Source organism: Nicotiana tomentosiformis, chromosome 2 (assembly GCF_000390325.3).
Source record: "Nicotiana tomentosiformis chromosome 2, ASM39032v3, whole genome shotgun sequence".
In the NCBI taxonomy this organism is placed as follows: domain Eukaryota; kingdom Viridiplantae; phylum Streptophyta; class Magnoliopsida; order Solanales; family Solanaceae; genus Nicotiana; species Nicotiana tomentosiformis.
In genome coordinates, this window is record NC_090813.1 from 108,883,019 (window position 1) to 108,955,107 (window position 72,089).

A 72,089-nucleotide genomic window follows, 5' to 3' on the forward strand; every position below is an offset into this window, starting at 1 on the left:
GCTCAGTATGAGCAGCCGAAACCGCAAAGGAGCTGTTATGAATGTGGTGATATTAGACACATCATGAGAAATTGTTTCAGACTTGGGAGAGACATATTTCATCAAAGCACTCAGGCTACGTGCCTCATTACAGTTACTACTCCACCTACACGACCAATTAGGAGTGGAGGGCATGCGAGTAGAGGGCGTCCTAGAGGTGGAGGTCCGGGCCGTTGATATATTTTCTATGGTATGGCTGAGGTCGCTACATCATATGGTGTCGTTACTAGTACGATCTCGATTTACTATAAAGGAATAATTTTCTTTACTTGATTCAGTTCTGAGTATCGATGCGAGTCCTCCTATTATGCTCCACTTATGAGTGAACTTCGTAATCCTGTAATCTCCTTATGTGTTTACTCTTATTGGGAGATTCTATGGAGATAGATGTGACTCTCATTTTGTTTTAGTCACTAAAAAGAGCGGTGAGGCTAAAAGTGACTTTCAACTCATTATGGTGAGTTTGATGTAATTTTTGGATAATTGATTACAATTTGTGACTTTTATGCCCTACTGGTATAGGGGTTCATTATGTGTTGTGATTTTGTTTAATGGAAATTATTAAAAAGAAGAAAATGAAAGATTTCGATTGGTACGACGTGCATAATATTTGTGATTCAAAGCTGAGGACAGAATCCTCGCATTTTAATATGATTTGATATGTTTAAACCGGGCTATGTGCCACGGTAGAAATTATACAAGGACGAGATCCTTGAGATAAAAATTTATGTATTTAAATTGTCCCTTGTGAATTTAAATTTGTACTATAGTACTAATAGAGAGTCATGCCTGTTAGGATTATTTGATAACTCTTTTATGTGTTTATGTGCATATTTAGCTATATTCGTACTGTAATTATTGAGTTTTAGCCTATGAAGTGAGTGCCCAGGTGGCGTTAAATGTGACTCATTAATTCGGGTAAGTAATTATGAGGCCTTCATGCCTCATGTCTCGTTGTCAATATTGTGAAGGTTTGAAATGAGATTTTTGTTAACATGAAGTTAATTGATGATGTTGTAATAGGTTATGAACAACTATTACGACCAGAGATGTAGTTATGGGCATATGCATATTGCGGATAAGTTATGTGGTTGTACAGTGCGAGTGTAGGCACTAGTTGCTACAGCCGGTTGAGACTAATACTGTGTGTTGATATGAAAATCGGACCCTTTTGAAAATGATTGGAGTGTAAGAAAATTGGTTCTAAGGTTTGTAAGTGTGGATAGGAAAAATAATTTCAATTGCGATGGTGTTGTCGGGCCTATGTAGGTTGTGATGACGTGGTATCACCCGCAAGTTTATGTGTAAGAGTAAAAACCAGCAATTTGATAACCTCATAATAATTCTTAGCACGTTCGAGGACGAATGTTTGTTTAAGAGGTGGACGATGTAACGACCCGACTTGTCATTTAGAGAATTAGCGTCATGTTCAGCGGCTTAAGATCTCAAGCAACTTCGTGATGCGTATTATGACTTGCGTGTGTGGTCGCGTTTGGTTTTCGGACGAAAAGTGATCAAATTGGAAGAACAATTCTTATTTAAGAAGTTTAAAAGAAAAGAGTTGACCAGAGAGTTAACTTTTGAGCAAACGACCTCGGAATGGAATTTTTACGATTCCAAAAATTCCGTATGGTGATTTCAGACTTAGGCATATGTCCGGATTTTGATTTGGAAGTCCGTAGGACAATTCGACGCATATTGGCAAAAGTTGAAAAATGGAATTTAGAAGTTTGACCGAGAGTTGAATTTATCGATATCGGGGTTGGAATCCGATTCCGGAAGTTGAAATAGGTCTGTAATGTCATTTATGAATTGCATGCAAAATTTGAAGTCAATCGGAGTTGTTTTGATATAAATCGGCATCGATTTCGGAATTTGGAAGTTCATTGTTCATAGGCCTAAATTTGGGTTGCGATTCCTAGAATCGAGTTAGTTTTTATGTTGTTATGTGTGATTTGAGGCCTTGAGTAAGTCTGTGTTATGTTATGAGACTTGTTGGTATATTCGAACGGGGTCCCGAATGGCTCGGGTGAGTTTTAGGGTGGTTTCAGACCACTTTTAAGCCTTTTGGAACTGCTGCTAACAGGTGTCGGAAATGTGATATACGATCGCGGAGGTCCGGGACGCAATTGCGTAGAGTAAAGTGCAATCCAGGCCTTGTGAATCGCGATCGCGGAAGGAAGGGCCACGATCGCATAGAAGGAAATTCTGCTGAACTGACCCAACTTTGGAAGCATATATCTTGCACTCTATAAAGAATTTGGAGATGATCCAAAAATAAAAGTTGTAACTCTTCGTGTATAGTTTTCAAAAAATCAAACATTTTTTCATTTAGAGTTGTGTACAAAAAGGTATGGATGATATACTATAGACTATCTGGGAAGAGTTTGGAAATCGCGAAGAAGAAATATCTGCTGCACAGGGCTGACTTTGGAAGCTTATATCTCACAATCTATAAGGAATTAGGAGATGATCAAAACATGAAAGTTGTAGCCCTTGATGGGGAGGGGGGACCACCCATTAGGATTTGAGATGGTTGTGACATTCGTGTTATATGATGGTCGTGTACGCAAGGTGACGAGTGGTACACGACGTATATGTGGTATTTGACCGGTTTGGACTGTTATGCTTCCTTCATGTAATTACTTGCAACTATCATTTCATGACTACAAATTTTGTTGTTATAATTGTTTATATGTGCTTTACTTGAAATTGTTAGCACATGTTCCATCTTTGTTGTCAAGATCACCTTATATGCTAATTATTGATCGTATCCACTCGTTGAATCCATGCTTTACCTGCTACATGCCTTAATTGTTAATTGATGTTCATAAATTGTGCCTTGGCTTATGGATTGTCATTTCCTTGCTATTTGATTTCGTGAGCTATCGTGTAGCCTTTTTCATTAGTTGAGACTTCTTTGTGTAGCCTCGTTATTTCTTTTGATTTTGTGGTATACCGTAGTTGGTTGTAAATTGGTTGACTAATATTGTGAGGGATCGAGTTGCACGCTGCAACAAATATGATTTAATATGATAAAACTCATATCTTATTCGGAGATCTACTAAATTAAATGGTGAATATATTTTTACTCTAATTGATATCTCAACCTTCTCATCATCTTATTGTCGTGTAAATTGCATGAAATATTGTTATTTTATTTTACTTTAATAAATCCCAAATTTATCTCATTAAAACTTGATTGATTGTCATATTTTGTATAAATACAATATTTTATCGGATCTAATATACTTCTAAACTAAACTTAATTGATATTCTATTTGTACAACCTCTCCAATATTTTACCTTATCTAAATCCTAAATTGGCTTGATGATTCATTTGATGCTTCACTATTTAATTTGGAAATTATATTTAATTGTGTTTAAATTATTCATTGGTCATCTTGGTTGATATCGATACGAAAATTATACACATGGTAGCACGAGGATTTTGCCATGCAAAAGTGATTCGGAAGATGTGGGCACAAGATGCCACATGTGTAAGAATTGGGAGTTGTGAACCATGAATTGAGATTTCGAGAAGTGATACCTCGGGTAATTTATGTTGAAATACATGCTTTATAAATGATTTAATTGACTGATTTACCATATGATTCCTTACTTGAACCCGTTCATATGTCATTTGTACTCTGACTATGTTGTTGTTTATTTACTTGATTATTTTCTCGTTGTCCTCTGTGTTCTCATTGTTGATTTGAATTGGAAAGTCTTTTGTTATTGGCCTTACAATGATATTCATTCCTTGTTAGTTTTATGTAACATTTGGTACATGTTTATATGTCTGGTAGGTGTCTTGACCTGGCCTCGTCACTACTCTACCGATGTTAGGCTTGATACTTACTGGGTACCGCTGTGGTGTACTCATGCTACTCTTATGCACATTTTTGGTCCAGATCCAAGTAACTCGGAGTTGTTGATATTACTGTAATGTGATCAGGAATTTCAGTAGAGACTCAAGATACACCTGTTATCGCGTTCACAGGCCTCAGAGTCACCTTCTGATATTTTCATTGCACTGTTGATATTTTCCCTAAGACTAGGTGCCATCATGATATCCTACGGAGGAAACATTTGGGTCGTGACAAGTTGGTATCAGAGCTCTAGGTTCATAGGTGATACAAGTCATAAGAAGGTTTAGTAGAGTCTTGCGGATCGATATGGAGACATCTGTACTTATCATCGAGAGGCAACGAAAACTATTAGGAAATTTCACTTCTTTTATTCCTTATCGTGCGATACTGATTCAGCTTGAAGCATATATCTAATATTCATTTACATCCACTCGTATATGAAATTGTGCACTCGGTATCAGCGGTGCACCGACGGTTCGCGATGCCGCGGATGGTCTACGAGAGAGCCAGGGATGCTTAAACATCATCTCAACGTGTGGTCCCGATTGAAGGTGCAGATGTATTGAAGGGTCACTCGGTGATTTACGTGAGGGTACAGCGGATTCTGGCATCTGGTTGATGAGTACGAGCTGTGAAGATGTGATGACCCGATAGGTAATCTTTAAATTTAAAACCTCAAATTGCACCATTCAGTTTTCCTCGACTTGGGTGCGCAGTCCGTAAATTTTTCCAAAAGTTTTTATGTGAAAAATTGATAAAAATGTGAAATAGTGCTTCAAAACTCATTTGAGCTGACTTCAGTCAACGTTTTGAGCAAACAGCTCCGGATCAGTATTTTGTCAGTTCCGGTAGGTCCGTATCGTGATTTGGGACTTGGGCGTATACCCAAAATTTAATTTGAAGGTCCCTAGCTTGAGTCATCGCCATTTATTGAAAATTGGAAGTTTGAAAGCTTAAAAATTTCAAAGTTTAACCACAAATTAACTTTTATCGATATCGGACCAGGATTGAGATTCCGAGAGTTGGAATAGCTCTGTTATGTCATTCATGACTTGTCTGCCAAATTTGGTGTCAAACAGTAGTTATTTGACGTGATTCGGACGACCGATTGATAAAATATGAATTCTTAAGTTTCATTGAAAATTTCATTTGGTTTGGTGTCCGATTCGTAGTTTTAGGTGTTATTTTGGTGTTTTGATCGCGCGAGCGAGTTCGTATGAGGTTTTAAAACTTGTGTGCATGCATGGTTGGGAGCCCCGAGGGCTCGGGTGAGTTTCGGACCATTTTTGTTCAAGAACACATGGCTAAAATTCTAGTGCCTCTCAATTCTGGTTTCCTTCTATGCGATCGCGGGGATTTGTCTGCAATCACGAAAGGTAGTTGGTCACTGAAGAGAATTTATTCCTTTGCGATCGCAAGGTGAGGTCTGAGATCGCATAGTTGGAACAGTTGAGTCATCGTGAACGCGTGGGCTACGCCGTGTTCGTGAAGAAGGAATGGGGAAGAAGCTGGGGAACACAATTTGTGCTCCGCGAATGCATCAGGGCATTTGCGATCGCGTAAGACTGAGAAATCGTTCTTCGCGTTCGCGTGAGTGTTGCGCATTCGTGAAGAGTTAAATTCTGGGGCAGCCTAATTTGTGCTTCGCGATCGCGAGGAATTGTCCGCGATCGCGAAGAGTAAAATAAAGCTGGGCAGAATTATTCTACGCAATCGCGGATGGATTTCCGTGATCGCGATGAAGAAATCCCTGGACAACAGAAATTAAGTTCTAGAAAATGGTATTTCATCCCATTTTTCATTATCCGTGATTTAGAGCTCGGTTTGGGCAATTTTCAGAGGAGTTTTCACAAATTCGAACTGGGTAAGTGTTTCTTATCCTATATTGATTATATTTTATAAATCCATTATTATATTCATCGTTTATTTCAGATTTAGATGAAAAAAATTGGAATTTTTATAAAATCTTCCAAAAATATAAAATAAAGATTTGAAAGGCAATCTGATGTCGGAATTCGATAATTTTGGTATGGTTGAACTCGTATCGGAACGGGTGTCCGAATTTAGTAATTTTTCATCGAGTTCCAAAAAGTGGGCCCATGTTGACTTTTGATTGACTTTTCTGAAAATGACTTAAATTAAGTCTCTTTCGAATTGTGAATAATTTCTAAAGCTCAAATTGAATTGTTGGTCAATAATTTGCTAGGTTTGATTGGTTTGGAGACTAATTCGAAAGGAAAAGCTGCGGTCGAGTGATCACTTGAAATTTGCAAAACAATGTAAGTGTCGTGGTTAACCTTGACTTGAGTGAATAGAACCCTTGAATTATTTTTTACGTGAATTTTATGTGTAACGATGTATAGGCAAGGTGACGAGTGCCTATGCGTCGTCAAATTGATTGTTTGCATATTTATCTGGAAATCATAAACTATTTTCTTTATCATGAGTTAATTATTATATTAATTATTTTTCTCATATTCTTTGTCAAATATTAAGTCTTGAATTCATGTTATAATTGCTACATGCTTATTTGATTTATGTGTCTTAATTGCTACCTGACATTTAGCATATTAAATATTAATTGCTTATTTTCTCCCTGATTTTCCACAATTAATTGCTACTTGTCATTACTTGTTTCCTAAATAAATTATAATTATTGTATGCTTTGTTGCCTAATAATTTCTTACTGAATGTGGTACTTATTAGAGTATTTTAATTATATTTAAGAGTTGTTAAATTATATTGTTGGAGCGGGTTGCACGCCGCAACGGAAATGAAAATGAATATATTGGGGGATCGGGTTGCACCCCGCAATAGATTATATTTTAAGTTTATATAGTTGGAGCGGGTTGCATGCTGCAACAGAATGAGAAAAGAAATAATTGGTTGTGACTGCTGAAATAATTTCAATTATTGTTATGATTTACATGTCTTTTCTCTATTCTTGTTGTTATTATTATTATTATTATTATTATTATTATTATTATTATTATTATTATTATTATTATTATTATTATTATTATAATTATTATTATTATTATTATTATAGTGTGGGTTGCTCTAGTGGTGAGCACCCTCCACTTCCAATCAAGAGGTTGTGAGTTCGAATCACCCTAAGAGTAAGGTGGAGAGTTCTTGGAGGGAGGGAGCCGAAGGTCTATCGAAAAACAGCTTCTCTACCCCAGGGTAGGGGTAAGGTCTGCGTACACACTACCCTCCCTAGACCCCACTAATGGGATTATACCGGTTGTTGTTGTATTATTATTATTATTATTATTATTATTATTATTATTATTATTATTATTATTATTATTATTATTATTATTATTATTATTATTATTATTATTATTATTATTATTATTATTATTATTATTATTATTATTGCGTACAGGTTAATGTAAGCGACCTGCCTTAGCCTCGTTACTACTCCGTCAAGGCTAGGATCGGCACTTACAGAGTACATGGGGTCGGTTGTACTCATACTATACTCCGCATATTTTGTAAAGATATCGGAGTTGGTCCCGGTGATGCACCGTAGATTTTGCTCGGATTCAGCTATCTGAGGAGACTTGAGGTATAGTTGCACGGTGTTTGCAGCTCTGAAGTCCCCTTCTACTTTATTTTAGTTGTTTGCTTTCTTTCAGACAGCTTTATTTTTATTCAGACCCTTGTTTGTATTATTTTAGAAGCTCGTGCACTTGTGACTCCAGTTCTGGGATGGAATTTAGACATCGTTATTATTTTGGATTGTTCAGTTTAATTCAGACATGTTCCAGTTGTTTGGTTTCTTTACTAATTAATTAAAATCAATTGTAAAACAAAAATATAGTTTAAATTATTCTAACATTGGCTTGGCTAGCAATTGAAATGTTAGGTGCCATCACAGTCCCGAAGGTGGGAATTTCGGGTCGTGACAAGTTGGTATCAGAGCACTAGGTTACTTAGGTATCACGAGTCACGAGCAAGCTTAGTAGAGTCTGAAGGATCGGTACGGAGATGTCTGTACTTATCTTCCAGAGGCTGTGAAGTTTAGGAACAATATAATGTTTTTCTTATTCTGTCGTGCGATTTTATTCTATCATCGATGATTGAACCATTCTATTCGTATTCTCTCGCATATTGCGAGAACACGTAATACATCTACCGATGGACAGGGACCAGAGCCCCCGGTAGCAACTATGACCAGGGGTAGAGGCCGAGGCCGAGGTCGCGCCAGAGGCCGACGCAGAGGCAGAGGTAGAGCTCAGTCTAGAGCTCGGGCAGCAACACCTGTTGTAGAACCACAAGTTGATTTGGAAGCGGAGGTTCCAGCTCAGACTATGCCTGTTGGACCAATTCAGGTTCCGGAAGGATTCATAGCTACTCCAGTACTTCAGGACGCTCTAGTCCATTTGGTGAGCCTTATGGAGGGTATGGCTCAGAATGGTGCATTTCTAGTGGCACAAAATATCTCACAGGCTGGGGAAGGAGCACAGACTCCTACTACTCCCGCTCCAGAGCAGAGGGCTTCCCAGAATAAGGTTCCAGCAGTCTCGCCAGTTGGGGTAGTTCAACCAGTTGTTGCGGCACAGGCCGGTGATAGGCCTGCCATGTCTTCTGAGGCTTTATTGAGGTTGGACAAGTTTACTAAAGTCTTTTCAGTTCACTTCAGTGGTACATCTTCTGAGGACCCACATGATTATCTTGATCGTTGTCATGAGGTGCTACGAAATATGGGAATAGTTGAAAGGAATGGGGTCGATTTTGCTGTATTGCAGATGATGGGTTTCGCCAAGAGGTGGTGGACAGATTATATGTTGACCAGATTAGCTGAGTCACCTGCACTTACTTGGTACCAGTTCTCACAATTATTTCAGGAAAAGTTTATTCCTATTACATTGAGAGAGGAATATCGCAGGCGGTTTGAGCATCTCCAGCAGGGTAGTATGACTGTTACCCAGTGAGACCCGATTTGTGGACTTAGAACGTCATGCCATCGTCTTGCTTCTTACTGAAAAGGAGAGAGTGAGGAGATTCATCGATGGACTTATTTATACTATCAGACTTTAGATGGCTAAGGAGGCAGGGAGTGATATTTACTTCCAGACAGTCGTGAACATTGCTAGACAGATCGAGTTAGTTCGTGCTCAGGAGAGAGGGCCATTGTCAGATAAGAGGCCCCATCATTTCGGTAATTTCAGAGGTGCCTCATCTGGAGGCAGAGGTACTTATGGTAGGGGTCATCCTCCCAGGCCATTTTATTCAATACTTCAGGCATCTCACGGTGCTTCAGGGAGTCATGGTCCTTTTATGCCTTACTCTGGGCACCAGCATTTAGTGCACATTCAGCTCCTATCAGTGCACCACCACTCCAGAGTCAATACAGCAGTCATCTGGCCCGTTCGGGTCAGCTTCAGCTTCAACATCCATGGAAGCAGGATGAGTGTTATGAGTGTGGGAATTTTGGTCACATCAGGAGGTATTTCCCTAGGTTGTCGAGCAACATATCTCAGCAGGATTCTTGTGCCATCATACCGGTACCGGTTGCTCCACCACCCGCCTAGCTAGCTAGGGGCAGGGGTCAGACAACTAGAGGTGGAGATCAGGTCGTTAGAGGTGGAGGCCAACCAGTTAGAGGTCGTCCCATAGATATAGCTCTGAGTGGTATGGCCCAGCCCCAATTTTATGCTTTTCCAGGTAGGCCTAAGGTCGAGTTATCTGATGACGTGATCACAGGTATTGTCCCAGTTTGCCATAGAGATGCTTCAGTTCTATTTGATCAAGGATCTACTTAGTCCTATGTGTTCTCCTACTTTACTTCATATTTGGTTGTGCCTCGTGATTCTTTGAGTGCTTATGTGTGTGTGTGTCCACACCGGTGGGAGATTCTGTTGTGGTAGATCATGTCTATCGTTCATGTGTGGTTACTATTGGGAGTCTTGAGACTAGTATGGATCTTCTACTTCTTGATATGGTAGATTTTGATGTCATATTGGGTATGGATTGGTTGTCACCCTATCATGCTGTATTGGACTGTCATGCTAAAATGGTGACCTTAGCAATGCCGGGGTTACCTCGAATAGAGTGGAAAGGGACTCTTGGCTATTCCACCAGCAGGGTTATCTCTTATGTGAAGGCTCGATGTATGGTCGAGAAAAGCTGTCTAGCATATTTGTCTCATATTCGCGATTCTAGTGCGGAAGTTCCTTCTATGGATTTAGTTCTAGTTGTCCATGAGTTTTCAGATGTATTTCCTGCGGATTAGCCGGGGATGTCACCCGACAGAGATATTGACTTCTGTATTAACTTGGCTCTGGGCACCCAACCCATTTCTATTCCACCATGTCGTATGGCCCCGCCGGAGTTGAAGGAATTAAAAGAACAATTAAGAATTGCTTGATAAGGGCTTTATTAGACCTAGCGTCTCGCCCTGGGGTGCACCCGAGTTGTTCGTGAAGAAAAAAGATGGGTCGATGAGAATGTGCATAGATTATCGGCAATTGAACAAGGTCACTATCAAGAACAAGTATCCATTACCAAGAATTGATGACTTATTTGATCAACTTCAGGGTGCCAAGGCATTTTCAAAGATTAACTTGAGGTCTAGTTACCATCGGTTGAAGATTAGGGCATCTGATGTCCCTAAGATAGCTTTTCGGACTCGGTATGGGCATTACGAATTCCTAGTGATGTCATTTGGGCTGACAAATGCCCAGCAGCATTTATGGATTTGATGAATCCGATGTTCAAGCCCTATTTGGATTCTTTTGTGGTTATATTCATTGATGGTATCTTGATTTTCTCCAGCAGTCGAGAGGATCATGAACAGCATCTTCGGATTGTGCTTCAGACTTTGAAGAAAAATCAGTTATATGCCAAATTTTCATAATGTGAATTTTGGTTAGACTCAGTTGCCTTTTGGGGCATGTTGTATCGGCAGAAGACATAAAAGTGGATCCTATGAAGATCGAAGCAGTTCAAAATTGGCCTAGACCTACTTAAGATAAAGAGATCCGGAGTTTCCTGGGTTTGGCAGGTTATTATCGCCGGTTTGTGTAGGGGTTTTCATATATAGCATCCACAATGACCAAATTGATCCAGAAGGGAGCCCCATTTAGATGGTCAGACGAATGTGAGTTGAGCTTTCTGAAGCTCAAGACTACTTTGACTACTGCGCCAGTGTTGGTATTACCTACAGGTTTAGGATCTTATACGGTATATTGTGATACATCTTGCATTGGGCTTGGTGCAGTATTGATGTAAGATGTCAGGGTGATTGCATATGCATCGTGACAGTTGAAAGTTCACGAGAAGAATTATCCTGTTCATGACATAGAATTGGCAGTCATTGTTCATACACTGATGATTTGGAGGAATTACCTTTACGATGTCTCGTGTGAGGTATTTACTGATCATCGTAGCCTACAGTATCTGTTCAAACAAAAAGATCTCAATTTGAGGCAGAGAATATGGTTGGAGCTGTTGAAAGACTATGATATCACCATTTTGTATCACCCTGTAAAGGCCAATGTGGTGGCCGATGCTTTGAGTAGAAAGGTTGTGAGTATGGGTAACCTTGCATATATTCCGGTTGGTGAGAGGCCGTTAGCTATAGATGTTCAGACTTTGGCCAATCAGTTTGTGAGGTTAGATATTTCAGAGCCCAGTCGGGTTCTAGCTTTCACAGTCGCTCGGTCTTCTTTATATAAGCGTATCAGAGTGAGACAGTATGATGATCCTCATTTGCTTGTCATTAAGGACACGGTACAGCACGGTGGGGCCAAATAGGTTATTGTGGGGGAAAATGGAGTTCTGTGGATGCAGGGTCGTATTTGTGTGCCTAATGTAGATGGGCTTCGTGAATTAATTCTTGAAGAGGCACACAGTTTCCGGTAATCTATTCATCCAGGTGCCGCTTAAATGTATCAAGATTTGCGGCAACATTATTTGTGGAGGAGAATGAAGAAGTATATACTTGCATATGTAGCTCGGTGTCTAAATTGTCTGCAAGTCAAGTACGAGCATCAGAGACCTGGTGGTGTTTACTTCAAATATTAGAAATTCCTAAGTGGAAGTGGGAGCGTATCACTATGGATTTTGTTGTTGGGCACCCACGGACTCAGAGAAAATTCGACGAAGTATGGGTCATTGTAGACAGGTTGACCAAGTCAGCACATTTCATTCCAGTAGCAATTACCTATTCTTCAGAGCGGTTAGTGGAAATTTACATCCGTGAAATTGTCCGCCTTCACGGTGTGCCCATGTCTATCATTTTTGATCGAGGTATGCAGTTCACCTTGCACTTTTGGAGGGCTGTACAATGTGAGTTAGGCACGCGGATTGAGTTGAGTACAACATTTCATCCATAGACAGACGGACAGTCAGAGCGCAATATTTAGATATTGGAAGATATGCTTCGCACTTGTGTTATAGACTTTGGAGTTTCTTGGGATCAGTGCTTGCCACTTGTGGAGTTTGCCTATAATAACAGCAACCAGTCGAGTATTCAGATGGCTCCATACGAAGCATTATATGAGAGGCGATGTCGTTCGCCAGTTGGCTGGTTTAAACCGGGAGAGGCTCGGTTGTTGGGTACCGATTTGGTACAGGATGCCTTGGATAAGGTCAAGATTATTCAGGATCGACTTCGCACAGCATAGTCTAGGCAAAAGAGTTATGCCGATCGTAGAGTTCGCGATATTGCATTCATGGTTGGAAAAAGAGTATTGCTCTGGGATTCACCTATAAAAGGTGTACTTAGATTCGGAAAGAAGGGCAAGTTGAGCCCTAGTTATATCGGACTATTTGAATTTCTTGAAAGGGTGGGTGAAGTAGCTTACATGCTTGCATTACCACCTAGTTTATCAGCAGTTCATCCGATGTTCCATATGTCTATGCTCCAGAAATATCATGGTAATCCATCCCATGTGTTAGATTTCAGCTCAGTCCAACTGGACAAGGATTAGACTTATGAGGAGGAGCCGGTAGCTATTCTAGTCCGGCATGTCCGACAGTTGAGGTCTAAGAGTTATCCTTCAGTTCGGGTGCAATGGAGAGGTCGGTCGATTGAGGAAGCTACCTGGGAGTCCAAGTCGGACATGCGGAGCAGATATCCACACTTTTTCACCATCCTAAGTACTTTTATAATTCCGTTCGAGGACGAACATTTATTTTAGGGGTGGAGAATGTGATGACCCGATAGGTTATCTTTAAATTTAATAATTATTTTTGTGTTCTAAAACCTCAAATAGCACTATTCAGATTTTCTCGACTTGCGTGCGCAGTCCGTAAATTATTTTAGAAAGTTATTATGTGAAAAATTGATAAAAATGTGAAATAGTGCTTCAAAACTCATTTGAGATGACTTCGGTCAACATTGTGAGCAAACAGACCCGGATCAGTATTTTGACAGTTCCAGTAGGTTTGTATCGTGATTTGGGACTTGGGAGTATTCCCAGAATTTAATTTGAGGTCCCTAGCTTGAGTACCTCCATAGCTTGAGTTATCATCATTTATTGAAAATTAGAAGTTTGAAAGCTTAAAGATTTCAAAATTTTACCACAAATTGACTTTTATCGATATCGGACCCGGGTTGATATTCCAAGAGTTGCAATAGCTCTGTTATATCATTTATGACTTGTCTTCCAAATTTGGTGTCAAACGGAAGTGATTTGACGCGATTCGGACGACCGATTGATAAAATAGGAATTCTTAAGTTTCATTAAAAATTTCATTTGGTTTGGTGTCCGATTCATAGTTCTAGGTGTTATTTTGGTATTGTAATCGTACGAGCGAGTTCGTATAAGGTTTTTAAACTTGTGTGCATGTATGGTTTGGAGCCCCAAGGGCTTGGGTGAGTTTCGGACGAGTTTCGGACCATTTTTGTTCAAGAACACATGGCTGAAATTCTGGTGCCTCTCAATTATGATTTCCTTCTATGCGATCGCAGGGATTTGTCCGCGATCACAAAGGGTAGTTGGTCACTAATGAGAATTTTTTCTATGCGATCGCGAGGTGAGGTCCGCAATCGCATAGTTGGAACAGTTGAGGCATCGCGAACGCGTGGGCTACACCGCATTCGCGAAGAAGGAATGGGGGAAAAGCCGGGGAACACAATTTGTGCTCCACGAACGCATGAGGGCATTTGCGATCGCGTAAGGCTGAGAAATCGTTCTTCGCGTTCGTGTGAGTGTTGCACGTTCACGAAGAGTTAAATTTTGGGGTAGCCTAATTTGTGCTTCGCGATCGCGAAGAGTAAAATGAAGCTGGGCAGAATTTTTCTGCGCGATCGCGGATGGATTTTCGCGATTGCGATGAGGAAATCCCTGGACAGCAGAACTTAAGTTCTAGAAAATGGGATTTCGTCCCATTTTTCATTATCCGCGATTTAGAGCTCGGTTTGGGCGATTTTGAGAGGAGTTTTCACAAATTCGAATTGGGTAAGTATTCCTTATCCTATATTGATTATATTTCATAAATCCATATTTATATTCATCGTTTATTTCGGATTTAGATAGAAGAAATTGGAATTTTTATAAAATCTTCCAAAAATATAAAATAAAAATTTGAAAGGTAATGTGATGTCAGAATTCAATAATTTTGGTATGGTTGAGCTCGTTTGGAACGGGTGTCCGGATATAGTGATTTTTCATCGGGTTCCGAAAAGTGGGCCCCATATTGACTTTTGGTTGACTTTTCCGAAAATGACTTAAATTAAGTCTTTTTCCAATTGTGAACAATTTCTAAAGATCAAATTGATTTGTTGGTCAATAATTTGCTAGGTTTGATTGGTTTGGAGACTAATTCGAAAGGAAAAGTTGTGGTCGAATGATCACTTGAAATTTGCAAAACAAGGTAAGTGTCGTGGTTAACCTTGACTTGAGAGAATAGAACCCTTGAATTATTTGTTACACGAATTTTATGTGTAATGATGTATAGGCAAGGTGACGAGTGCCTAAATCATAAACTATTTTCTTTATCATAAGTTAATTATTATATTAATTATTTTTCTCATATTCGTTGTCAAATATTAAGTCTTGAATTCATGTTATAATTGCTACATGCTTATTTGATTTATGTGTCTTAATTGCTACCCGACATTTAGCATATTAAATATTAAATTGCCTATTTTCTCCCTGATTTTTCATAATTATCTGCTACTTGTCATTACTTGTTTCCTAAATAAATTATAATTATTGTATACTTTGTTGCCTAATAATTTCTTACTGAATGTGATACTTATTGGAGTATTTTAATTATATTTAAGAGTTGTTAAATTATATTGTTGGAGCGGGTTGCACGCCGCAATGGAAATGAAAATGAATATATTGGGGGATCGGGTTGCACGCCGCAACGGATTATATTTTAAGTTTATATTGTTGGAGCGGGTTGCACGCCGCAACAGAATGAGAAAATAAATAATTGGTTGTGACTGCTGAAATAATTTCAATTAATGATATGATTTACCTGTCTTATCTCTATTATTATTATTATTATTATTATTATTATTATTATTATTATTATTATTATTATTATTATTATTATTATTATTATTATTATTATTATTATTATTATTATTATTATTATTATTATTATTATTATTATTATTATTATTATTATTATTATTATTATTATTATTATTATTATTATTATTATTATTATTATTATTATTATTATTATTATTATTATTATTATTATTATTATTATTATTATTATTATATATTATTATTATTATTATTATTATTATTATTATTATTATTATTATTATTATTATTATTATTATTATTATTATTATTATTATTATTATTATTATTATTATTATTATTATTATTATTATTATTATTATTATTATTATTATTATTATTATTATTATTATTATTATTATTATTATTATTATTATTATTATTATTATTATTATTATTATTATTATTATTATTATTATTATTATTATTATTATTATTATTATTATTATTATTATTATTATTATTATTATTATTATTATTATTATTATTATTATTATTATTATTATTATTATTATTATTATTATTATTATTATTATTATTATTATTATTATTATTATTATTATTATTATTATTATTATTATTATTATTATTATTATTATTATTATTATTATTATTATTATTATTATTATTATTATTATTATTATTGCGTACAGGTTAATATAACTGACTTGCCTTAGCCCCGTCACTACTTCGTCGAGGTTAGGCTCGGCACTTACAGAGTACATAGGGTCGGTTGTACTCATACTATACTCCGCATATTTTGTAAAGATATCGGAGTTGGTCCCGGTGATGCACCGTAGATTTTGCTCGGATTCAGCTATCTGAGGAGACTTGAGGTATAGTTGCACGGTGTTCGCAGCTCTGAAGTCCCCTTCTACTTTATTTTAGTTGTTTGCTTTCTTTCAGACAACTTTAGTTTTATTCAAACACTTGTTTGTATTATTCTAGAAGCTCGTGCACTTGTGACTCCAGTTCTGGGATGGTATTTAGACATCATTATTATTTTGGATTGTTCACTTTAATTCAGACATGTTCCAGTTGTTTGGTTTCTTTACTAATTAATTAAAATGAATTGTAAAAAAAAATAGTTTAAATTATTCAAACATTGGCTTGGCTAAAAAGTGAAATGTTAGGTGCCATCACAGTCTCGAAGGTGGGAATTTCGGGTCGTGATAGAAGGTTAGTATTATGGATCATCGGACGTTGTGTCCAATGGCTTCACGCCAAGTGGGGGAGTCCACTATAGACTAACATATTGCGGGGTCATGTTTTATATCAGTTCTGGCCTGAGATGTATATATGTGATACTGAAAGGTTCCCCAAAATTTGCACATGTTTAAGGCTTGAGATTTTGCAGGTGATAATGTTGGGACTTGCTGTATGTCTACATCCTTAATAATCCTATACTTCAGTACCAAAGGAGTTAGAGAAACAACTTCAAATTTATAGAAGGTCTACTCAGCGTGGGCGTCTCTGTTGCGGCAGTATAAGGTGCCTCAGAGGAAGTACGATGGTTGATGAGCTTATAAGCTACGTGGTTCGTGCCAAGATTTGTATGTACGGAGCTTTACTTTTGGGATCGTTGTGTACAAATAGGGGGAAGTATTACCCCAAGGAAGAATCGAGGTATATGTGAAGAAATGGGTCGGCTCGGCGGTGTTGGGTCAGCATAGCTAAGGAAGAAATTGGCCTTTAGAGAGATAATTCTTCACTGGTGTTTGTGGCAAGTTTATGAAAATGGCAGACCAGCCAATGAAACACCACCTACTTGGTCTCAGTTTTCAGAGATGTTTTTGAAGGAGTTTGTTCCCTATACTCTACGAAATGCGTGGCGCACAGAGTTTGAACGATTGTATCATGGCACCATGACGGCGTCAAAATATGCCATCAGGTTCAGTGAGTTAGCCCGTCATATTCATACTTTGGTTCCTATAGCCAGAGAGTGAGTCCAGATTCATTAAAAGACTCAGTTATGATCTTAGATTCTGTATTACTCAGGGGCTACAAGCTAATACTTCATTTCAGCAAGTGGTGCAAATTGCCAAGATATTACAACGTGTTTGGGGTGAGGAAAAGGAAACTAAGGAGACCAAGAGGTCTCGAGGTTCTGGAGAATTCAGTGGATTTTATTCTGCAGCTATAACTCATTATGGCAGAGACTTGAGCAGTCGGTCATCTCAATCCACACATCAGATAACTCGGGGTGCACCAGTAACTTCTTATAATGCACCACCGACACGGGATTCCTACAATGGTTATTCTAGTTATCCAGCACAAGCTCAGTATGAGCAGTTATAATGACCCGGCCGGTCGTTTTGAGAGTAATAGCCCCGATATCCCCTATTAACTATTTTTCCCGTATCTTTTCTGCTTATGTGACTTGCCGGAAGGTCTTATTTTTGGTTTCGGAGTGAGTTGGGACACTTAGTCCCTAAAACGGAAGCTTAAGTCTTAGGATTTTGATCGTAGTCAGAACTGTGTGAAGTCTTAGGATTTTGATCGTAGTCAGAACTGTGTGCCCCTAATCCTAGTCTTAGAATGAAGACGACTCCAGAACTATGAGTTGTGTTTTGGAGGACGGTAGCTGATTTAGGCTTGAAATGGAGAAAGTCAAATTCTTGGAGATTTATTACCGGCAGTGGACTTTTTGATATCGAGGTTGAAATCTGATTCCGAAAGTTGGAGTCAGTCCGTAATGTCGAATATGACTTGTGTGCAAAATTTAAGGTCAATCGGACGTGATTTGATAGGTTTCGGCATCGGTTGTAGAAGTTTGAAGTTTCAAAGTTCATTAAGTTTGAATTGGAGGGAGATTCGTATTTTTAGCATTGTTTGATGTGATTTGAGGGCTCGACTATGTCCATATGGTGATTTAGGACTAGTTGGTATTTTTGGTTAAGGTCCTGGTGGCCTCGGGTGTGTTTCAGATGCTTAACGGATTGATTTTTGAACTTATGCAATTGCTGAAGCTATCTCAGTTCTGGTGTTTTCGCACCTGCGGTGGGGAGCCAGCAAGTGCGGGATCGCACGTGCGGAGTGAAGGGCGCATGTGCACTTTTGGGTCAAGAAGATCTGTGAGCGCAGGTGCGAGAAGGGAGCCGCATCTGCAGATGCGGAGTGATGGTCGCAGGAGCGGTATGGGCGGCTTGGGCAAGGGTCGCAGATGCGGAAATCAAACTGCAGGAGCGGGCTCGCAAGTGCGGCCCAAAGTTCGCAGATGTGGTCCCAGCCATTTAAGTCATTTTCTCACCTGCGATGGTTTTCCCGCAGGTTTGGTACCCCAAGTGTGGTTGAAGGCTCGCAGAAGTGAGTTTACTGGGCAAAAAATAGGATTTCGAGGGTTGATTTCCCATTTCGATTTTGGGAGTGTGAGAGCTCCGTTTGATGCAAAAATTCAAGGGATTTTTAGAGGAAGCTTGTGGGTAATGATTCTTAACTCTTTTATGGTTATATCTCATTAATCTATAGTTGATTCCACCCTTTAATTAAGGATTTGAGTTGGAAATTGGGTAAAAATAGTAGAAACTTCCTAGACTAAGTTTTTGAGATTTGGAAGGCGATTTGAGGTCGGATTTGAGAAATTCTTGTATGGTTAGACTCGTGAGTGAATGGGTGTTCGTATGTTATGACTTTTACCCGATTTCGAGACGTGGGCCCGAGTCGACTTTTTGGGGCGATTTTCTAATTTCATGTTTTAGCTTTGATTTCATTAATTAGATTAATTTCTTGTAGTCGTATTTATGGTATGCAATTGATTTTGGATAGATTTGGGCCATTCGGAGTCGGATATTCATGGAAAAGGCATTGTTACCGATTGATTGAGCTTGGTTCAAGGTAAGTGGCTTGCCTAACCTTGTGTGGGGGAGATCCCCTTAGGAAATTGTACTGTTGTGATACGTGAGTGCCGTGTACGTGAGGTGACGAGTTCGTACACGGGCTATTTGTTGAAAAATTCGATTTATTTTATTGAGTAGTGACTTGTTTCCTTTAATTTGAGTTATACCGTTTAAATGAGTATTAGTCTATTTTTCATTCTTAATTGAGTTATCCCAATATACGTAGTTATCCTGTTTAGTCTAGTATCGCATGTCTACATGCTTTAACTACTTATTTGAACTCTGTGAAGAATGCCTAGTTGATTTCATGTTTTTCCTTATTCTTTATCAGTCTTAACTGTAAAATGCTTGCTGTTAACTCTGGTATTTATCAGTTGAGATGTGTGTTTACTTTTGGGACGATGAGGCGATCCTCGGGAGTTCTCCCTGCATATTTACTTTTGAGACTACGAGGCGGTTCCTCGGGAGTTCTCCTTGTATATTTACTTTTGAGACTACGAGGCGGTTCCTCAGGAGTTCTAAATGCACATTTACTTTTGAGACTACGAGGCGGTTCCTTTGGAGTTCTCCCTGCATATTTACTTTTGAGACTACGAGGCGGTACCTCGGGAGTTCTCTTTGCATATTTACTTTTGAGACTACGAGGCGGTACCTCGGGAGTTCTCCCTGTATATTTATTTTGGGACTACGAGACGGTATCTCGGGACATCCCATGTTGTTTACCCCTGTGTATTATACTGTTGCCTTGTTGTGTTTCCTTTTGTTAAATTCTAGTCTCTTATTATACTTTATATTCTCCTGATTTATTTACTATATACCAGTGGGCCTAACCTGACCTCGTCACTACTTGACCGAGGTTAGGCTTGGCACTTACTGGGTATTGTTGTGGTGTACTCATGCTACTCTTCTACACATATTTTTTTTGTGTGCAGATCCATGTACTACTTATCAGCCCCGTTGTTAGCTAAGAGTTCTTGCTATTGTACGGAGAGTTCAAGGTACATCTGCCGCGTCCGCAGACCTCGAAGTCCCCCTCTATTCTCTACTTTGTCATTTACCTTCCGTACTTCTTTTGTTGGACTCTGGTGTATAGAGATACTAGTTTCCTTTTGTAGCTTGTGACTTACGATGTTCCGGGTTTTGGGAAGACTATGTATTTATAGAGTATTGGTTATTGTACATGTCGAGCAGCATTGTTACTAGTTATTCAGCTATCCACAGCTGTTAGTTGCCAAGTTTTACTTTTGTTATGTTATATTTCCGCAATTTGTTAGGCTTACCTAATCGTAGAGACTAGGTGCCATCATGACGTTATAGGGAGGGAGTTTGGGTCGTGAAAAGTTGTTATTAGAGCTCTTGGTTCATATGTGTCATGAGTCACAATCCGGTTTATTAGAGTCTGGCGGATCGGTACGGAGACGTTTGTACTTATCTTCGGGAGGCTATAGAACTGTTAGGAAAACTTATACTTCTTTAATTCCTTGTCGTGCGAAATTTGTTGACATCAAAATTCTAAACTTCTGTATTCTATTCTCTCGCAGATGGTGAGGACACGTATAGGCAGATCTGATGACCAGGCAGCCATGCCCCCAGTAGCTCCAGCTGGAGGGCAGACACCTGAGATACCTGTTGTTGCACCAGCCCTCTAGGAGACTCTAGCCCAGTTTCTGAGCATGTTCAGCACCTTAGTTCAGGCTAGATTGATTCCACTTGCTCCTGCCACATCTCAGGCTGGGGAAGGGGCACAGACTCCCGCAACCCGTACTCCTGAGCAGAGAGTCCAGGTTGACCAGGCCCTAGAGTTCCTCACTATGCAGCCGGTAGCTCCGATTCAGCACGAGACTAGGACAACCGCTTCTGAGGCGGAGCAGCTCAGACTTGAGAGGTATAAGAAGTTCCACCCACCTACCTTCAGCGGATTGGCTACTGATGATGCTTAGGGTTTTCTGGAGGAGTGTCATCGTATTCTCCGTATTCTGGGTGTAGAAGAGACGAGTGGGGTTTCTTTTACCACTGTCCAACTTAGAGGAGCAACCTATCAGTGGTGGCGTGCTTATGAGTTGAGTAGTCCGGATGAGGCAGCTTCACTTACATGGACTCAGTTCTCGGACATATTTTTGAGAGAGTATGTCCCTTAGAGTCTCAGGGGCTCATGACGCGCGGAGTTTGAGCAGCTGCGCCAGGGTGTTATGACTGTGTCAGAGTATGCAGTCTGCTTCAGTAATTTGGCCTGACATGCACCGGACTTGGTTGACACAGTTCGAGAGAGGGTTCGACGGTTTATTGAGGGACTCCACCCTAGTATCCGGATTAGTATGGCCAGAGAGTTAGAGATGGATATTTCTTATCAGCAGGTTATGAGTATCGCCAGGAGATTGGAGGGCATGCTTGCCCGGGATAGAGAGGAGAGAGAGGCCAAGAGGTCTCGAGAGACTAGTTCTTATTCTGGTGCTCGTGCCCCAATAACTCGCCATGGTAGGGGTTATGGGAGCCGCCCCGTTCATTCAGCTCTTCCAGTCGCCAGTGGTATTCCGGTCCCTTCTAGGCCCTAGGAGCCTTATTATGCACCGCCAGTATCTAGTGTGCCTCCTGCTCGGGGTGCTTTTAGCGGCCAGTCCAGCAGACCTGGCCCGAGTCAGTTACAACAGTCATGCCTTCTGAGGGGTTGTTTTGAGTGTGGCGACACCCGCCATATGGTGAGCTATTGCCCCAAACTTAGGAGGGGTGCACCTCCACAGACTTCTCATCCACCACGTGTTCTACCGGGTCCTCAGGCTATGATTCCAGCACCAGCTACCGCCCCACCTACTCAGCCAGCTCGAGGTAGAGGTCAGGAAGGTCGAGGTCGCCCAAGAGGGGGAGGCCAGGCCAGATATTATGCTCTTCCGGCTCGTACAGAGGCAGTTTCTTTTGACTCTGTCATTACATGTATTGTTCTGGTCTGTCATAGAGATGCGTCGGTATTATTTGACCCACGATTTACATATTCCTATGTGTCCTCTTATTTTGCCCCATATTTGGGAGTATCTCGAGATTCTTTGAGTTCCCCTATTTATGTGTCTACTCCTGTGGGAGATTATCTTGTTGTGGACCGCGTGTATCGGTTGCGTTTGATTGCTCTTAGTGGTTTTGAGACCAGATCTGATTTATTATTGCTCAGTATGGTAGACTTTGATGTTATCTTGAGCATGGACTGGTTGTCGCCCCATTTTGCTATTCTTGATTGTCATGCTAAGACCGTGACGATGGCTATGCCAGGTTTACCATGATTAGAGTAGAGAGGTGCCTTAGAGTATACTCCCAGCAGAGTTATTAAATTTCTTAAAGCTCAACCAATGGTTGAGAAGGGATGTGACGCGTATCTAGCTTATGTGAGATATGTCAGTATTGATACCCCTACAGTTGAGTCAGTTCCAGTAGTGAGGGACTTTCTAGATATGTTTCCAGCTGATCTTCCGGGCATGCCGCCCGACAGAGATATTGATTTTGGCATTGATTTGTTGTCGGGCACTCAACCCATCTCTATTCCTCCATTTCGTATGGCTCCTTCTGAATTGAAGGAGTTGAAGGAGCAGTTACAGGAGTTGCTTGATAAGGTCTTCATTCAGCCCAGTGTGTTACCTTGGGGTGCTCCTGCCTTATTTGTAAAAAAGAAGGATGGTTCTATGCGGATGTGTCTTGATTACCGCCAGTTGAACAAAGTTACAGTGAAGAACAGGTATACATTGCCTCGTATTGATGACTTGTTTGATCAGTTATAGGGTGCTAGAGTGTTTTTCAAGATTGAATTACGTTCAGGCTATCATCAGTTGAAGATTCAGGAGCCAGATATCCCGAAGACTGCTTTCAGGACTCGGTATGGTCACTACGAATTTCTTGTGATGTCTTTTGGGCTGACCAATGCCCCAGCAGCTTTTATGCACTTGATGCACAGTGTGTTTTGGCCCTATCTTGAATCATTCATCATTTTGTTTATTGATGACATTTTGGTGTACTCCCGGACTCGGGAGGATCATGAGCAGCACCTGAGGACTGCGCTTCAGACCTTGAGAGAAAAGAAGTTATATGTAAAATTTTCAAAGTGTCAGTTCTGGCTAGACTCAGTGGCATTCTTGGGTCATGTAGTATCGAGTGATGGGATCCAGGTGGATCCGAAGAAGGTAGAAGCAGTGCAGAGTTGGCCTAGACCGTCATCAGCTACGGAGATCCAGAGTTTTCTTGGTTTGGCGGGGTATTACTGTCGATTTGTAGAGAGTTTCTCATCTATTACAACACCTATGACCAGGCTGACCCAGAAGGGTGCCCCATTCAGGTGGACAGAGGAATGTGAAGAGAGCTTTCAGAAACTCAAGACAACTTTGACTACAGCCCTAGTATTGGTATTGCCTACAGGTTCGGGGTCTTATACTATATATTGTGATGCATCGCGTATTGGTCTTGGTGCGGTGTTGATGCAAGATGGTAGGGTGATTGCCTACGCGTCCAGACAACTGAAGGTGCATGAAAAGAACTATCATGTCCACGACCTTGAGTTAGCAGCTATTGTTCATGCCTTGAAAATTTGGCGGCATTATTTGTACGGTGTCCCTTGTGAGATTTACAATGATCACCGGAGTTTGCAATATTTTTTCAAACATAATGATGACCCCGCATGTGCGGTTGAAGGCTCGCAAAAGCGAGTTTACTGGGCAAAAAATAGGATTTCGAGGGTTGATTTCCCATTTCGATTTTGGGAGTTTGAGAGCACAGTTTAAGGCGAAAATTTGAGGGATTTTCAGAGGAAGCTTGTGGGTAATGATTCTTAACTCTTTTATGGTTATATCTCATTAATGTATAGTTGGGTAAAAATGGTAGAAACTTCCTAGACTAAGTTTTTGAGATTTGGAAGGTGATTTGAGGTCAGAATTGAGAAATTCTTGTATGATTAGACTCGTGAGTGAATGGGTGTTCGTATGTTGTGACTTTTACCCGATTCTGAGACGTGGGCCCGGTTAACTTTTTGGGGCAATTTTCTAACTTTTTGCTTTAGCTTTGATTTCATGAATTAGATTAATTTCTTATAGTCATATTTATGGTATGCAATTGATTTTGACTAGATTTTGGCCATTCGGAGTCGGATATTCGTGGAAAAGGGCATTATTACCGATTGATTGAGCTTGGTTCGAGGTAAGTGGCTTGCCTAACCTTGTGTGGGAGAGATCCCCTTAGGAAATTGTACTGTTGTGATACGTGAGCGCCGTGTACATGAGGTGACGAGTTCGTACACGGGCTATTTGTTGAAAAATTCGATTTATTTTATTGAGTAGTGACTTGTTTCCTTTAATTTGAGTTATACCGTTTAAATGAGTATTAGTCTATTTTTCATTCTTAATTGAGTTATCCCAATATACGTAGTTATCCTGTTTAGTCTAGTATCGCATGTCTACATGCTTTAACTACTTATTTGAACTCTGTGAAGAATGCCTAGTTGATTTCATGTTTTTCCTTATTCTTTATCAGTCTTAACTGTAAAATGCTTGCTGTTAACTCTGGTATTTATCAGTTGAGATGTGGGTTTACTTTTGGGACGATGAGGCGATCCTCGGGAGTTCTCCCTGCATATTTACTTTTGAGACTACGAGGCGGTTCCTCGGGAGTTCTCCTTGCACATTTACTTTTGAGACTACGAGGTCGTTCCTTGAGAGTTCTCCCTATATATTTACTTTTGAGACTACGAGGCAGTTCCTTGGGAGTTCTCCCTGCATATTTACTTTTGAGATTACGAGGCGGTACCTCGGGAGTTCTCCCTGTATATTTATTTTGGGACTACGAGATGGTATCTCGGGAGATCCCCCTACTGTTTACCCCTGTTTGTTGTATTGTTGCCTTGCTGTGTTTTCTTTTATTAAATTCTAGTCTCTTATTATACTATATATTCTCCTGCTTTATTTACTATATACCAGTGGGTCTGACCTGACCTCGTCACTACTCGACCGAGGTTAGGCTTGGCACTTACTGAGTACCGTTGTGGTGTACTCATGCTACTCTTCTGCACATGTTTTGTTTGTGTGCAGATCCAAGTTCTACTTTTCAGCCCCACTGTTAGCTGAGAGTGCTTGCTGCTATACGGAGACTTCAAGGTACATCTGCCGCGTCCGCAGACCTCGGAGTCCCCCTCTATTCTCTCCTATATCATTTGCCTTCCGTACTTCTTTTGTTAGACTCTGGTGTATAGAGGTACTAGTTTCCTTCTATAGCTTGTGACTTACGATATTCTAGGTTTTGGGAAGACTATGTATTTATAGAGTATTGGTTATTGTACATGCCGAGCGGCATTGTTACTAGTTATTCAGTTATCCACTACTGTTAGTTGTCAAGTTTTACTTTTGTTGTGTTATATTTCTGTAATTTGTTAGGCTTACCTAGTCGTAGAGACTAGGTACCGTCACGGCGTTATACGGAGGGAGTTTGGGTCGTGACAGTAGCCGAACCCGCAAAGGAGTTGTTATAAATGTGGTGACACTAGGCACATCATGAGAAATTGTCCCATACTTGGGAGAGACATATTTCATCAAAGCACTCAAGCTACGGTCCCCATTGCAGTTACTACTCCACCTACACGACCAGTTAGGGGTAAAGGACGGGTGGGTACATGGTGTCTTAGAAATGGAGGTCCAGCCCGTTGATATATTTTCTATGGTATGGCTGAGGTCGCTACATCATATGGTGTCTTTACTAGTATGATCTCGATTTATTATAAAGGAATAATTTTCTTAACTTGATTCGGTTTTGAGTATCGAGGCGAGTCCCCCTATTATGCTCCACTTATGAGTGAGCTTCGTAATCATGTAATCTACTTATGTGTTTACTCATGTTGGGAGATTCTATGGAGATAAATATGCCTATCATTTTGTTTTAGTCACTAAAAAGAGTTGTGAGGCTAAAAGTGACTTTCAACTCATTACGGAGAGTTTGATGTAATTTTCGGATAATTGATTACAGTTTGTGAATTTTATACCCTACTGGTATGGGGGTTCATTATGTGTTGTGATTTTATTTAACGGAAATTATTGAAAAGAAGAAAATGAAAGATTTCGATTGTACGATGTGCATATTATTTGTGATTTAGAGCTGAGGATTAGACCGGGCTATGTGCCACGGTGGAAGTTATATAAGGACGCGATCTTTGAGATGAAAGTATATGTGTTTAAAATCTCCCTTGTGAAATTAAATTTTTACTATATTACTAATAGGGAGTCATGTTTTTAGGCTTATTTGATAATTCTTTTATGTATTTTTGTGCATATTTAGCTATATTCGTACTGTAATTATTGAGTTTTAGCCTACGAGGTGAGTGCCCAAGTGGCGTTAAATGTAACTCACTAATTCGGGTAAGTAAATATGAGGCCTTCATGCCTCGTGCCACGTTGTCAGCATTGTGAAGGTTTGAAATGAGATTTTTGTTAACATGAAGTTAATTGATGATGCTGTAATGGGCTATGAACAACTATTATGACTAGAGATGTGGTTATGGGCATATGCATATTGCGATAAGTTATGTGGTTGTACAGTGCGAGTGTAGGCACGAGTTTCTATAGCCGACTGAGACTAATACCGTGTGTCGATATGAAAACCTGACCCTTTTGAAAATGATTGGAGTGTAAGAAAATTGGTTCTAAGGTTTGAAAGTGTTGATAGGAAAAATAATTTCAATTGAGATGGTGTTTTCGGGCCTATGTAGGTTGCGGTGATGTGGTATCACCCGTAAGTTTATGCGTAAGAGTAAAAATCAGCAATTTGATAACCTCAGAATAATTCTTAGCACGTTCGAGGACGAACGTTTGTTTAAGAGGTGGACGATATAACAACCCAACTTGTCGTTTTGAGAATTAGCGTCCCGTTCAGCAGTTTAAGATCTCGAGCAGCTTCATGATGCGTATTATGACTTGCGTGTGTGGTCGCATTTGGTTTTCGGATAAATTGTGATCAAATTGGAAGAACAATTCTTATTTAAAAAGTTCAAAAGAAAATAGTTGACTTTTGAGCAAACGACTCCGGAATGAAATTTTTATGATTCCAAAAGTTCTGTATGGTGATTTCGGACTTAGGCATATGTCCGGATTTGGATTTGGAAGTCCGTAGGACAATTCGACTCATATTTTCGAAAGTTGGAAAATGGAATTTGAAAGTTTGATCAGGAGTTGACTTTATCGATATCGGGGTCAAAATCCGATTCCGGAAGTTGGAATAGGTTCGTAATGTCATTTATGATTTGAATGAAAAATTTTAAGTCAATCAGAGTTGTTTTGATATAAACCGGCATCAATTTTGGAATTTGCAAGTTCATAGTTCATAGGCTTGAATTTGGGTTGCGATTCGTAGGATCGAGTTAGTTTTGATGTTGTTATGTGTGATTTGAGGCCTTGAGTAAGTCTGTATTATGTTATGAGACTTGTTGGTATATTCGAACAGGGTCCCGAAGAGCTCGGGTGAGTTTTAGGGTGGTGTCGGACCTCTTTTAGGCCTTTTGGAACAGCTGCTAACTGGTGTCGGAAGTGTGCTATGCGATCGCGGAGGTCTAGGATGCGATCACAAAGGTCTGGGACGCGATCGCGGAGGTCTGGGACACGATCGCGGAGGTCTGGGATGCGATCACGAAGAGTAAAGTGCAATCCATGCCTTGTGAATCGCAATCGCGGAAGGAAGGGCCGCGATCACATAGAAGGAAATTCTGTTGCACTAACCCAACTTTGGAAGCATATATATCTTGCAATCTATAAGGAATTTGGAGATGATCCAAAAATAAAAGTTGTAGTCCTTTGTGTCTAGTTTTTAAAAAATTAAACCTTTTGTCATTTGGGGTTGTGTAAAAAAAGGTATGGTTGATATACTATAGGTTGTTTGGGAAGAGTTTGGAAATTGCGAAGAAGATATTTCTGTTGCACAGGGTTGATTTTGGAAGCTTATATCTCGCAATCTATAAGGAATTGGGAGATGATAAAAACATGAAATTTGTAGCCCTTGATGTCTAATATTCAGAAAGATAACTATTTGTCATTTTTAGTTCTGTAAAAAAATGTTATGGCTATTACACTACATGCTGTCCTAGAAGAGTTTGGGAAGAGTTAATAGAATTTGTTCAACGCGATCGCAAGACAATGGTCGTGATCGCATAGAATAAATTTTTTCTAGAATTGTTAACGTTTTATTATCCAAAATTATTTCCTATAAATTTTAATGAAGTTATACAAATATTTTGTTTAGATTGGAGCCATCCGAATGTCGTTTCACGCAAGAAGGCTATTTTGGGATATCGGCCTAACTCCGTTAAGGTAAGTGTCTTGTCTAACTGGGGGGGGAACCACCCCTTAGGATTTGAGATGATTATGTCATTTGTGTTATATGAAGGTCGTGTACGCGAGGTGACGAGTGGTATATGACCTATATGTGGTATTTGACCGGTTTAGACTATTAGGCTTCCTTCATGTAATTAATTGCAACTATCATTTCATGACTATATCTTTTGTTGTTATAATTTTTTATATGTGCTTTACTTGAAATTGTTAGCACATGTTCCATCTTTGTTGTCAAGATCACCTTATATGCTAATTATTGATCGTATCCACTCGTTGAATTCATGCTTTACATGCTACATGCCTTAATTGTTAATTGATGCTCATAAATTGTGTCTTGGCTTATGGATTGTCATTTCCTTGCTATTTGATTTCGTGAGCTATCGTGTAGTCTTTTTCATTAGTTGTGACTTCTTTGTGTAGCCTCGTTATTTCTTTTGATTTTTTGGTATACCGTAGTTGGTTGTAAATTGGTTGACTAATATTATGAGGGATCGGGTTGCACGCCGCAACAAATATGATTTAATATTGAGAGGGATCGGGTTGCACGCCGCAACAGATATGATTTATTATTGTGAGGGATCGATATGCACGCCGCAATAGATATGATTTAATATTGAGAGGGATCGGGTTGCACGCCGCAACATATGTGATTTATTATTGTGAGGGATTGGGTTGCACGCCGCAACATATATGATTATTATTGTGTCTGATCGAGTTGCACGCCGCAACATATATTATTTATTATTGCATGGGATCAGGTTGCACGCTGCAACAAATGCAGAAGTATGAAAATTTTGTGATATTAAGGTTAATTCCAATTGTGATTCTCACGATGCCTTTCATGCTAGGACGGTTACTATAGTTTCTTAAATCACCTCATTGTATTTTGATTATAATTAATTAACCGTCAATATATTAAAAATGAAACAATATGGACTTCTTGTGTGAGTCATGCATCCTGTGTGATATGTTAAGTTGTTGAGAATTTAGCAGAGGTAAATGAAAGAATTTTCAAGTTGTTCCACTTATGTGTCTTTCAAAAATAAAACTCATATCTTATTGGAGATTTACTAAATTAAATGCTGAATATATTTTTACTCTAATTGATATCTCAACCTTCTCATCATCTTATTATTGTGTAAATTGCATGAAAAATTATTATTTCGTTTTACTTTAATAAACCCCATATTTATCTCGTTAAAACTTGATTGAATGTCTTATTTTGTATAAATACAATATTTTATCGGATCTCATATACTTCTAAACTAAACTTAATTAATATTATCTTTGTATAACCTCTCCACTATTTTACCTTATTTAAATCCTAAATTGGCTTAATGATTCATTTTGATGCTTCACTATATTTAATTTGAAAATTGTATTTAATTGTGTTTAAATTATTCATTGGTCATCTTGGTTGATATCGATACGGAAATTATACACATGGTAGCACGAGGATTTTGCCGTGCAAAAGTGATTCGGAAGATGTGGGCACAAGATGCCGCATGCATAAGAATTGGGAGTTGTGAATCATGAATTGAGATTTCGATGAGTGATACCTCGGGTAATTTATGTTGAAATACATGCTTTATAAATGATTTAATTGACTGATTTACCATATGATTCCTTACTTGAACCCGTTCATATGTCATTTGTACTCTGACTATGTTGTTGTTTAATTACTTGATTGTTTTCTCGTTGTCCTCCGTGTTCTCATTGTTGATTTGAATTGGAAAGTCTTCTGTTATTGGCCTTATAATGATATTCTTTCCTTGTTAGTTTTATGTAACATTTGGTACAGGTTTATATGTATGGTAGGTTTCTTGACCTGGCCTAATCACTACTCTACCGAGGTTAGGCTTGATACTTACTAGGTACCATTGTTGTGTACTCATGCTACTCTTCTGCACATTTTTGGTACAGATCCAGATAACTCGGAGTTGTTGATATTCCTGTTATGTGATCGGGCATTTCTGTGGAGACTCAAGGTACACCTGTTGTCGCGTTCGCTGGCCTCAGAGTCACTTTTTGATATTTTCATTGCACTGTTGATTCTATTCTGGAATAGTTGTATTTAGAGATTTTCTAGTAAACTAAGAGCTTAAGACTTGTACTACCAATTTTGGGATTATTGAAAATTTTTATTTCATATTTAATAATTGTTGGTTGAGTTGTTACTAATTAAGTAAGTAATAGGCTTACCTAGTTCCTAAGACTAGGTACCATCACGACATCCTATGGAGAAAAATTTGGGTCGTGACAGTATCAGGCTCCAGCAGTCCTGCCAGTTGGGGTAGTTGAGCCAGTTATTGCGGAATAGGCCGGTGATAGGCCTGCCATGTCTTATGAGGCATTATTGAAATTAGACAAGTTTGCTAAGCTCTTACTAGTTCACTTCAGTGGTACACCTTCTGAGGACCCATATGATTATCTTGACCGCTGCCATGAGATGATGTAGAATTCGAGTTCGCAAAAGCGAAAATGCTGGACAAAATGCTTAAATTCGGGAGTTTGACATTTTTAGTTTTAACTCTCGGATTTGGGCGATTTCAGAGGGATTTTTCACAAGTTTGAACAGGGTAAGTGTTCTTTATCCTAAATCATTTATATTTCATGATTCATACTTATTTACATCATGAATCCGTGAATTTAATTGAAGAAAATGAGATTTCTATAAAATCTTCCAAAAATGTAAAATGAAGATTTGAAAGGCAATCCGATGTCGGAATTTGATAATTTTTGTATGGGTGAACTCGTATCAGAATGGGTGTTCGGATTCTGTGATTTTTCATCAGGTTCCGAAAAGTGGGACCCGCGTTGAATTTTGTTTGACTTTTTCGAAAATAACTTAAATTAAGTCTCTTTCGAATTGTGAATAATTTCTAAAGCTCAAATTAAATTGTTGGTAAATAAATTGCTAGGTTTGGTTGGTTTGGAGACTAATTCAAAAGGAAAGGTCTTGGTCGAGTGATCACTTGAATTGCGAAGCAAGATAAGTGTCGTGGTTAACCTTGACTTGAGGGAATAGAACCCTTGAACTATATATTATGTGAATTTCATGTGTAGCGACGTATAGACGAGGTGACGAGTGTCTATACGTCGTCGAATTGCTTGTTTCCATGTTTCTACATATTCCACTAATTGCCTTATTTCATGAATTAATTGTTATATTAATTTATTCTCTTATTTTCATTGCCTACTATTATGCCTTGATTTCATGCCTTAATTCCTACATGATTATTTGACTTTTGTGTCATAATTGCTACTTGATATTTAGCATTTCATATATTGAATTGCCTATTTCCTCCCTGATTCTATACTTATTTGTTACTTGTCTATATTTGTTTCCTACATAAATCATAATGTTGTATACCTTGTTGCCTTATAGTTTCATATTAATTGTAGCATTTATTGAAGTAGTCTTACGTATAAGTGTTGTTAATTGATATTGTTGAGGAGCGGGTTGCACATCGCAACAGAAATTATTTAAAGTTTATATTGATGGATCGGGTTGGACGTCACAACAAAATTTATTTGAAAGATTATATTGTAGGATCGGATTGCACGGTGCAACAGAATTAATTGAAAGTTTATATTGCAGGATCAGGTTGCACACCGCAACAGAATTAATAGAAGGTTTATATTGATGGATTGGGTTGCACGCCGCAACAGAATTTAATTGGAATATTATATTGTGGAAACGGTTTGCATGCCGCAACAGAATGATAAAGGAAATAATTGATTGTGACTGTTGAATAGGCCTAGATTGTTGATATGAGTTACTTGTTTTACCTCTATTCCTGTAATTATTATTATTATTGCGTACATGTTAATGTAAGCAACCTACCTTAGCCTCGTAACTACTTCGTCGAAGTTAGGCTCGGCACTTACAGAGTACATGGGGTCGGTTGTACTCATACTACACTTTGCACTTCTTGTGCAGATACCGGAGTTGGTCCCAGCGGCGTACCGTAAACTTGCTCGGATTCAGCTACCAGAGGAGACTTGAGGTATAGCTGCACGACGTTCGCAACTCTGAAGTCCCCTTCTACTTTATCTTAGATGTGTATTTTCTTTCAGACAACTTTATTTTTATTCAGACCCTTATTTGTATTATTTTAGAAGCTTGTGTACTTGTGACACCAGTTCTGGGATGGTATTTAGACATCACTATTATTCTGGTTTATTCACTTTAGTTCAGATTTTATTTCAGTTAATTGGTTTCTTTATTGTCATTTAAATTAAATTATTAAAATGGCTAATTTATTCTAACGTTGGCTTGCCTAGAAAGTGAATTGTTAGGAGCCATCACATTCCCGAAGGTGAGAATTTCGAGTCGTGATATTTGTACTACCAGTCCTTGGGAATTCTTTGTATAAAAGCACAGTTGTATTATCATTACTTCTCTTAGTGAATCACATTGGAATTGGTTTATTGTTAATTGGCTTATCTAGTGGGTTGGGGTTAGGTACCATCACGACTAGTTGGATTTTGGGTCGTGACACTTTAGAAAGAAATCATAGGTAAAATAAGATAACGATCGAAATAAAAATTTATAAGAACTATTAATAATAATTGAGTTTATTCGGATAAGATAATGTTACAGTATTAATAGGTAAATAAAAAATTAATTATTGGTAAATTACCTAACATAAATTTTATAACTAACGTGAAATATACATGCAATGCACATACCCAAGTGCTAAAGTAAAGTTGAACGATCTTACGTACTTCTATAACTTTTTGTACAACGAAGCAAGTACAAGAACAAGCTGAACGAAAAACTACTAGAGTAGATCAAACTCCTAAATATGATTAATTTTATCATTTGAACCGTAGACCTCCAAGACTTCAAATGAACACCCTTACCCCTGGACCGTCACTCTCAATTGTGTCAAAGGGTGTGCATTATCTATATATCATCATAATAGATGTTACAAATCCACTTGCACAGAAGGTGCATGTCCAACTTGCGATGTGGAAATTGTCATATCTAGATTTGTCTTGTCATATCTAGATTCGTGTTGGTTTTGAGACTCATAACTAGATTTAGGAAGTTCTGTAAGAATGCAATTGTCACAATCCAAAATCCACTAGTCGTGATGGCACCTAACCCAACCCGCTAGGTAAGCCAACTAATAACTATCTAATTTCAATAATATTTAATGGGACAATCAATCAAAAGAAATTATCCGAATCTTATACATTTCCCAAGAACTGGTAATACAAATCATGAGCTTCAAAGAATAGAGTTTACAAAGCAGAAATAAAATAAATACATAGTCTGTTTAAATAGTACATAAACAGAGTTTTACAGATCTAAAGCTACCACAAACAAGAGGCAGCTACAGCCAGGACGCAGGTACATCTTCAATCCAGCTCCCATCGAACACAGCAACATCAGTAGCCAACATCTGCACGCAAGGTGCAGAAGTGTAGTATGAGTACAACCGACCCCATGTACTCAATAAGTAACAAACCTAACCTTAGGTTGAAAGTAGTGACGAGCTAACAAAAAAAAGTCGGGTACAACACCAATATTCCACCACAGTTCATAACAGCATAGTACAATAACAAAAGAGTATCTCCGAAATAAAAGGCTCAGTTCGTTCATAGTTCCAAAAAATAGGCATTTCTTTTCAAGTATCTCAGTAAAAACCCAAATCTTTTACCGAAAACAAAGCCAAAGTACGAGTAAGTTTGAAAACTGTGGTTTTTTCCAAAACTCCTTTCAATAAATAGTAAGATGTTTCATTTTCAGATAGCATGAGGAAAGTACTTCTCTATGCCTACATGTCAAGATACGAGTAAAATCATAAATGTCCCCAAAATCGGGTAGCAGAAGGAAATGCATCTCTATGCATGTATCCCAAGTACGCATGTCAAATGCAATGCATCTCAACGATGAGCTCATGTACTCACACTCTCAGAGTACTCAATCTCACTGTCTCGCATTCTCTCTCACTATGCTCAATGCTCGGCACACTCAATCACTCAGCGTTGTATAATACTTGCCGCGGAGTGCAACCCGATCCATATATGACCATAAGGCCCGTTGCATCGTGCAACCCGATCCACATATATATAGTAGACTGCGTTCACTGGGATGTGCAGGGTCCGGAGGGGCTCCTTCAGCCCAAGCGCTATATTGTTGCGGCGTGCAGCCCGATGCTATATTGTTGCGGCGTGCAACCCGATCCAATATTGTTGAGGCGTGCAACCCGATCCAATAATATATATATATATATATATATATATATATATATATATATATATATATATATATTATTGGATCGGGTTGCACGCCTCAACAATATTGGACCGAAGGCTCGTTGCGGCGTGCAATCCGATCCATATAAAATATAATTAATATAATATATTGCGGCGTGCAGCCCGATCCCAAAATGTCACTCTCACTCAGGCCCTCGGCCTCACTCAGTCATCAGTCTCTCCAGTCTTACTCACGGGCTCACAATGTCATGAAACTAGCCAACAATAATGATATGATGTATCAATAAATAATATCTGAGACTGAGATATGGTATGAATGCATGGATATGATTGAGTATGAAATATCAATGAAATCAGTGAGATGATAGTAAGAAACGACCACTATGGGTCCAAACAGTATCGGCATAATGCCTAAACATGATATCTAGCATGATTGACAGCTTAACTACTTCATCACTTGGTGAAAACACATATATCAAAAAAGTAGGACCACTATACAGTGCCATGGGAAACAACAGAGTCTCATTTCACATGGTGCACGCCCACACGCCCGTCACCTAGCATGTGCATCACCTCAATACCAATCACATAACACGTATTTTGGGGTTTCATACCCTCAGCACTAAGATTAGAAGAGTTACTTATCTCAAACAAGTCAATTCCAACACCGAGCAAGCCAAGCGATGCTCCAAAATGCCATCCCGCACGTTCCGACTTCCGAACGGCCCGAAACTAACCAAAAACAACTCAAGTACATCAAACAATGCTAAAGGAACCAATCCCGATCGAAAAAGATCAAATCTTGAATCAAAAATCCCAAAACCGGCCAAAAACCCAACCCGGGCCCGTACCTCGGAACTCGACAAAATTTACAAAATTAACAACCCATTCAATTACGAGTCCAACCACACTAGTTTCACTCAAACCTGACTCCAATTCGATGTTCAAAACTCAAAAACTCACATTATGAAACTTTAGGCCAAAATCCCCAATTTCCTCTTTAAAACTCACAATCTCATTACCAAAAACAAAGATAGATTCATGAAATATAACCAAAATCGAGTAGAGAACATTTACCCAATTCATATGGTGAAAATTGCTTCAAGAATCGCCTCAATCCGAGCTCCATAGATCCAAAAATTTAAAAATGGCCGAAACCCTCGAAATAGAGTACTTTATACTTCTGCCCAGGCATTCTCTTATGCGAACGCGTCAACACCATAGCGTTCGCAATGAACAAAATAATCTGCCACCATAATACACTTCGCGTTCGCGGTAAAAACCTCGCGAATGCAACTCACAACTGGCTCATACCTTCACGAACGCGGCACCAACTACGCGAACGCGATGAAGAAGGCCTCCGGCTCGGCTCCCAGCTCAACCCTACGCGTCCACGATCCATCATACGCGAATGCGAAGAAGACTTGCCCCAACACTATGCGAATGCGGACCATTACTAGCGAACGCGATGAAGAAATGCTACTGCCCTCTGACAATGAATTTGACATCACCCACTTGGATGTGGCGGACTTCTTTGAGCACCCTAATAGAAAAATATACCACTTGATCGGTGATGAATCTGTGGTTAAAGATGATCGAGTAGTTTAATTTTTATTTTTGCCTATTCGTACTAGTTAGTGAATAAACATCACGTAATAATAATTCTTTACCTAAGTAGTAGTCATTAGTATCAATTAGTATTTTATGAAATAGTGTTAGTTTGTTTTGATTAAATATAATTCTAGTATTCATTTTAAACAATGTTTAGGCCTTTGAAATTCAAATTGAAACAACCGAATGAAGAGACAGCCAAAAGTGTGACACTAGAGGACTGTCTATTCAAGAGTTAGTTAGTTAAGAGGTTAATCGTACACCCATTTTTCTCAGCTAAACCAACTGCCCAAAAGCCATTTTTCTCATTTGAATTTTTCTGGAATTCTCCTAACCAACTTCCTATTACTTATAGAGTTTAACGTCTTAAATCTTTGGTTAATTTAAACCTTAAGCTAATATATATGTACAAGTTTGAGAATTCTAAAAAAGGATAATGGACCGTTTTAATATGTACATCATGATTCATGTGAAAGTTAAGAAATGTTTTATAGTTGAGTTCAACTTCTTCATTGACTGTTGTTGAGTCACTAAAAGAATAATTATGTGTAACCGTTTATAATAGATAGAACTAGCGCTCCGAAATATAAACCAAATTATTTGTATCATAATTAGATTTTGCTCGACATTGCATTAAAAGGTCGTTATAGAATCATTGGTTTAACTTTTTTTTCTTTTCTTTTTCTCTGAAAATACTAATGTTTATTCATATATTTCTTTTTGTATATCAAACCATAGGAAGCAAATATGAATACCTTACAAAGCAAACTTGGATCAAAGCTCAATAGTAAAAATATTTATTGAATTGATATGTACGATACATACAATTCAAAAAGAAGAAATACTTCTCTCATTTAAGTTTGTGTAAGGCAAATATTACTATGGTAGTAGTAATTTAATTGAAGACTCTCGAAGAGCTACTATACTCTGCCTATGAGAATAATACTTATCATAAATAATGCAATATTCTCCTCCAGGTCCAGGAGAAACTTGTTGGATTTTAAAGATATCTGCTGAAATGGATAACATATTGAGTCAATAGATGATAAAAACCTTGAATATCTCATCGTTACCAAGAATGCCTCTGGCCAGAAAAGTGTTATTGAGAAGTTCTCATCTTTATCTTTTGGCTTGTATTGGACAAGAATGAGTCAATTGAGACACATTCTATCGTAAATTAAAAGATTACTATTCTAATATTTTTGTATTTTGGGATGATCGATTGGGACATCCTAGATCAATTATGAAGAGACGAATTATATAAAACTCAAATGGGCATCCATTAAAGAATTTAAAGATTATTTTAAATAATAAATTCTCTTGCACTTCTTGTTATCAAGAAAAGTTAATTATTAGACAATCACCAACAAAGGTTGGGATTGAGTCCCCTCAGTTTTTGGAACGTATACAAAGGGATATTTGATAATGAGATATACATAAAAATTCCTAAAGGATTTAAAATGCCTGACGCACATCATTCAAAGTCCCGAAAAATATTTGCATTCAAATTGCAAAGATCTTTGTATCGTCTAAAGCAATCAGGACGAATGTGGTATGATCGCCTTAGTGATTATTTATTAAAGGAAGATTATATAAATGATGTCATTTGTCCACGTGTTATTATAAAGAAAACAACATCGGAGTTTGTTGACTTGTCGTATATGTTGATGACATAAACCTTATCGGAACTTCTACAGAACTCCAAAAGGCAATTGATTATTTAAAGAAGGAATTCGAGATGAAAGATCTCAGAAAAATAAAATTATGTCTCGGTTTATAGATTAAACATTTGGCAAATGAGATTTTTGCTCATCAATCTACCTACATAGAAAAGGTATTGAAACGTCTTTACATGGATGGAGCACATCCATTAAGTACTCCTATGGTTATTCGATCACTTGATATGTGTCACGACCCAAAATCCACTATAGGTCGTGATGGCGCCTAACGCCACCGTCAGGCAAGCCAACGATGATTGATCCACTTAATTACTCATTTTTATTCCTTTTGAAATCATAATTTCCATTAATTAAATGGTATGCAATAGAATTTAAAGGGTGAAACAATTATAATTATATGAACTACCGTACTAAACATCCAGTAGGAACCCCCAAAATACGGTGTCACAAGTGCATGAGCATCAACTAGGAAAATATGATAAAATACAACATCTGTCTGGAATACAAATTAGACAGGAGAATGTAAATAACTCTGATGGAGGCTTTGTGTGATGCGGACTCGTAACGTAGGATGCAACTCACCTAAATCCCCGTAATAGTCACGCCTCTCCACCCACAAGACCACTAGACATATATGTACCTGCACAAAATGTGCAGCAAGTATAGTATGAGTACGTAAAATATGTGTACCTAGTAAATATCTAGTCTAACCTCGAAGAAGTAGTGACGAGGGGTCGACTTCGACACTTACTATGGGCTAACAATAAAATACCGAAATTATAATTAAACATGGATTATGTAAATACAGTTAAAAACTCAATAACAAGAAATAAATAAACAACTCTTTCACTGATAGTAAATCCCAAATTAATTTTCATCATTTAACAAATTAATCTCTCAAGCCAATGAAACAATATCAATTATAATTGGATTCCAAGAATTATTACGCAAGAATTATGTCGAGGTCGTATGGCCCGATCCAACATAAAAATATATAAATTGTGCACTGGCGAGGGTCGTACGACACGAACCATAGATGCATCTATCTGCTACCGAGGCATTCGTCCCGCTCCACAAAAAGAGAAAATACTTTATGAACAACCAATTCAAGATTACTAAGAGGCTAATATTCAAAGAAACACCAATTTTCATTAACGGTCAATTGACCCTTCCAAAACTCAAGTAAATGAAGTTTAACCTTTTACAATTCCTTTATCAAGTTTCAATATAATTTAAGAAATGAAATTAACAAGTAGGGTGCAAACATCGCAATTATAACATGATTTGGGTCCTAGACTACCCGGGCATAAGCATAATTAGTAGCTACGTACGGACTCTCGTCACCTCGTGCATACGCAGCCCCCACAAATAGAAGCACATATTAAATCAATTCACCTATGGGGTTTATTCCCTCTAGATTAGAAAAGAGACTTACCTCGCTCTGAAGTTTCATAACCGGCACCAAAGCTTTTCTAACAACTCAACCCGGCGCCTGGCGCTCCAAAACTAGTAAATAAATGTGAAATTCCATGAAGATATACTCTAATACTCATAATAAAACAATTTATAACAATTTCCAACTCCGCTTGAAAAATTGATAAACTCACCCTCGGGCCCACGTGCCCGGATTGCGAAAATTTTCGAACATAATCGTTACCCATAACACTACGAACTCAAATAAATGATTTATTCTCATTTCCATATCCAATTTCGTGGTCAAAATCTAAAATACCAATTTCTAGGTTTTCCTACAAAATTCCAAATTTCTATAAATTTTCATGTCTAAATACATATATAAATCTTGTATTTAACTCACAATATGCGGGAATCACTTACCTTGACATAAATGATGAAAATCCCTCCTTAAAGCTCTCCAAAATTACCCCAACCAAATGAAAAATGAGAGAAGAAGAGCCAAATCCCGCTATTAAGACGATTTTGCCCTGCGATATTTTCGCACCAGCGGCTTCGCTTTTACGACCACGCCACAACCTCTGCGGAAAATCACCCAAACATGATGCCTCGCACCTGCGGAAACATTCCCCGCTTCTGCGACATCGCATGTGCGAGCCCCCTTCCGCTCCTACGCCTTTTTCCGCTTTTGTGCCCAACGCCTCGCTTCTACGCTTTAGCAGATGCGACCAAAACTCTGCACCTCTGGTCCTTCCCCTAGCTGACCTGCTCCGCTTCTGCGACCCCTGGGCTGCTACTGCGGCCCCGCACCTGCGGCCAAAACCTCGCAGGTGCGGTTACACCAGATGACAGTTGCTTCAGCATTTTCATAAGGCCAAATTCAATTCGTTAACCATCCGGAATCCATCCGAGGCCCTCGGGACCTTAAACAAATATACCAACATGTCCTAGAATAAAATACGAACTTAGTCGAAGCATTAAACCACGTCAAACAAATTCAAAATCATGAATCGCGCCTCGAATCAAACTTATAATTTCAAAATTCTATAACTTGTACTGGAACGCACCGAATCAAATCTGAATTGACTCAAATTTTGCACATAAGTCATAATTGACATTACGGACCTTTTCCCACTTCCGGAATCAGAATCCAACCCCAATATCAAAAAGTCCACTCCCGGTCAAACTTCCCAAAAATCATCCAATTTCGAACTTTCGCCAATTGATGCCGAAATGACCTACAGACCTCCAAATCAATGTCCGGACACGCTCCTAAGACCAAAATAACCATACAGAACTATTCCCAGGCTCGGAATCCCAAACGGACATCGATAACATCAAAATCCACTTCAAAACAAACTTATGAAATTCTTAAACTTTCAAAATGTTAACTTCCCATAATAAATGCCGAAATGCTCCCGGGTGATACGATACTCAACCCGAACATACGCCCAAGTCCGAAATCATTATACGAACTTATTGGAACTTTAAATTCCCGATTTCGAGGTCATTTACTCAAAAGTCAAACCTTAGTCAACTCTTCAAACTTACAACTTCCGAAATGAGAAATTTCTTTCCAAATCAACCCCGAACTTCCCGAAATTCAATTCTGACCGCACGTACAAGTCATAATACCTGAAGTGAAGCTACCCAAGGTCTCAAACTGCCGAACGGCATACTAGAGCTCAAAATGACCGGTCGGGTCGTTACATTCTCCCCCACTTAAATATACGTTCGTCCTCGAACGTGCTAAGAACTGCTCCGGAGCTTTCTGAAATCACTGTTCAATACCTCGTGCGCCTACCCGTGCCACCACAATCCAGTTGAGCACATTAGCTTGATCCAGTCTGAAGATCCTCCCTATTATTTAGTCAAATAAGCCTTAGAGCCATATTCTAACATCTGAAATCCTCTAAAAGGCCTGCTTTCAATATACGAACATCGTATCAGTCACTACACCCTGTACCAAAACATGATTTTATACCCTTACCGAATTCACACCCTGCACCGCATAATTCATATGACCATAATAACATCCTCTAACAATAATGGCCGAAATTTCACGAATCCGATACTCACAACACATCTCATGACGCATATAAGTCATGTTCCAACTCTTGCAATACTGCCACGATGGACGAGATGTGTAGAAATTCATAACCACCTGCCGGATCAACAAATCATTAAGTCTCTCCTCCTGACAAGAACCATTACCTCATTCTGAACTAAATAAAGATATTTGCCCTTTAATATGCCTTATATAAATTCGATTGCACTGATCCCCGGTCCAATAATCTCGTCTTACCCAGTACAAGTTGTTCCGGCAATAAGCCATCACAAAAACTATCTAAGATTTCATATGACACCATCAATGCGCCCACAAGTTGCAACTGGAATATGACATGTAAGGAAGAACGAACTCTAGAAAAGAACTATCCAGCCCGCGTAACGAATAAAACAGCCATCAAATACTATGAGCCTTTCTCAGAGGTAAGAAACAAGACACCCAAAATGAATACAAAGAATCGTGCTTAACATCTCACTGTTGCAGCGTGCAACCCAATCCAATGTGACATTGTTGCGGCGTGCAACCCAATACAAACATGACAATATTGTGGCGTGCAACCCAATCCACACAACATACCCGTGGCGGCGTGCTACCCAATCCAAACAATACACCCGTGGCGTCGTGCCACCCGATCCGCACATAACAATCAAAAAGAAAACACACATCAAGTCGTAAGGCTTATACTCACGAAATGTCCAAATATCAACCACAAGCACGCCAAGTGCATAATACAATTCCTGGGGAGACGGATAGCGCCATACGTTACGAAACTCAAGCACAACTAAGGTGCGATTTGTGACCTGCATCTCGAGAGCCATCCTGCTCACATAGCACTACAGCTACGCAGGACCTCAACACTTATGTGAATAATCAAGCCGTCTCACAACCCACATGGCACAATGGGGTATTACATGAAATATTTGACGACGAAAATAACATCCAATGTCCGAAGACTCCTCCATAAGAAACGCTATGCTGAATGAACCCACCCGGCTTGGTGTAGGGCACAAATCCACATTTAGACCCATCAACAAGCCTCAAGTCGATTCTGATCATACCATACTGGGCAAATAACCTTTGAAGGATCCACACTGACCTATTCAAAACACATAAGAACAGCCGACAAATTCGAAACAAACTCACACGGCCCACGGCCCAAGGAATAGAACGCTTCTCAGGCATAAACTCTCGCATTTGCGATATTACCATAACCTTCATACTTGGTTTCAATCTTTAACAATCAAGTGACTGACATACCACACTTATACAAATCTCCCCATGGGGTATGCTCCCACGACTTTCCGCTCAGGTAGCAAAGTCCTCACATCCATACCACAAACCGTTCTAATTCTGTAAAGCGAAGCAAAAATTCGCAAGTCAATACACAAAACCTCTTCCGCCGAACACCATCCTCAGGTGACACTAAAGAAAATGTCAGCTTATTCTGAACATCTAAATTCACTCCCGCTCATCCGAGCTCATAACATCCTATCAACACCGAACTGCAACCTTGACCTTCAACTTCCAGTCCCCATGCCGCTCACTGCACATATCATGCAGCTATACGAGATTACCAGGACTTATCATAACTCCTGAACTACTAGTAGAATAAACACTTCCTTAGCTAGAAAACTTTTCACTTAGCTCATTTCAGAAGAACCAATGCAACACACAACTGAATTCTCAAACCACAAAAAATGCAAACCTCAAGTCATGATCTAAACCTCCATAACTCTTCCGGGATTCATTTACCTAACAAAGCCATTCGAATCAAATACCTCCCAAATCAACCAAGATGTGGTGGCGCTCAAGTCCAAGTGTACAACCACAAGCTGCATGTATAACTTCATGCTGAAGAAACTGATCGCTACTAGGAGTGTCAATGAATCTTTTAAAACCGACTAAACCGACCGAACCGAACCTATTATGAGGTTTATTTTAATAAAACCATAGGTTTTTATATATACTTTTAACCGTACCAAATAATAGTGTAAGTTTTTAATTTTATAAAAATAAATCGAATAAATTTATATATGAAAAATATATTTTATATACTAAGTTTTAAACTAACAAAAAGGTTTTTTTTTCTTGGGTCTTAGGATTATGGAAATAGTTACAAGTGACCAATAATCAATATCCAAGGTCCCAACTTCCAAACTTATTCTACTACTCATATTGAAACTAAATTAGTTCTAATATCTTGAGTAGCAAGCCACTAGGTATTCCAACGATCTTCAGTAGCAAGCCACAGTGCATTGGAATATCTTTACGCTTGTATAATTTAGGTTTCTTTTGTTGGATACTAATCTTTTATTAAGCTCCATTCTTGAGTCTCAACTCAATTTATATATCCACTCGTATGATTTATAATTCTCATGTCTTTGCTTAATTTATTTTACACTACCATAGAATAGTGGGATGAATCTCTATTCTGGTTATCTTTTATGTTCATTTGATCATCACTTTTAAAATAATAAAAATATCTAGCTAGAGAGTTTAACCAAAGTCCTATGCAAGTACATATTATCACATTCTAACTTTAACTAGCGACTCTTGCAAGACATTTTTAAAAAATACCAAAAAATTAACTGAACCGTACCAATACCAAAGAGAAACCGAGATGATTGGGACGATTTCGAAAAGTCTAATTTTGGTTATATAAAATGAAATAACCAAAAATTTGGTTTGGTACAAATTTTGTAAAATAACAGGCCGAACCGAACCATTGACACCCCTAATCGCTACCACGATCATACTGATTCAACCATTACTAACCGACCCAACTTCTTCCAATTTATTCTCGACTTGCCTTAGAAATAATAATAATAATAACTCTATTAAAACGTAACGAACCAAATTCGCGCTCGTCCCGAGGACCCGCATCACAAGACCACATTGTCTTATTACTCATGAATCATCTCATATCCTCCTTACGCGCACAATAGCATCTCCAACTGGTACACAATAGCAAGACCTTCCACGAATCCGAAGCTATTTCTTCCTTTTGTCCAATACTACACTGCATACCCAAGTCCTTAGGCACTGCAGTTAAATTCTTGAACCCACTAGGACCACTGTTGAGAATCACCTACTCTGACTTGGTCCCGAATATAAGCCAAACTCTAGTGCGCTGTTAGCACGGGAACACCCTATCAAAGAAGCACCCGACTGAATTCTTTTCCTTTGTATATTACACCCACCGGAAGCAGAAACTCTGAGTCTTACCAAAACCTAAGTATGAATCGATAAGGCCAAGTATATCACACATTTCTCAAACCCCTTACTCGAATTACCACTGATGTTTTTCTTTCCTTAGTCATAATAACCCACTAATACACCGATGACCAGAGACCGCACAAGCAGACAACCGCGTGATCCAACCATAGACGCTGGGGCTCCCCCACTTAGCTTACAGCTACAATTTCATAGTCCTGGAACCCACCAAGATTCCTCCTTCCCAATTACTATGATCTCGCACAATTAACCCGCCAAATTTCTCTAAATCTTTTTGTTAAACATTTCATGAACATTCTGAATCACTAGCCACATTCACATATTCGACCTCTTACCGGATAGCCAGTGGAATTCTTCGTAGAAGCTTCATCAACACCACGCAACCGCTAATTTGCTCACAGTAGATAACCCACCTGTGGAAATTCCATGCCGACATCTTCCAACGACGCTGCACTGAGTCCAATTACTACAAAATCAGTAAATCCTCCTGAGCCCGTGCTCATTCACCAGTTGTACAAGTCCGTTCACTCCCCATTTATATCAACTAAAAGTGCAACAATACATTCCAATCCGAAGTCATGTTGCATTCCCCTTCATATCGAGCAAACTCCTTTCTCTCGTATGCCATCTTCCTCAATATAGTAGCCAACATTCCAAATTAAGTTCATAGACCTAGTCACTGTACACCATGAATCCCAAATCACTCTAAACGTTTCTCAAGTCATGTGTCTATCCTACCATAGAATTCATATGCTACTCTGTCACTCCCACTTCGGCTAAACCATCTTCTTTAAGTAACTGCTCGACCTCTGCTTTTCATACTTTACCTGCTAGTAATTCAACCGTCGCGAGACACCTCTCGCCATGTCCTTCCTCATTTTTCGCAGCCCAAATGTTGCCTCAAATCAAATCCATACCTGTAGCACCAGAACCAGTGAATTGCTACCAACTCTAAACCTCCCAGAAGATCATCTTTCTCGAGCCATCAACATTTGAAACACCGGTTCGATTCTAAACTGCTGCACACCACTATCCTTGACGACTGCTTCCCCAGCGTCCTTTCACAATACCCTGCCCAAAGGAGAATTGAAGAAGACCATAACATCGGCGAACTTAATACATTCAAACAAGGACAACGACACCACATCATAGGTAAAAATTCCACCACGCTCGAAAATACCAAGTCGCGTTACTCCATCAACCCAAAGCTGAACATTCATAGTCCGATTGCCTTTCCATTGCTGGAAATAAACCTCTTATTATGTGCTGAGAAATCCTCTTTTCAAGTCATTCACTGCCTCGACACATAAACAAACACCCCACCATTACACCAACAATGTGCGATAACAACGTCTGAACATCACAGTTGTCTGCGCGTAGCCTCGACCCCATCGAAAATACAGCTACTGAGTTGAAATGACAGAACATCCTTCCGCAAGAAGACGATGATAACTTACTCGAATGCGCAGGGAAAAACAACCTGCTCCACCTCAGTAGTACCACTGCAACTCCTTGATGCCCAACTGACACGAGTGCCCAACACCGTACAAGAATGAATAGGAAGGAAATAAAGGCAAAAGCCTCGAAAGAATCAAATCGCACGATGAGGAATCAAGAAGGGAAGTACTCCTAACAGCACTGTAGCCTCTCGAAGATAAGTACAGACATCTCTGTACCGATCTGCAAGCCTCTACTAGACTTGCTCATGACTTATGAGACCCAAGTAAACCTAATGCTCTGATACCAAGCTGTCATAACCCAAAATCCACTATAGATCGTGATGATACCTAACGCCGCCGTCAGGCAAGCCAACGATGATTGATCCACTTAATTACATATTTTTATTCCTTTTGAAATCATAATTTCCATTAATTAAATGGTGTGAAATAGAATTTACAGGGTGAAACAATGATAATTACGTGAACTACCGTACCAAACATCCAGTAGGAACTCCCAAAATTCGGTGTTACAATTGCATGAGCATCAAGTAGGAAAATATGATAAAATACAACATCTGTCTGGAATACAAATTAGATAGGAGAATATAAATAACTCTATTGGAGACTCTATGTGTTGCGGACTCGTAACGTGGGATGCAGCTCGCCTAAGTCCCCGCAATATTCGCGCCTTTGCGCCCACAAGACCACTAGATATATATGTACCTGCACAAAATGGGCAGCAAGTGTAGCATAAGTACGTAAAACACGTGTACCCAGTAAGTATCTAGTCTAACCTCGAAGAAGTAGTGACGAGGGGTCAACTTCGACACTTACTATGGGCTAACAATAAAATATCAAAATTATAATTAAGCATAGATTATGTAAATACAGCTAAAAACTCAATAACAAGAAATAAATAAACAATTCTTTCACTGATAGTAAATCCCAAATTAATTTCCATCATTTAACAAATTAATCTCTCAAGCCAATAAAATAATATCAATTATAATTGGACTCCAAGAATTATTACGCAAGAATTATGCCGAGGTCGTACGGCCCCGATCCAACATACAAATATATAAATTGTGCACTGTCGAGGGTCGAATGACACGAACCATAGATGCATCTATCTGCTACCGAGGCGTTCATCCCACTCCACGAGAAGAGAAAATACTTTATGAACAACCAATTCAAGATTATTAAGAGGCTAATATTCAAAGAAACATCAATTCTCATTAACGGTCAAGTGACCCATCCAAAACTCAAGTAAATGAAGTTTAACCTTTTACAATTCCTTTATCAAGTTCCAATATGATTTAAGCAATTAAATTAACAAGTAGGGTGCAAACATCGCAAGTATAACATGATTTGGGTCCTAGACTACCCGGGAAAAGGTAAAATTAGTAGCTACATACGGACTCTCGTCACCTCGTGCGTACGCAGCCCGCACAAATAGAAGCACATATTAAATCAATTCACCTATGAGGTTAATTTCCTCTTACAAGGTTAGAAAAGAGATTTACCTCGCCCCGAAGTTCCATAACCGGCTACAAAGCTTTTCTAACAACTCAACCTGGAGCCCGTCGCTCCAAAACTAGTAAATAAATGTGAAATTCCATGAACATATACTCTAATACTCATAATAAATCAATTTATAACAATTTTCAACTCTGCTCAGAAAATTGATAAACTCACCCTCGGGCCCACGTGCCCGGATTCCAAAAATTTCCAAAGATAATCATTACCCATAACACTACGAACTCAAATATAAGAATTATTCCCAATTTCATATCCAATTTCATGATCAAAATCCAAAATACCAATTTTTAGGTTATCCTACAAAATCCCAAATTTCTACAAATTTTCATGTTTAAATCCATATATTAATCTTGTATTTAACTCACAATACGTGGGAATCACTTACCTTGACATAGATGATAAAACTCCCTCCTTAAAACTCTCCAAAATCGGCCCAACCAAGTGAAAAATGAGAGAAAAAGAGCCAAATCTCGCTCTTAAGATGATTTTGCCCAACGATATTTTTACACCTGCGAGACAGTAGCCGCACCTGCGGCGTCACTTCTTCGACCACACCACCGCTTCTGCGAAAAATTACCCAAACACGATGCCTCACACCTGCGGAAGCATTCCCCGGTTTCTGCAACATCGCAGGTGTGAGCCCCCTTCCGCTTCTGCGCCTTCTTCCGCTTTTGCGCCCAACGCTTCGCTTCTGCGCTTGCGCAGATACGGCCAAAACTCCGCACCTGCGGTCCTTTCCCTGGTTGACCTGCTCCACTTCTGCGACCCATGGGCCGCTTCTGCGGCCCCCACACCTGCGGCCAAAACCTCGCAGGTGTGGTTACACCAGATGATAGCAGCTTCAGCATTTTCATAAGGCCAAATTCAATCCGTTAACCATCCGGAATCTACCCGAGGCCCTCGGGACCTTAAGCAAATATACCAACATATCCCAGAATACAATACAAACTTAGTCGAAGCATCAAACCACGTCAAACAAAATCAAAATCATGAATCGCGCCTCGAATCAAACTTATAATTTCCAAATTTTCAAATTCTATAACTTGTACCAGAATGCATCAAATCAAATCCGATTTAATTTTGTACACAAGTCATAATTGACAATACGGACCTACTCCAACTTCCGAAATTGGAATCCGATCCCGATATCAAAAAGTCCACTCCCGGTCAAACTTCCCAAAAATCATCTAATTTCCTACTTTCACCAATTGACGCCGAAATGACCTACAGACCTCCAAATCAACGTCTGGACATGCTCCTAAGACCAAAATCACCATACGAAACTATTCCCAGGCTCAGAATCTCAAACAGACATCGATAACATCTAAATCCACTTCAAGGCAAACTTATGAAATTCTTAAACTTTCAAAATATTAACTTCCCATAATAAATGCCGAAATGCTCTCGGGTGATCCAATACTCAACCCGAACATACGCCCAAGTACGAAATCATTATACGAACCTATTAGAATTTTCAAATCCCAATTCCGAGGTCGTTTACTCAAAAGTCAAACCTTAATCAGCTCTTCCGACTTAAAGCTTCCGAAATGAGAATTTTCTTTCCAAATCAACCCCGAACTTTTCGAAATTCAATTCCGACCACACGTACAAGTCATAATACCTGAAATGAAGCTACCAAAGGCCTCAAACTTCCGAATGACGCGCTAGAGCTCAAAACGACCGGTCGGGTCGTTACAATATGAATAAAGATCAGTTCCGACCTCAAGAAAAGAATGAAGAGTTTCTTGGTCATGAAGTACCATATCTTAGTGAAATTGGTGCACTAATGTATCTTGCTAATACTACAAGGCCTGACATAAATTTTTCAGTTAATGTCTTAGAAAGATATAGCTCTGCTCCTACAAGGAGACATTTGAATGGAATCAAACATATATTGCGGTATCTAAAAGGTACTACCGCTATGGGTTTATTTTATGGCAATGATTACAGTCCCGATCTTGTTGGTTATGCCGATGCTGGGCATTTATCTAACCCACACAAGGCCTGATCTCAAACAGGCTATGTGTTTACATGTGGATGCACTGTCATATCTTGGCAATCGACTAAAGAATCAATTGTGGCTACTTCATCTAATTATGCTGAGATAATTGCTATTCATGAAGCAAGTCGAGAATGTTTATAGTTGAGGTCTATAATACATCTTATTCAAAAAAAAATGTGGTTTAAAGTATGACAAAATACCCACAATTTTATATGAAGACAATGCAGCATGCATAGTCAAATTGATGGAAGGATTCATAAAAGGATATAGGACAAAGCACATTTCACAAAAGTTATTTTTACACATGATATTCAAAAGAATGGTAATATTAATGTGCGACAGATTCGTTCAAGTAATAATATGACTAATTTGTTCACCAAATCTCTACCAATATTAACCTTCAAGAAGCTAGAGTACAAGATTAGGATGTGAATATTCAAAGATGTGAATTGATGCTCTCGTCAAGGGGAGAAATACGCGTTGTACTCTTTTTTCCTTAAAGGTTTTGTCCAAATTGGGGTTTCCTGGTGAAGCAGCTCTCAATGCGTATTACATGATAGGTGTACTCTTTTTTCTTCACTAGACTTTTTCATACTGAATTTTTCTTAGTAAGGTTTTAACGAGGCACTATTAGCTTTTAATGGATATTCAAGGGGGTGTTATAAATTCACTTGCATAGAAAGTGGATGTCCAACTTGCGATTTTGAAAATCTTGTCATATCTAGATTTGTCTTGACATGTCTAGATTCATGTTGGTTTGAGACTAATAACTAGATTTAGGAAGTTCTGTAAAAATGCGATAGTATCTATAAATAGGTTCGTTCATAAACCTAAAGAAACATTTTGAAAACGAAGAAAGAAACGTTCATTTCTAATATTACCATTCTCTTCTATTATTAATTCTAGTTAATTACATAGTTCTTGATATATTGATTTTATTTCATAACATTAGAAAATATTTTACCTTTATATACGGTCTAATTTTCCAGCGAAGGGTGTTCGGTTGACCATCCTTACTTGGTTGTAGCTCCTCCACTGGGAAGAATAACAGGTTCCATACTAGGGATTTCGCGACAAGAGTTTGTGCTCTTTGTCATCTTGCTTCAGAATAGAATGAGCACCTTATTTAACATGGGTGACAGTATTCATCTGAATAAGAAAGATATTAGAAAAGGAATTATGGTGTAAGTCAAATTTTTTAGGCATACAAATAATACACAAATTGCCGCAACAATGATTCAGTAAGAAATTACTTGGTTGAAAAATAAAAGTTTGCTATTTGTACAACTGGTGTCTATTTAAGATAAAATACATACCAATTTCTAAGGTTTTCGTTGAAAAACTAATTAAATTTTGTGTCTCAAATCTCAATAAGCAAATATGCATTCCTACAGACGCATCCAACCTCTTTCTCAAATGAGCTTCTGTCATTTTATTGATTTCATTTCTTACAACCTTGGTTTTTCGGTCTCTGCTTGCTATAGATCTAGGATTATGAGATCACGCATTCAACCAACTGTACTCGCCGAACAATTTTCAAGGAGAGTCAAACAAGATTTTTCATATATCTTTTAGATATTTAACTTTTTATATTATTATAATTATAATACTTTTTATATAGTTTTTAATTATGTAAAAAATATTTAAGAAAATTTAAGTGTTTAAATTTATAATCACATTAGAAAGTTTACTCTTAAAATCCTAGATTCGCCAAATAAATTAAGACAAATAAAGCACTGTTATTTTTAAATTATATCCCAAATAAAAATAATAATAAAAGCCGAGGCAGTCGGCACATAAAAAACCGTCTTCTGCCCCAAGTTGGAGTGCCTTCTCTCTCTGTTAAATATTAGCAGCAGAATTATACATACATATTCTATAGATATGGTTGTTTGCAATAAATTTATGCAGAAAAATAAAACCGCAATCACAAACAATTATAAAGAAAAAATTTTTATTGATAAACATTGCAGGTTACAACTATGTTTATCCCTTCTTCCGTATTTCTCGAACGTAGGATGATATGTATCTCCTTGATGTATTTGATGATCAAGAAGCATATAGCAACACTCCATTTGGATCTTAAATGTTGCTAGAACTTTGAGCAAGACATATTTGACATGTATTTGATCTCTAATGAATATTCCATGAATTTTTATGAAATTTCGAGATCGTATAGGTGATCTCTTTGTGCACTATGGGATTTGTGAGATCATCTTTGAACGACATATGTAGTCTTATTTATATGCATGAATTAGAGTTTGGGTGGAGTAGCCACCAAGTAACCCTAATAGACTCCTAATATTTCAAGAGTCGTCTTGAATTTAAGATTTATCTTGATCTATTAAATTTTCAGTGTCTACAAATGCCCCATACTTCAAGGTTTGTTGAGGTGTAGGCTTGCTGAAACATGAAGACGAGAATTGAAGTACCTGGCCATCACAACAGATAATCTTGAAACTTGAAGTTTTTGATATGCAGGAGGAAGAGATGAAGGGCAGAACTGGTCCCACTGGGCGTGCCAATTTATTTGTAATAAATTTGTGCAGAAAAATAAAACTGCAATCACAAACAACTATAAAGAAAAAAAAATTATTGATAAACATTGCAGGTTACAACTATGCTTATCCTTTCTTCCCTTCGATTTGTTATCCATTATTCGAGGGCCTTAGCGGCGTATTTCTCGAACGTAGGATGATATGCATCTCCTTGATGTATTTGATGATCAAGAAGAATATAGCAACACTCCATTTGGATCTTAAATGTTGCTAGAACTTTGAGCAAGACATATTTGATATGTCTTTGATCTCTAATGAATATTCCATGAATTTTTATGAAATTTCGAGATCGTATATGTGATCTCTTTGTGCACTATGAGATTGGTGAATGACATATGTTATCTTTGAAGGGCATATGTAGCCTTATTTATAGGCATGAATTAGAATTTGGGTGGAGTAGCCACCAAGTAACCCTAATAGAGTCATAATGTTTCAAGAGTTGTCTTGATTTTAAGATTTATCTTGATGTATTAAAATTTCAGTATCTACAATAGCAGGTCGATTAATGAAAAAGTATTTGGTACCTGATCACGTAGAAAAAGAGAAAGCTTTAGTAGAGGTATGTGCAAAATCTGTTTTTATTTTTTATTTTTGATGGTGTCTTATGAAAACAAATTGGCAAAGTTATAAGACAGAGTCATGGTAATCTTCAGGGAAAAAAATCTTTGATTCTAGTTACTCATGGAGTTTTTCTTAAAAGTGAGAGGGCAGCCCGATGCACGAAGTATCCCGCATTCACGCAGGATACGGGAAAGGGTCGCATCTCAAGGAGTGTGATATAGCAGTCTAGCCATTTGCAAGCTTCGACCTAGGAGACAACTTTAATGTTGTTCCACGGCTCCTTTTTTTTAAAAAGTGATTAAGATAAATGGACACTGTCGGTTTTTTTTTTTGGAGTACTGAATTAGATTATCCTCTTCATGTTTGAAGCTAATTCAGAAAACAAAAACAAAGATTAAACCCTAACTTGGCAAAAAATTAAAGAGTAGAGGTTCTAATTGAGGAGCAAAAGCATGTTATTTATGCACGAGTCCACATTTTGCTACATAACTTGGGTCCAATAATCAAATATACTAGTAGTAATTTTTATCCTCATAAGCGTGGGAGGGGCATCTTTTTTGTAGTTGTTTTTTGTTGGAATAACGCAACTTTTTATAAATTTTCTCTTTAAAAATCCATGCTGCCACCTGTAATGCAATTAGGTTCATGATGCAAAGGAGGATTACTTCAGCCAGCTACCAGATAATGTTTTGTCTTCCATTCTTGCACATTTGACAGTAATAGATGCTGCTAGGACGAGCATTTTATCTAGAACCATACATGTTGCCCTTACTATCAGCAAAAATTCTTGAAAGGTGTAAATCAGCTATTACAACTTTATTCGGGTAGTAAAGTGACTCATGTTAAGATGACTTTTTGCTTTGGTAGACAGTTTTCTAGTGAATTTGACCAATGGATGCATTCTATTTCAAGATTAGGTGTTGAAAGACTATATCTTTCTTTTGCTTGTGGCATTATTCCCCTCCACAACTCCAACCCTATCCACAATCCGGACAAGTTGTTTAAATTTTCCCTTGAGCTTCTGTCTTAAGCATCCTCATTGAAACATTTGCGTTTGTACCATTGTGTTGTCCAATCAAGTAAAGGAGTTCGTCTTAAATCCCTCAGGACCCTTACTTTGCTGGGTGTTCTGTTAGAAAGCGACCAACTTGAGCGTATTTTTTCCTCTTGTTTGAATCTTAATATCGGTTAGACCTATGCTATTGCAAACTTTCTTATAAGCTACGGATCTCTGGTACAGTTACATCTGTTGTTTTCTTTGCTTGTGGCGGATTGGGAGATGTAATGATTGATTTAAAAGGAGCCACTGCAATGCCATACATATTTGGTGATTTTTCAAGAGATTTACTAGCTCAGGTTAAATATTTAACAGTCAAAGCTAGTCTGTCTCAGGTATTTAATGATGTCTTTTCTCAAATTCCTTTGATCTTTGTCTTTTTGAATACCTTGATCATTTGAAGCATTTTTTATTTCAGATAGAATACATCCCAACAAAGATACAGATGTTCAGAAACCTTAGGGAGCTAACCTTGGTGCTTGTGTCACGCACGACTTTGACATAACATTTCGCCTATTTTAGGTGTTTGTCCTCTTCTTCGATATTTGGATGTAGTGGTGAGTTATCCATATTCATCTCTTTTTTTTTTTCCTTTTCTGGATATTCTATATATTCTTTGCTTGATCTTATATGTTGATGACTTCAACATCTATTGAATTTATAAGTGCACATTCCCGCTCTCCCGCATGCATATGTACTGATAATTCTCCTTGTGTTTATGTGTCACCATGCATTTTCTATCAAAAACAATTTATACCGGGGAAAGTACTATTATTGCCAATGACCCTCATCTATTAGTGTGTTTAGTTTGCATGAGACAAAACATCTTTCACTTCCTAGTTAGTCTAGGAACGAGAAAATGATCCAAATGGTCCTTAATCTATTGGGGTTGTTTCATTTTGGAACGTAATATATCCCTCTTGATAGATATGGTCCAGAATGTTTGTAAAGAGAAGACAACTTTAGTCCAAAGCCCTAAATCTTACAGATTCTGCTAATTTTAACCCTTTATTTCATGTGTTGCTCACATGACTTTTAAAGGTTAACTGGAAAACCTTCAACCTCAATTGGCCAAAATAAGCTTTTAAAAAGTGCTTCACTTTTCCCCTTACGTCTTCTTTTCATCTCAGGGCATTTCTTTTGTTTCTGAAGTGCTGTTTTTCAGGAGTAGTTAGTTTTTGAAGTGCAATTTTTTTGCAGTGCAGTCTATTTTCTGAGCAGTGCAGTTCTTTTTACTGCAAATAGAAACAGCTCAACAACGTCTTTAGAAGCAAAAAACTGATGATATCTTCACTTCAAATTACATTAAATGAGTAAAGTTTAATGGAGACACTAATACATAGTAGCTGAACACAGCTTTTCAAAATACATTATGAGTTGTTGTAAGATCTTTACTTCAAACCAGCCACCCAACACCAAAACAACAGCTTTAATTCTCCATCAGCAAAAACATCAGCTAGACGACCTGAAATGTGCGGGGAAAAAAACCATTAGCTTAGATATGACAGAAAGTATAAGCAGATTTCACCTAACAGAAAAAGAGTAAGGTTACTCTGTTAAACATTTATGTGGGATGAAGTTAAGTTTTCATCTTGGACAATTTCTATTCTTCAAACCAGTAAAACAAAGAAAGTTAGGTTTTCTTAAGATGATGAGCTAATTCTACTGTCATATAAAACTTTTTTGACCATTAGCTTATAGAGAACAAATGATGTAACAGGCATACAACAAGCTGGCTCAAACACCTTTTTTTGGCTGCGTATTTGAGGAGGGTTTTAGATCGGGAAAGGCTTTACCGGTTAACCTTTACAGTTATGTGAACTGCACATGGGTTGAATGGTTAAACTTAACAATCCTTTTTGAAAAATTTGTTAGATTTAGGAATTTGGACCATATCTATCACCTTTTTACATACATTACGGACAAAAATGAAGAAACCCCAATACATTAAGGACCATTTTGATCATTTTCTCGTCTAAGAACTAATAAAGATGTTTAACCCAAATAGTAATTGTCTACTACTCCTTTTTTTGCTAGGGAGATTATGAACCCTTTTGGGTTAGCTCAATTTAAATAGTTTGTAAGCATCAAGTGCTTAAAAATAATTTTTTAAGCGTTGGGGCCAGTTTATAATTAAGCAGCTACGCATTTAGATAGAAGTGCGGAATATTGAAAATAAGTTGTTGATGTGTTTGATAAAAAAATATTTATTTTGCTATAGGAACCAAAATTTCCTTAAATCTGTTAACACTATATAGAAGCTGATTACTGAAAGATTTTTAATTCTGAAGTGATTCAAATAAAAATTAGTAAATGATTTTGGATGGGCACAATTTGCTATTTGATGTTATGAGCGCAGCTTAACAACATATATCTTAAGATTATAGAATGTGGCTTCCTTTATCATTAAAATAGCATAGTAAAGAAGAAGAAGCTGCAGGTTATGTTTCCCTTGACCAGAACAACAGAGAAATAATGTTGAGACACTTTTGCCAGGAACTATCATTGTATTGAGACCTGCATCTTAGAATTGTTCATATCGGACTGCTCTGAAAGATCTCAGCTATATCATTGCCTCGGCAGGTTAAAGTTTCTGTGAAGAATGATAAAATAGTTTTCCAACCTTTATGATTAGTTGCAGAGAAAGGTTTCTCACTTTCAAGTGTGGATATTTAACCTTATTTGTACAAAGCACCGTGTATGAGAGAGAGATGGAGGAATAGCGTGATGAAAGAAGAAAGACGAAGAAATGAGTAGAATTAGGGCTTTTTGTAAAGGATATTTTTGTTTAAGATGTTATAAGGCATAAAAGGTAAAATACTAGGTCAAAACCAAATAGCTTTTAAGCTAAAAAGCCATAAGTTGGGCCTAGCTAGTTACCTCTCTATGATCATTTCACTTTTCAAATTTGGACATGATGAATTGTTGATAAAATGACTAGTGAAGAATTCAATAACTCAATTACATATGCTCATTCCAATAGAAATGAATGAATAGGGATAACAGTTACTTTGCTAAACCCTTTTGTGAATTGCTACATCGTTACAGCTTTTTGTTTGAATTTCATTAGATCATTTGACTTTCAGTCCTAGAAGAATACAACTTTGAGTAATACTGAATTTTTTTTGAAAACTCTGCTAACTCTATCATGAAGATAAAAAATCTAACTGTTCTGCTCATGGTGTAGATTGGAACATGTAAAGATGCTGAATCAGTGTTACAGATGTTAGAAGCCCTACAGGATTAGAAGAGGCATATTTGTGCTTTTTTCCTTCTGAAGATATTGTACAGTTGTAATAGCGCACCCTTTGTACTGTTTATCTATAAAATTACTTTACCTTCTCAACAACAACAAAAAATTATCTTTAGATAGTGCAATTATTTTGAACTAATTTTTTTTCCTCTCCTACATTTTTTTAATAATCTGGAATGACTGATTTTCGCTGAAAACCTTGTTAATGCTGATATTTGATAACATAGTGCCACATAAGTTTAGTTGGCGAAGTCCAAGTCTTCAAGGTCCTGCATACATTAGAGAACTATATGTTATCATTTGTTCATTTTAACTAGGAGATCTTACACCAGGTTGTGTGCTAGAAAAGGTCTAACGATACTAGTAACTGAATGAAGCACTTACTATAGTTGATTTCCATTAAGCTATTTTTCTGATCCACAGCATAATGAACTACTTAGTATAATCCTTACTGTCCAATTAATGTGCTGCTTTAGCAAGCAGTCTTGGTTCAGTTAAATGCCGCTTGCTTAAATACAAAATTCATAGTTGTGTTCAATTACCAATATGTTGATCTCATTCTCGTTGTGATCTCAGCAATCGAGGACGACAAGGGAAGGAAGCGGAAGTGACATAAGGCCTCCTTTATCTCCTACATATCACACTGAACTAAAAGAAGTGACATTTGGTGGATTTCGTGGAAGCGGAGCAGAGATTGAATTTGCTGTTTATATTCTGAGAAGTGCATTGATACTTGAACGAATGTTTCTCAGACCAAGTTTTACATGTTATTCTGGCAGTGGTACATGGGAGAAAATGTGGGGGTTTTCCCTCGACGAAAGAAAACGTAACTCAATTGAACAAGAACTACATGGGCAAGCTATCTCTAGGAATGCTGTGGTCATCATCCAATAGGTTCTTGTACAAAATACTATATTAGCTTTCTATTGTCATCAGTGGTATGTAAACTTGTAGAGGTTATGGAATTACCTATTTATTTGCTATTGCTAAACAAAGACTATATTTTTTGATTTGTCAATGGTAGCAGGCTCATGCTTTAATGAAGAGGCATTGTCTGCTTGTGCTGCATTTTCTTTTGCCCCCTTAAGAATGGATGGTTGGACTAAATGCTCGTGCAATTATGTCACAACCGTATAATGCTTCTATTTTTCTGCTGCTCATGCACATTTTCTCTCATTTTTTTATTCTTCATATGGATAACATTAGGTCCTTCTTTGGTGTTTTAGCTCAGTTTGGTAAGTAACTTCCTCTCCTAGTTTTGAAGACCATTTTGGTGCATTCTATCCTTCATGTTTGGCATGTCAGATTTCATTTTGGTGCTGGCCCTATTGCTTAGAGGCGTTTGGTATAGGTGTCTTTCTGTTGATATTAAGTAAGAACAGTTCTATATCTCCTTTTCTTTTTTTGCATTAGCTGGGAATTGATAGAATTGCTGTTCTGGTTGCAATGCTAGTTTCATGAGCGACGTTAAGACTTTTGATAGTGTGATTGTTCTAGCTTTTAGTTAAATGCTGTTGCTACTTACAGTGTCAAGCCTTTGCTAACATGGCTGCATCCTGTACACAGTAGTGGTAGGGGCTGAACCCATTATTTCCTGACACAACATCTATAGCCACAAAATTTTTTGAATCCATAATTTTACAAGTTTAGTAATTTAATGCATAAAAGTTGAACGTTATGCTGCTGGAAGCCCCACCTGGCATCTCTCTGAGTAGAGATGGAAAACTGTGCGGTACGGTTGCGGGGCAAATCTGCAAAAATCCGCGAAGATTTAAACCCGCATCCACCCGCTCTCTGTCCCGCATATTTTATTTTTTTTTCATTTTTTCAGTTTTATTTCTTTTGAGCTTTTGGTTGGACTTTCGGATTTAATCAACCAAAAAATTGAAATCTCTTTTGTTGCTTTTAAGCTAATGTGCCCTTTAAAAAAATTATTGAGCCAAAACTTATTGAAATGACAACAAAGTATTTAATCAATCAAAACTTTTAAACAGAAAATGACAACAAATTATTTAATACTAGTAATAGCTTTCTTGCTTTTGAACTCTTAAGGTACTGTACTATTTTGAAAAAAAGATTTAACATATAAAACATTTTCATTTTTATTTAGTTATATTTTTTATTGTTCCACTTTTAATACTATAAATCTATTTAGTAAGATAAATATTTTTTTATTTAAGATTTGCACTACATTAGTGTTTTAAGTGATTTATTAAAAAAAGATAGGAATAGCACAATTATATTCGTGAAGAATTTCCATGATATAGATGGTGTATTTGATTTTTTAAAATAAAGAATTTTCATGAAGTTAGCAACATCTTGCCCATCCCTCCCAGATTAGTGTTCAACCATTTTGGTAGTTCAAATTCAAATGGATAATAAATATAGACCACCTATTTGTGTTATGCCTTTTTCCAACAAAATACCTCATTTTTCAACGACATTGAAGGTGCAAGTGCAATTAAGCACTACATTAAGTTACTAATATGTTTTATTACACCTGCTTAGTGACCGTGGTTAGTTTTAAGCCCGAAAGTGACTTTTTTTTAAAAAAGACCCGCACCCCCCTCCCCCCGCCCCACCAACCCGCTAAAAATTTTTCCTTAAAAAAAAAAAAAAAAAAACCCGCACCCGCACCCGCGAAGCCCAAAACCGCACCGCCTCGCATAGGTTTGAATCCGTCCCGCCCCGCACCCGCCCCATTGCCATCCCTATCTCTGAGTGCTAGGGGAACAAGGAAAGTATTGCATCACGAGCCATCTCCTTTCCATGATATGGGAACTTGTGATTTGCACGATACCGGCTTACATAATTATCCATTGGGGTTGTCCCGATATTTCAGATGCACTCTTATACTTTGCGGGGTTCCTATAACCCCCTGACTTTATTTGAACTGTAATAAATATCACCTTTTGAGATAACCATCAGTTTTAAGGAAATCGGTGGATGGTACGCACCAACCAAATTTCGACATGTGTTTTTATTTTTTAATACTATAAAATTCTCTTTTTATTCATTATTTATTTATTTTACCTTTTATTTTTTATTTTTCCTTTCTTCTTCTCCCCAATCCCACCCCCTCTCAAGTCTCATTTCTCAGTTCCTCCATTCTCCCAATTAATTCATTCTTCTTAATATTTTTTTAATTTCAAATTTTCCCCATTTCTTTCTTCATTGTATTTTCGTTGCGCCTCTTCCGGTGGAGGAGGGACGGTCTAATTAGGTAGTGGAAGATGGTGAAAAGTGAGTGGGAGACTGAAGAAGAGAGGTGGTGGCCATCGAAAGAGCAGTAGTGGTGTGGTGGCACACTCTCTGATTTTTTCATAGGAAGACTTAGGGTTTAAAATTAAAGAACCCACTAAGCATATTTAACAGAGAGACTTTTGATTTAGAAAAATCAGACATGAAATATAAATCGCCAAGGGATGAGTGGATTTTAAAGGCTTAAATGGTGTTGGGATGAGGACGATATAGGCTGTGGCATTCCAATTAGTACTCCTCCATGCCTTGATTTTTCTTTTCAGATGGAATTGTGAGTGGAGCATTGATAGATCAATTGTGTCATTTCTATTGCCGGAGAAATCACCGACTCTGTGTTCACCATTACCGTCGCTAAAGAGAATGTCTATGGCTACTGGTTGAGACATTCAGAGAAGTTAGAAATGACATAAAATTTATCAGTTTGAATTTTAGTAGAACAACGTGAAAATGAAGAAGAAAACAAAAAGAAAAATGCTTCAAAATTAAAGTTTTAATATTTTTTCTGTTAGGATCGGGAACCCGGGTAGTGCGTAATATAGCCAAACAACGGTATAATGACAATAACAAAGACAATTGAAGTTGATAACAATGACAATTATAGTAGATAAAGAAGACACAAATTTAACGTGGTTCGGTCAAAGTGACCTACGTCCACAAGCGGAGAGGAACAATTTACTATAAGAATAAGAGTACAAAATTAAAGTGAACACTCTAATTAATCCCAAATAACCTAAGAGAATAACCTCACAAGATCACTCTAAAGAAAGGGTTCACACAAGTGCTTCCCAACACTTAACTCTCATACAAAACACTCTTAATAAAGGAAGAAAGGAAGAAACAAGAATTAAAGACAAGTCTTGTTGGTGTGTATTAAATGAACTAATGGCCTTTCCTTTTATAGGCAAAAAAGTCTTGACCTCTTAGGTATAAAAGAAGAGATATAACTTGTGCAAATGATGTCCAACACACAATGCAATAATTTTGGGTCCTAAAGAATATTGCCAACAAAGTCTACACTTTGCAAAGATGCTTATGCTTATGTGAGATGGACTCCATTTGACAAAATAATGGCCATATTACAAATCTCCACCTTGGCCTAATTTTGGATGATATAGTAAATTTGCTCCACCTTCTCCGCAAAAGCCCCAATGGGCATATGTCAAAATTTAATGCCATCAAAATCAGACAAGTTGTCTGATACCAAAATTGTAGTAGGGCCTATAACAGTGGAGCCCAATAAAGTATACAACGAACCAGATCTGTGTGCTTTCATGATCACACGAGCACCTTGAAAAATTTTCAGAATTCCACCTTCACCAGTGAATTTGCACCCAAGAGATTCTAAAGTGCCCAAAGATACGAGATTTTTCTTCAACTCAGGAACATATCTAACATCGGTGAGAGTTCTCACCACGTCATCATACATTTTGACCCGAATTGTACCTTTGCCAATAACGTTACAAGTAACATTGTTACTCAATTGGACAACTCCACATGCAACTGAATCATATGTAGAAAACAAGTCCCTTCTAGGACACATATGATATGAAAAACTGAAATCTAAAATTCACTCATTGTCTAATCTGAAACTAGTTTCAGTTGCTAAAAATATAGTTCCCTCAATCTCATCAGTTGCTACACTAGTTTCGGCGGTGTCAGTATTTTTGTGCTCATTTTTTCTTTCCTTATGCTTTTCTTTATTTTTCAGCTTATAGCATTCGGAGATAATGTGACCTTTCTTATGACAATAGCGACACTGTAAATTATTGTATCTGGATATGGAGTCGGAGTTGCCCCTATCAAACAAGCCAACTTCCGCTTGAGTTCCACTAGCTTCCCCAACAATATCACTATTTATCTGTTCCTTTGATTTTAAGATAGATTTAATATCCTTATAAGAGATATTATCCTTTGCATAAAGCATAGTATCTCTTATATGCTTAAAAGATGGGGATAGAGAACAAAGCAGTAACCCAGCTTGATCCTCATCTTTAATTTCAGCATCTATATTACTCAAATCCATAAGAATGGAATCAAAGGCGTCAAGATGAGAGAGAATAGAGGTACCTTCACCCATAAGAATTGTATAAAGCTTCTGCTTCAGGTAAAGTCTATTTTCTACCGTCCTCTTCATATATAAGGTTTTTAATTTTTCCCACATTCCTTTAGCTGTGGTTTCTACAGAAACTTCACGTGAAATCTCATTTGAGAGATTTAAAATGATACCTGCTTTTATTTTTTTGTCTATGATGGCAAACTCCTCGTCCGTCATTTTATCCGGCTTCTTCTCCTTTCCTTGCAACGCCAAGTCTAAGCCATCCTGAATTAGGATAGCTTCCATCTTTAATTGCCACATTCCGAAGTTTGCATTTCGGTCAAATTTCTCAACACAGGTCTTTGTTAGAGTCATTTTGGCTATCGAAACTAACCCGGTTAGATCCGGCTCTGATATCAATTTGTTAGGATCGGGAACCCGGGTAGTGCGGAATATAGCCAAACAACGGTATAATGACAATAACAAAGACAATTGAAGTTGATAACAACGACAATTATAGTAGATAAAGAAGACACAAATTTAACGTGGTTCGGTCAAAGTGACCTACGTCCACAAGCGGAGAGGAGCAATTTACTATAAGAATAAGAGTACAAAAGAGAGTACAAAATTAGAGTAAACACTCCAATTAATCCCAAATAACCTAAGAAAATAACCTCACAAGATCACTCCAAAGAAAGGGTTCACACAAGTGCTTCCCAACACTTAACTCTCATACAAAACACTCTTAATAAAGGAAGAAAGGAAGAAACAAGAATTGAAGACAAGTCTTGTTGATGTGTATTAAATGAACTAATGGCCTTCCCTTTTATAGGCAAAAAAGTCTTGACCTCTTAGGTGTAAAAGAAGAGATACAACTTGTGCAAATGATGTCCAACACACAATGCAATATTTTTGGGTCCCAAAGAATATTACCAACAAAGTCTACACTTTGCAAAGATACTTATGCTTATGCGAGATGGACTCCATTTGACAAAATAATGGCCATCATACATTTTCCACGAAAGTGTATTCACTCTCTAGGTCACATGACCCAAAAAAGTGATATATTTTACGGTTTAAACAAAGCTAGGGGGTCATAGCACTCCCGCAAAGTATAAGGGTGCAACTGGAAAAGCAGGGTAATTATGTATTATCTTTTGAAAAATGGAACAAAAGTTGGGGACAGAAGGCTCGAAGATAATAATGGGCTCGATGTATCCTTGAAGCTATTAATCAAGCCTTGTTTGGGCTTAGCAGGCTCACAGGAGAAAAAAATGGCAAATAGCCACTTTTAATTAAACATTAGCCATCATTTAAAATTTATTATCTACTCTTTTAGCAAGGAAAAATTTGAGATAGAACATAATTGTGCAATAGTTTAAGAATTTTTACACAATCTTAACAGCATCATCTAATTAACATTTCTTTGCAGCTATTTATTATCTCGAATCACCCCAATCCAGCGAAAATCACGTTTCTTAAAGATCCCAACAACGAAACAAATGGATTTTACAGATGGTAATTTTATTGTTTCTCTCTTTCTATTATTGTAAATAAATGATGATTTCACTTTTGAGGTTTCTGAACCTGAAATATCTTTTGACAGTTGAATACATACGCCACCCTTCAAACTTGTTCTTCTTTTTACTTAGATACTTTGTACTGAAACTTGTACGGCTATTGAGACACAATTTTTATTTTTAAAATTTTTCTCTTCGCCGCCGCCAACTCCACACCAACCAGCATCAATCACTTCCTCTCACGGGGGCGCATGTAGTCTATAACACCAGATTCAATTGAATCCATAACTTTCGATACGGAGTGCAAATTTATATACAAAAAATAACTAAAATCGCAATAAATTATCGATATGAACTGATAACTTTAAGGATATAATAAGTTTAGTAATAAGAACTTTATAGATTGAACCTTATAGATTGAACTCATAGAGTTTGAATCTTGAATCCGCCTCGACTCACGCTATCACGGCTGCCATCACCTTCACACTGTATCAAACTTTGCTGCGTCAGTTTGATACGGAGGAGCTAGCCAACATTTCTTGTTTTTTCCTTTTGTTAACGTGTCAAATTTTGATTTGTGTTACGGCCATGTCATTCGCGTTTGACCCTCACGTTTTAGGTTTTTTTAGACAGAGTTTTGGCGAGGGCTTTAATATAATAAGCATATATATATATATGTACAAGCTTTAGTATAGATGAAAAAAAGACAGTTAAGAGGCTGTCTATGTATTCAGCCTCTCACTTATTATATAGCTAAATTAAAAGTTAATTAAAGTGCATGGAATGCTATTATCGACACTTTCTATAATTTTTTATTTCCTTACATTCATGAAATCTAAACATAGCTTCTAATACAAAAGAACATGAATTTTGGCACAAATAGCTATCATCAAAATCTAACAAACAGATACAACCAAAGGTAAAGCCTAAAATAGTCAAAGCTAACATATTATGAGGTTGCCTAAGCTAGGTTGAGATGAATGCTATAGTTTTCTTTTATAGAGAAGAGCAAAGTAGCTCTTTAGCTTAGAGTTTGGATAGGAGAATTGACTGAGTGATTTGATCTCCTAAATCAGCTGCTTAAAACATTCTTTGACGGTATATCGTCGGAGACGATTCTTACTTCCTTTATGCCCCCACATACTACTCCAGACCGGATCAGACTCTATACCGCCAATATACTAGTTTTAATTCTAAGACCAAGTTAAACCATAATTTGTCATTTGTAATATTAGAACAGCCAAAAGTAGTAATAATATGCTGTTGTCTCGATTCTGGAGAGCATAAATGCTAATAAAGGATATCAGAGACCTTTATATACGGGTAAACCACATTACCCAAAAAAACAGGATTTATTCAAAGCAGTCAGAGCGAAGAATAGAGGCTCCTGTCCATATTCCATTAACCATCTGTTTCAACAGCCAAATGGAAATGAAAGAAAGCTATGTTCTCTGGGCATAACAAAGAAATAATTTTTTCTTTTGTTAGGCCATGCACAATAGGCAAATTGCTAGTGGCCTGTGTTAGGTGGAGCTACTCATCATTACTTCAATCAAAATTCAAAAGCAGGCATTTGGACGATATCTAATATATATATGTTTGAAGCTGAAGTAGAAAAATAAATTTGGAAGTTGATGTTGTATTTGGAAGAAAATTTCTCTTGAAATAAAAAAGTTGAGGTTGGTAAGTGATTTCACTTGAATATTTTCCGAACAAGTGTTTCAACATTTTACCAATATCTGTAAATGCTAACTTTCACTATCTGTGGGATTTACTAAAATGATCATTGATTTCTCTTGTTGCTCATCAAATTCCAGCAGATAGATGATGGAATTTAAGATTGGTTTTAGATCAATTAAATTAACCAGTACGCTGGTACGTACTTGTACAGTTCTGCTTAGCAAGAAGAGAGACTTTTGTTGGTTCACATTTTTATATAATACTCCCTCCGTTTCAATTTACGTGAACTTATTTACTTTTTAGTCCGTGCAAAAAAGAATGACCCCTTTTTTATTTGAAAATAGTTTACCTTTATGCAATGATTTATAGTCATACAAAATATATATGCGTCATTGTACACCACAAGTTCAAAAATTAATTTCTTTTTTTAAATTCATTATCCACAAAAAGAAGCACTAATCCACGAGGGTTAGATTCGAATCAACAGTCTCCTTATGTAATACTAGTACGTATATAGCGGTACACAAAGCAAAAGGTAGAAAAGCAAAAGCAAAGAAGGATGCAGGGGGTGGAGCATAAGAAAAGCAAAAGAAGACGTCTTTCTCAAACACAGATTCCAACGGAATGCAGGAAGGATGCCCGACATTACTTGCTGGATCATATGCTTTTCGTTTTTTTGTTTAAAGGGACTCCCTTTGTTCTTCTTGGTAATCTTTTCAGTGTGATACACACACACAGAGAGCCTGTTGAAAACAGTAGGATAAGTAGGAGTAGGAGGAGAAGCAGTAGTGTGGACAGAGGTGGGAGCATCAGGAGTGTCAAGTATTTGAGAAGTAGGGAGAGCGGGATCTGGAGGATCTGTAGGGACAGAGGAAGCAGTAACAGGATCAGGAGTAGAATCATAAAAGGTAGGCATTGGAGGAGAATGATGAGAAGGAGCAGAAGTGAAAAAGTATAAGGAAAAACACATTCATGAAAAATGAAAAACCTAGACTAAAGAATAAGACTGATACAAATAAATAATGGGCTAGGCCAAGTGCTCCAACTCTTGTATTGGCCCAGTCTTCGTGGCCCAATCTTCAGGTAACTCCAACAGACTTAGTGGTGAGATTGTACAGTTTGTACCTTTTTTTAGCAAAAGGATAGCCAATGAAAATACAAGGAGATGCTTTAGGTTGAAACTTATCTCTATGACACTTGAGAACACTAGCATAGCAGAGGCAGCCAAAAGGTTTTAAATGAGAATAAGAAGGAGCAGTCCCATAAAGTAATTCAAATGGAGTCTTATTGGACAAAACTTTAGAGGGAAATCTATTAATGAGATAGGTTGCTGTTAAAACACAATCTCTCCAGAACTTGGTAGGAAGATTGGATTGAAACAACAAAACTCTTGAGGTTTCTAGTAGATGTCTATGTTTCCTCTCTACCACACCATTTTGTTGTGGTGTGTGTGGGCAAGTTGTTTGATGTATGATACCATTATCAGAAAAGAATTGAATAGCTGAATTGGAGGAACCAAGCTCCAAGGCATTATCACTTCTAACCTTTTGGACAGAAAGGTGAAACTGTGTCTTTACCATGGCTATAAATGCTTTAAGGAAGGTGAAGACATAGCTTTTGAAGTGTAAAAGGTGTGTCCATGTTGCTCTGCTATAGTCATCAACTATTGTCAAGAAATATTTTGCTCCAGAGTAAGTTTGGGTGTGGTATGGTCCCCAAGTGTCAACATGAATAAATTGAAATAATGAAGTAGAAACGGAAGAACTATCTGGAAATGATAACCTAGGCTGTTTAGCTAAAGGACAAATAGGACAAATAAAGGACTGCTTAGCAGACAAATCATTAGAGATAGAAGATATATACTTCATTTGAACAAAAGGAACATGCTCCAATCTGTGATGCCAAAGAACATCATTTTTATTCATATTATTTGGAACAGTACAAGAAAGTAAAGTAGAAACATAACATTGATTCTCAGTTTGTACATTTTGAACAATACCACAAGGTAAAGTACAAGCAAAACTGTGGCTCGCATTTTTAACATCTGTATGTAAAGAAAATTCAGCATTATGTACTAGATTATTGAAAGGAGGAACAAAATTATCAGGTGACATGGAAGGAGTAGAATGGTTGAAGTAAAATTTGTATAATCCTTTGTCCATTCTACCAAGCTCCAGAAGCTTCTTCATAGAATGGGCCTGTAGAATTTATGCAAGAAATAGAAGTGAATAACATATAACAGTTGAATTGTGTTATTACCTTACTCACAGAAATTAGATTGTAATGGAAAGATGGAATGCACAAAATATTGTGTAGAGTGAAAGATAGTAATAAAGTAAGGGAACCTGTACAAGTTACCTTAACTTTATAACCATTAGGTAGAGAAACTAAGGAACAGGAAGGGGTGTAATATTAAAAGGGAGGTTCTTATTTGAAGTCATGTGGTCAGTTGTCCCTGAATCCACTATCCAAACCCTTCCAGCTACACTAGTCAACATGCGCACAGTAGAACTATCATTTAAACACACAGGAAGAGAAGAAGTACTACCAGCAAAATTGGCAGATCCCATTAGAACAGGTTGAGTCCCTGAATCACCCAATGTAGACTGATTGAGCAACTGCATCAACTGGGAGTACTGCTCTTTGGTAAGACCAAGGATCAAAGAGCTTTGATCAGTTGGAGAATACAATGCAGAAGATTCAGAAATCTGCCCCTCAGCACTTGCAACAGTACCAGACTTTTATCCCTTTGTGAATTTGAAATTTGGTGGAAAACCATGTAATTTGTAGTATTTTTTAATTGTATGACAAGGTTTCTTGCAATACTTGCAAGACAAATTAGTATTGGATTTTTGGTTGCTTGAATCAAAGTTCACCCTTTGTGTATATTGTTTTGTAGATGAGAGTTGAGAAGGGAATTTGTTAATGTTGGAATTTGCATTAAAAGAGGCTAATTCTGAGTTAAATTGGATATTGGGGATAACCTGTCTCTGTTTTTCATCTTGCAACAAAATGTTGTAGACAGTATCAAGGGATGGCAATGGTTGCATCATCAAGATGTTGCTCCTAACTCCCACATAAACCTCATTTAGACCCATAAGAAATTGATGAACCCTATCCTCTTCCTTCTCTTTCTGGAGACCTTCCTTAGCAGCACAAACACAATAATTTGCATGGCTGATACACATAACCCCCGATTCATCCCAGAGTTTTTTAAGTTTGTTGAAATATGAAACTATGTCGAGAGTCCTTTGATAAGTAGATGCAAGTTCTCTCTTTATTTCAAATACCTTAGTTTCATTAACAGTTCCATACCTATTATTCAATTGTTTCCATATACTTTCAGTAGTTTCAAAATATTTTACACTTTCAGCTATATCTGGAGAAAGTGAATTGATTAACCAGGATATTACCATATTATTGCACCTGTCCCACTGCCTGTACTGGGGAGAATCCACAGCAGGCTTAGTGCAAGACCCATCGATAAAACCTATCTTATTTCTAGCAGACAGAGACACGATCATACTCCCCCTCCAACCCTAAAACTAGTCCCAGAAAAAGGTACAGTAATCAAGGATACCCCTGGTACATCGGAAGGAAGGAGAAATAGTGGACTTGAAGGTTCAGGAGTATACGTAGGGGAAGAAAAACTTGAGTTTGGAGTAGAATTAACCATGATAACATAGTATAACAACAAAATTTCACAAAAATCAATTCATGCAAGATAACAAATAGAGACGAGTGTACCACACTTCTTTGCAACCTGAAGAAAAAAGGCCTTGAGAGAAAAAAAAAACTTCAACTTGAAAGGGAAACTTTAGCTCTGGCGAAGACTAACAGAACTCTGATAATCACCGGAAACCCTAGCCTTGATGAAAAACAACAGAAATCAGATAATCAACAGCAAACTCCGACCAAAATAGAATCACGCAGTCGAGGAACCTTCCTCAATTCGAAATTTGAACAAAAAAATCAACGAAAAACTTCAGATTCTGAAACTCGGCGAAAGTCGAAACAGTGATGATAAACTCGATTAAATTGAACGAGGGTAACATCGGTCGATGTAGAACGACGGGGACTACCAGATTACCCGCTCTGATACCATGTTAAAATGTAGAAATCAACATTAATGTGCAGATTTTTTATTAGGGTTCATAAGGAAAAGGAAAAGGGGAAAGTCGTGTGTGAGAAGAAAAGAGAGGAAAACCCCTTCTATTGTTTTCCCTAAAAAATGAAAAATAAAAAACCTAGACTAGAAGAATAAAACTGATACAAATAAATAATGGGCTAGGCCCAAGTGCTCCAACTCTTGTGTTGGCCCAGTCTTCGTGGCCCAATCTTCATGTAACTCCAACAGAGCCCATTCAGTTGTTTTAGACTTTGTTTTTAGATTTATGGCTAGGAAACGAAAATAGAAAATAAGTTTCAAATGGAGGGAACAAAAGAAAGGGTGGAGTATGATTAGTTTATTTGTCTCCCAATGATTGACTTGCCGCCTTGCTCCAAGAGAAACTTGCTCTGAATCTCTTCATAAGTGTCTTCAATCCCATAGCAATGAAAATGAAGTCTTCTGAGTAATGATGACAATAGCGGCAGCACTAACAGCAACCCACTGGCTTGGTTATTCACTCTCCCCTCACATAAACAGCTTAGAGGGTCCTCCTCCTCATCACCATCACACTCAACCTGGCTCAAGCAATGTTCCAAGTTCAGTCCGTATTAGATTTTGTCCAACTCATCTCAACTATCCAGGCATGTGCTATAATACTGAAGGTGACGATGCAGCCTTTTTCTCTTCATTTTCTGTGATTTTTCTCAAGTCTGATGGTTCATTATGTATTATGAAAGCATTCAACAGGTCAGAACAACCAAAAGGTTATTTTCAGCTCAAAACTTGTCCTGTCTTTAAATGGGGTCTTTTTTTTTTGTTTTATGCTTTGGGATTCTTGCTTATTTTATGAATATCCTTGTGACTTTAGTTTGAAGGTATGGTAAGTTTCAACACCTAAACTGGAGGACTTTTTTGGTGATGCAGCAATGGGGACCCATCACTATGAAGGTTGTAACGGATGAGGTATGGTTCACAGCTTAGACAACAAGATTTACTATTATCAACACCAAGAAAGGATTTGGAGGTTTAATGATGGCAGCAACTGACTATGGAAGCAGCTTGTAGAAGTCAAATATGGAAGGAAGGATTATTGGGCTCCTTGTGCAATTCAGTCTTCTTCTATGGGAGGAGTTTGGAGTACTATTAGCAATCTAAAGGGTGAATATAGTCAGCTTGTTAAGCTGAAATTGGGGAATGGCAATAATATTTTATTCTGGTATGATGTATGGATGGGAAATTAGAGCTTCAGATCAAGATTTCCCGTTTTATATAGACTACAGTTGCTCCACAAACAAAAAAGGAAATATAGCAGATTTGTACTCAAATAATGGTTGGCAACTGATGTTTAGGAGAGGCTTCAAATGACTTGGAAATAGATGAATATGCTCAGTTGCTACAGTTGCTGGACAGTGTTAGTTTGTAGGATAATAAGAGATTCATTTATGTGGGCAGCAAGTGGTGATGGAAAACTCACTGTCAACAGATGCTACACTGTATTGGAAAAGCAACAGAGGATGCATGATTCAGATTGGCCATGGAAAGCAATTTGGAAATCTAAAGCACCTGTAAAGTAGCTTGTTTTGGGTGGGTGGCGGCAAAGGAAGCTTGTAACTCAGGAAAATCTGCAAAAAAGAGGTACTACTCTGATTAAAAGATGCTCTATGTGTGAAGAAGATTTAGAAACTGTTAATCATCTCTTTATTCATTGCAAAGTGGCGAAACAATGCTGGGAGCTCTTTCTAAATATGTATTGAGTCAGATGAGCAATACCCTCAAATGTGAAAAGCTTACTGGAAACTTGGCAACTTCAAAAGATGGCAAAGAGTCAATTGGCTGTGTGGAGAACAATTCCTCTATGTGTTTTATGGACAATATGGTTGGAGAGACATAGGGTCTCCTTTGAAAGAAGTGTTAGGTTTCGTGAATGGGTGTGAATGGGAAATGGAAGAGGCATCCTTAGAATTGTACCTTTTCATCTCGCCCTTTCATTGTCTATAAATTTTAGAGGCTTAGCCTCATTTTATACAAGGAAAAATTCTGAAATTCTCCCATTTTCTTTGCATTATTTTTTCAAAATAAAATATAAGTATCATGTGTGATTTGCTCCGCCTTATTGCGTTCGCTGAAACACTGGGGTTTGAGGTACCGCCACACTAGTGTGGATAATCCGTTTTATCCTGGGAGGAAATAATCCTAAACCTCGGTACTAGGAGGGGATTAAGTTCCTTAAGAATACACTGTGAATTCAGTAGGC

The 72,089-nt window shown here is 37.9% G+C and overlaps 2 long non-coding RNA genes across 2 annotated transcripts; both read left to right on the forward strand.

Annotated features, from left to right (window-relative positions):
- Positions 1-28,066: 28,066 nt before the first annotated feature.
- LOC104087520 (uncharacterized) lies at positions 28,067-58,296 on the forward strand. The gene is made up of 4 exons (XR_684307.4): positions 28,067-28,078; positions 53,670-54,310; positions 54,394-54,532; positions 57,805-58,296. It is a non-coding gene; the product is annotated as an uncharacterized lncRNA (long non-coding RNA).
- Positions 58,297-70,083: 11,787 nt separating this feature from the next.
- LOC117274473 (uncharacterized) lies at positions 70,084-71,208 on the forward strand. Its single transcript, XR_004504582.2, has 2 exons — positions 70,084-70,599; positions 70,760-71,208. It is a non-coding gene; the product is annotated as an uncharacterized lncRNA (long non-coding RNA).
- Positions 71,209-72,089: the final 881 nt, after the last annotated feature.